A 72,089-nucleotide genomic window follows, 5' to 3' on the forward strand; every position below is an offset into this window, starting at 1 on the left:
TTGACACATTTCTGCACAATCCTCAATATTGACAGGCTGAGGCACAATCTCTGCATCAAACACACCTACACTTCAAGACACTGACTTCTGGAAAAGCTTGTAAATGCTGGGAATGCTCCCGTAAGCACTCCTGCTGGTTTCAGAGAGACCTGTTAGAGCCACAAGCACTCATCACTATATTGTAATGAGCGTTTGCAGAGACTGCCCTTAGCTGTTTAGGAACAACAAAATACAGTCAGTGTTCACCTGCCTGGAACAGCAAGGCAGCAGGAGCCCCCACGTGAAAACTGACTCTCACGGCAGGTTTCCCAAAGGACTAGCAGGTACCTAAGCCAGCATCTGTGCCAGTCTCTGCTGAGCCCTTCATCATTCCAGCCACGGAGCTACACGGCAGCTGCATGAATACCTGCCTAAAGCAAGGAGTCTGGGTCAAGATCTCCAGGGAGCTACGCACAGAGCCTGGGCTGTCCCACTGGCATTGCAGCATGAACGGGAGAACCCAGATAGCCATTTTCCCCTTCCCCCAGCAGTGACGCTGCATTCCAGGTCGGCTCTTAAAGAGAACTACAGGCTTGGCCAAGAGGAAGACAAGCCAGGCTATAGGCTCCGGTACAGTTAGTTCAACTTTAAATATGCCATCAGGGCACTCCCTTCAGAGAAGCAGATAGCCCTCTGATGAATGGAAACAGCTGTGGAAAGGGGAAGGAGTGAAGAGAGAAAACAAGCATTAAAAATACAGCTACGGATTAAAGGGTAACTCCAAATACAAATCCAAAGCAGCAGTGTTCAGGAAGCAAGGAGAAAACAAGGGGAAGGATGTTGCATCAACTACTGCAAGAGAGCGACCCCCTCACATCACTGTAACAGCAGAAGAAAAGAAACAAGCCTGGAAACACAAAGACATGGAGAGCAAGCCTAGATTAAAGTGCAAGAACGCCTGAGTAGAAGCTACAAATCTCCAACAGGAAGAAATACGACTGAAAACCTTTCTGTTTCAGTTTGTGGCATTCATTTGCAGCATCTCACACTCCTGAGTGAGCAAAATGATTTATGGCTGCGGAGGAGGCCACAGCAGCTTGATGTGAAACCTTGTGAAGCCACCCAGAGCGACTGATACTAAACAGGAGCACAGATGCCAGTTCTAAACTCCTTGGTACTCGGGTGACAAAAGCAAAACACAAAAAACACAAACCCAAACCCACACTAACCCCCACCCACCCCCCAAAAAAAGAAAAAACCCCACAAAACAAACAAAAACCCCCCAAGAACCCCACAAAAGAAGAAGGGGAGGGTTGTGAGGCCTCACTTGCAGCACTGTGCACAGTTCCGGTGTCCTCAGCATAAGAAGGACATGGAGCTGTTGGAGCAAGTGCAGAGGAGGCCACAACGGATGAAGACAGGCTGAGAGGGTGGGGGCCGTTCAGCCTGTAGAAGAGGAGGGTGCGTGGAGACCTCATAGCAGCCCTTGCAGCTTCTGCGGGCTTTGCTGAGGAACCCCCTTAGGTTGTGAGTGCCGTGTTAAATCATCTCCGCCAAATACACGCTGTTAATCTAAAAACCAATAAACGAGCACATCTCTGGTGCGGTGCAGATTATCAGTTCCACAAATTGCTCATTTGCTGACCAAGAGGATTTGCTCACCCCTACGCTGAAAACTGCTCACCGGGTGGTTGGTTGGTGAGAGCTGATCCCTGTAACCCAATTTCTGAGATTCCCTGCCGGTTCCACAGTCTTCTGTGATGCTTGGTTGAAGATTTTCTGTGGAAAGGGCGAATCCTGTGTCAGGTTCCTTGTGAAGAAAGCTTTCAGTCACGATGGTCTGATCCCCTACAACGCTCTTGGGAGATCGACTGGTCTCCAGGGGGAGGCTCTGCGCACATAAATACTGGAATGCTGTTACGTCACAAAGGTACCGTATCACAAGTCATAGACATTGACAAGAATTCTAGATCTTTCCCTCCATCACCAAAGCAAGCTTCCAGCCTGTTCCATGGGAGATCAGTGTAACACGCCTTGTGCAATTTGTTAAAACTGCGTCGTCGTTTCCAGCTGGAAAGCCCAAGTCACCCTTTTGCTGCCTGTACTGACTGGGGACACAATACTGCCCAGCCTCTTTCCACCTAACCCAGGTGCCCAGCCCGAGCTTGTGCATTTAAGAGCTTGCAGAGACACAGCTTAAGGCAAGAACTGGCGTTCCCCTCTGCAAATCTGACTTTGTAGACCCTTACCCTGTGCTTGAAGAGTACGCGTGTCAAGCCAAACGTGTACGTCAGTGCTCTCCTCGAGGAAAAGGTCTGGGCTTCTCCACCTTTCTTCCTTCAATAGTGGCGTGTGACCGTTAAGTCCACCTTAACTGTTGCTTCTGACTAACAATACGTGGCAGGAAGTACTTAAAATCAGCTGCCTTATGAAGAGGAGCTGAAACAGCCTCAGTGAGTCTGCCCGACGACGCTTTTCTGTTCTTCACCTGCTTGGCTGTTTTGGGCTTCCTTTCGAGTTAAAACTGGACTCACACCTCACCCACCAGTACTGCAGCTGAGAATCCCCTTAGCTCCAGTGAGATCTTCAGATACAGTGGTGGAGGGGAAGAGAAGATGGGCAAATATAATTCTGGTTCATACACCTCTAGTTCATATCTGGTTCTGGATAATTCATTTCTCATTGGAGCTTTCTGTAAAACCTCACACAACTAAAGCCAGTTTTCAACAGCAGCTTTGGGCTGCTAGAAACCAAATCCTGTATCTAGAGGAGATACTGCCTAGCCTCTTTCCACCTAACCCAGGTGCCCAGCCTGAACTTCTGCAGTCACTGGCAAGAAAATCCAAGGTTTAATGAGTGTGGAATTTTCTACTTCCAGCTTTAAGCGTGCAGTTTTGGTTGCAAGGACACCAGCTCCTGAGTCCCCACGCTGAATGCTGGGGTATTTAAAAAACAAAGCAGTCCACGTTTATTTCTTCACAAATGTCCTTGCAATCAAGCTTGCCATCTCCCAGTTATCACCGCTCATTGCCCACTTACGCTGCACTCTCTCCTCTTCGTGCAGTCCCAAGGAACCACTGAAGGAAAACAACATGCAGTTTATGCACCAGCAGGATGTCCACGCTGTACCATGGCAGTTCTAGCTACCCAAGTGCAGCGTGTGATTTCCACTTGATCCCAGGCAAATCGTGCTCTTACCCAAAGAAAGAGCAAGGGGAAGTACTGCTTCTGGCGCTGACTATTCTTTTCCTCCACAAGCAACAGAAATACTATGAACTTTTTGGCTCTTGCTTAATGATCAACACAGAAAACCCTCAGGGTGTCAAGAAGCAGGTTTTGTGTGCCAAAATAAACGCTGTGTCTGTGATCGGCAGGCTTCTCTTCGCCTTTTAATTGAGCCAGACTGAAAACATCAGAAAACTCAGTGCACTTTCTCATTTTAAAGGAAGGTGCCATCAACGCTGTGTCTTTCCTCCTAAAAACAGTTTAAAGTTTTCCCAGTATATCCAGAACCATCCCATGATGATTCTTTCTCCTTTGCAGGTGCTTTGTAGCCAACAAAGGGGAAGAGAGGATGTGAGTGACACAGGTGCAGCTGCACCCTGGCCGGCAGAGAGGGCAGCTTGTGTTCAACTCACCCTCGCTCCCCACCAGAACCAGAACAAGATCCACACATGTACGGCCACAACCACGAGCTGCCTTCCCGTGCTCCTCTTCCTACCTTCCATGCATCTTGCAGCCGGCCTGGGGGAGACCTGCTGTCACACCACTTGAAACACTGATCGATGGCAGGGAACCGAGTCCCACTCCCACCTTGCCTGAGCAAAGGCACCACCAAGTTCCTCCTGTCTAAGCCTGGAACTAAAACTCCCACCAGATGCTCACATGGGCGTACATTTTAGATACAGCATCTGTAACAGCAGCCTGTCTGGTGGGTATTACAACAGGCTTCAGGATCCTCTACGGTTTACAGACTACACTGGAAAACCACATCCTTGGGTAGCAAACATCTTGGGCGCAGTGTCTGATGCAGAAAGGACCTGAATAATGCACGAATTGTATCACAATAGTTCATAGAGACATGCAGAAATCATTCTTCCAAGGCACAGTTACACTGCCCAACATAAAACCAAATAATGGGAAAAGCCCCAAACAAGAACTGTTAAGGCCATTGCAAAGAGCTCACCTCACACAACCCACGAGAAGCAGAGCTACCATGGGGCATGGAAGCCTGTGGGATTCCCTGAGGGAATGGCGTTTCCCTATCAGCGAGTGCTCAGAGCCAAGCTCTGGTGGCTGCCGGCGGCTGACTCCGGCACAGTCTTCCCTGAATCCATTTCAGGAGAAGAGGCTGATGCCTTCAATCATGACCCTCCTGCCACTCTAAGCACCTAGATTTGCACGCATTCTTGATCTTAAAGGAAGGGGCAGGGGGTGACAAAGAGGAGAGCAATTGAAACGGAGACTTCTTGTTCATAAGTTCATACTTAAACCTCATTCAGAAGGGAAACGCTGAGACCGTTCAGAGAGAAAAGGCAAACTGCATGAAAACGCTTGCAACAACTCGTAACCAATGGGCTACTTCGTTCATTGTTTATTTCCCCACATGAATGAATGGACCGTCTGAGAAACTCCATCACACTCAGGGCAGAAAACATCATTTACAAGAGGGGCGTATGTCCCCAAAAGAAGTTGAAGATGTACAGATTTGTAATGGGAACCAAGAGGGAAGGGAGAGGACAAAACAAAAGCAAGGACGTCGCAGTCAGACTTTGACCTTAATTTACAGAGGAGCTCTCTGTGGGGTTTTCAACTGTTAAACAAATGGCATCTTAAAAATAGAACATTTGACAATTTCAACACATGCATTAGTTCTCCTAAATAAATAGGGCATGGAAATGATTTTGCTGTGCTACCATAGCTGCCTCCTTTCCTTACGGGACTTCACCATCACCTGCTTTCCCTTAGATTCATGATTTTGTTCCTCAATGGCAAATGTGATTTCCTCCACTATTATGTGTTTTGGTTTTATTCATTCATTCATTCCTCCGTTCGCACTTGTTAAGACCTGATACAGGCCCAAGTGGAAATGATGAGCATCTTGCCTAACCCTTCACAGGCCTCTGACCTGGCTCGAGGCTTTTAAAACATTAACTCTTATTGAAACAGTCTCCCCCATGACCTGCAACAAAGCACAGCTTCCTATGTCGCTTGGTACTGATGCTTCCTCAGCTTGCTTTTGAAAGGAAAGCCCCCAGGTACCACTCTGCATACCTGTGACACAAACTGCCCATGATCCCATTTCCTCCAGTTCCAGCTGAGTTTGCCCCGGGAGTGGGAGCAGTCCTTGCACTGGCACACGGTAGCAAAGCACATGTGCCCTTTCCCAGTTGTAAAGAGGCAAATGCCGGTACATCTGCCTTCACCAGGTGTCTTCTTACCAACTCTGCTCACACAATGCACTTGCATGAGCTTTCCAGGGCAACAGATGATCACCATGTGGGCAGCAAAGTGCCTAAAGGGCCGGCAAGGACAGGACCTGGTGCACCCACAGCTTGCAGCGGGCGGTTCCCCTGGGGTGGGCAAGTGGCTCTGCAATGGGAGCACGCTCTGGCAGCAGGGAGTGAGAGGGCTGTATGCAACATTACAGTCCCGAGGGGACCTGCGTCCCTGCTTCACCTTACGCTTACCCATAACTGACACTCTGCTAAGGTGCTTGCAGACTCCCACAGTGGTTTTCAGATTCAATAAAGCCTTCTCCCTTCCTTCCTCCTCCTCAGCTGCCTAGCCTAAAAATTGCTAAATTGCTTTGAAGACATGGTCAGAAGGCGGCATCGTCCCACTAGTATGGAATCGAGCTCCAAATTGCATGTCAAGCCTTCAGGCTGGCTGGCCATCCCATGCTTCCTGAGAGTGTGAGGTGTCCCTGCCCATGGCAGGGGGGTTGGAACCAGATAATCTTGAGGTCCTTTCCAACCCTAACTATTCTATGATTCTATGATTCTAAGAAAACAGTGAAAGCTGAGCCCCTCTCTGTCCCTGGCTCACCCAGAGCAGTCCAGGGAGAAGGAGCGCAAGTGAAGTTTGATGGGTAAAAGAGCGAGGGGGGGACATGGACCTTCCTTCCACTGGTTAGGACAGCTTATCCCTGAAATGCACTAAGGCTTTCAATAAAGTGAACATACAAGGACAGCCCCTTGAAGGTACAGGAAGGCCCAGCCAGGATCCTGGCAGTCCCGCACTGCCAGGGTAGGCGAGAGGACTCCAGGCTTCCTGGTGGCAGAGGCCATTTCTACAGACACTGCTTTTGGAAACGCAGACCTTTTGTTCTCCACTTTCGTGACCATCCAGACTACTAGCAGGTAGTTTACACAATACTGCTGCACACACGCAGACCTGTTCCTCCATCCTGAAATCGTGTGGAAAACGGAGCTCATCCTTTCCTGTAAGAACAGTTATTTTAGGACACCATTCTCTTCACCACTCCACAGGTCTGTCTGAGACAGGGCAAGGCATGCCAGAGGGGACCAGAGGGCTAAGGCACACTGTGAGATACGAGGAGACCTGGATGCTGTTGTCACACAACAGGAAATCTCTGGGTAGGGAATGGTGTCCCCTTTCTGAACACACAAGTGCCGCAGATGCTGCCCTCAGAGTTACTGTCACCTGCACAATCACAGTTTCAAGATGCAGCCCCCAGCAAGGAAAAAATGCTTGCAAACAGCTCATTATTCCTTGGGTGTTCCCTTGACAAACTGCTAAGTTGCTGGGCCCATCCTAGAGTTTGGTTGAGAAAGAGCACATGAGTTACCTCCCACATGAAGGATGTCCTACTTTGGTACCAATTCCTGCTTTTAGATATTCACTGACACCAACAACGCTTACAGGCAGATACCCAAACACAAGATTTGTCTTACGTTCCACATTCAACCACTCAGCCCCTCTTTAGAGAGAAGCCATTCCTCCCCATGTAAGCTCTCAGACCCAGAACAGTGTCCAAACAATCACAGTGACCCAGTACAAGCCAAGTACCCCCTCCTGTCAAAACGGCAAAAAGCAACAGGACAAGGAGTCCTCAGTGTCAGTGATGTCCCTTCACCACAGCAGAGGCAGAGCTGTTTCCAACCACACTTGGTCATTTTGCCACCCCAGCTGTGTTTGGCTGACAAGGTTTAAACCAAACAAGACCCTAAGGAACACAGCTCAAGTGCTAAGAGCATGTGTGCGTGGCAAGGAGGAAGACAGCGGCGATGACTTGAGCGAACTCGCAGCACTGAAGGCAGTGGCTTTCCCCCACTTCTCAGGACAGCGGGTGGCTGACAAATGCAAAAGGGTGAGGTCGGAAACAGGCAAGGCAGTAATTTCTGTGGCTTTTATTATAACATAACGCTGCCTGGCGCTGATGAGGTTGTTCCTTGCCAATGCAGAGGTAAAGACACCAAAGGCTGCACCTGTGCTCGCAATAACCTTTCTTTCAGATGTCTTCTGGGCAAACAGCTGTTGCAACCCGGGAGATGTTGCATAATAACCTCGGGAGGAAGATTTCCTTCTTGACGGCACTTCCTCCTGTATAATTCTTGTTCTGCTGGTTATTCATCATATTCATCATGTTTGTAGACCATCAATACCTTGAGCCGTTCAGACAAGTCATAGCACTTTGTCGTTTTAAAGGAAGGTGTCATTAACGCTGTGGCTCTCCTCCTAAAAACAGTTGAAAGATTTTCCATTATACCCAGATCTATCCTACGATGATTCCTTTTCCTCTGCAAGTGCTTTCTAGCTGAGAATTCAACAGTTCAACACCTGAACTATCTAAGAATGCTATAAAGAGAGGCTGAGACTTTGAAAGTGCGAACAAACAAAAAAAAAAAATCCCAAGGGGAAGAAAACAAGAAGAAATAATAACAATAGAAATCAGAATAAGAACGATAGTAAGAAAAACAAGTTCCAGGTACTTAAGAAGAAAAAGTTGTCCCAGGTACCTACAACGCTGGTCCAGGTGTCTACGACGCTGTTCCAGGTTCCTACAAAGCTGTTCTAGGTACCTACGATGCAGTTCCAGGTACCTAAGATGTTCTTCCAGGTACCTAAGAAATTGTTCGAGGTACCAAAGAAGTTGTTCCTGGTTCCAAAAAAGTTGTTCCTGGCTCCAAAGAAGTTGTTCCTGGTTGCAAAGAAGTTGTTCGAGGTACCTAAGAAGTTGTTTGAGGTACCTAAGAAGTTGTTTGAGGTACCTAAGAAGTTGTTGCAGGTACCTAAGAAGTTGTTGCAGGTACCTAAGAAGTTGTTCCACTTACCAAACAAGTTGTTGCAGGTACCTAAGAAGCTGTTTCAGGTACCTAAGTAGTTCTGTCAGGTACCTAAGAAGTTGTTGCAGGCAACTAAGAAGTTGTTGCAGGTACCTAAGTAGTTGTTCCAGGTGCTTAAGAAGTTGTTCCAGGTGCTTAAGAAGTTGGTCCAGATGCTTTAGAAGTTGTTCCACGTACCAAAGAAGTTGTTGCAGGTACAGAAGAAGTTCTTCCAGGCACCTAACTAGTTGTTGCAGGTACCTAACAAATTGTTGCAGGTACCTAAGAAGCTGTTGCAGGTACCTAAGAAGTTGTTCCAGGGGCGTAAGAAGTTGTTCCACGTACCGAAGAAGTTGTTGCAGGTACACAAGAAGCTGTTCCAGGTACCTAAGAAGTCCTTCCAGATACCTAAGAAGTTCTTGCAGGCACTTAAGAAGTTGTTGCAGGCACCTAAGAAGTTGTTCTAGGGGCTTAAGAAGTTGTTCCACGTACCAAATAAGTTGTTCCAGGTACCTAAAAAGCTGTTTCGGGTACCTAAGAAGTTGTTGCAGGTACCTAAGAAGTTGTTGCAGGTACCAAAGAAGTTCTTTCAGGCACCTAAGAAGTTGTTGCGGATTCCAAAGAACTTGTTGCAGGTACCTAAGAAGTTGTTACAGGTACCTAAGAAGATCCAGGGGCTTAAGAAGTTGTTCCACGTACCAAAGTAGTTGTTCAAGGTATCTAAGAAGCTGTTCGAGGTAGCTAAGTAGTTCTTCCAAGTACCTAAGAAGAAGTTGTTTCAGGTACTTAACAAGAAGAAGTTGTTCCACCTACTTAAGAAGAAGAACCAACTTAACTAACTTGAGCACCAGTTAAGGCATTTTACTTTTCAGTCTCAGCCAGTGTATACTCTGTCTAACATAATGGACCAGTCTGATCAAGCTGCTGGTCAGTGACAGCTGCTCCGATGCTGCGTCGAGTTCCTCAAAAAGCTCTGGAAGAAAAGAGAGAAAACGTTTGGTTGGTTTCACACAAGAGGCACGGAGAGACAACAGCAGCACACTGTCACTTGGGAAGTCCCGTTAAACACATTGTTCATACAGAGAGCTCAGCGGTATTAGAAGGCTGGGAAGTGTTCACAAGCACGCACGGCAGGGCATATGAGAGGAAAAGGCACTCACGCGTGCATACGCACCGAACCACTTCCCCCAGTGCTGCCTCTGAAAGGACATTGAGACTTCATGGCAGCGGTCAAAAGTCTGGGTGTTCACACGCCAGTCCCTGCCACGTGCTCCTCCAGGTGTTAAACAGGCCAGATTTGACTGTCTTTCTGAATGATGCCCAGAAGCACACACAGCTGTCAGAACATCCCCTTCCCTTCATCCGCCCTCAAACCTTGGAGCCATCATGACTTCTCAACTGAAGAGGTTTAAGCATTTCTATGGCTTGACAGGCTATACAGCTCTAATTTGAATTGCTTTTAGCTGGGCACTTCAGGCAGGTTTAAGGTAGTCCTCCTGTCCTCCCACCAGCTTCAGGCACTATGCTCCTTCTCCTGCACACGTAGGAGATGGCTCTTGTAGCCCATCTGAGGCTGCTGGGAGGTGCTGTCAGGCCGCACACCCTGCTCTGTGCTGGCAATCTTCTCTGCAGGTGACAGCAAGTTATGGGAAATTAGCCCACCTGTTCCTTTCCAGTCACCTTTGTGAGACATTCCTGTAGGACCTGCCTTCCAGTGACATGGGCTTGTCCCAGTCCCTTAGTCCCTCCAGTCTCAATCATGTTGCAGAGTACCTTTCAGCTCTCCTGTTTTACACACAAAGGTTGGAGGCTGAAAACTTCTGCTCAGCTGTGTAAGGAACATTTCAGGAGCATTCTCTGAATTCCAGCCACTGCCTCATTAGTGTATTTTTACAGCCTTCCAGCAACTGAGCCAGGCACATTGGTCTTTTGGGGTTTTGTGAGTTTGCCAACAGATCGTGACAATACATCCCTTCACCCACAGCAGCTCTGAAAACTGTGCTTTATGGAAAATGACGCTGCAAATGGCACGTGGAAGAGCAGGTTGCAGACTGAAGGCACCCAATCTAGGGATTTTGTGCATTCACCAACAAAAGCACAGGGCTGCAGGCCAAAATGTTTCTACTGAAAGTGAACCCTCTCAGCAAACCTAAGCATCCCAAAGGGAAAAGTAGCCAGCAAAAGACTCCTTATGCCTCTCGTGTTACCAGGAAACACGAGTGGGCTGGTTCCCTGCACTTGATATGCTCACCCCTTAGCTCTTAGACATTTGAGGATGCTAAGCCAACCTTTTCATTGGAACACTCATCAGCGTATCATCATCAAGTGTCTCTGCCAGTATGCCATAGCTGTCTGTATGCGAGTCTTTGGTGTTTAGGTATGATGTTTGCTACACTGGTAGAATGTAGGCATGCACATACTCATAAACACAACACAAAAGACAGAAAAGCCAGAGGGGAAAAACTTACCCTTATTCTTCAGGATCAGTGCATCAGCTTGTTCCCAATTATTAAGTGCAGAGAGACCACAGGAAGTGATGTTGACGTAGGAGTAGGTCATGTCTAGGATATTGGAGGAGATGGTGGTTGAAGAGCACATACTGTTGCCACTGTAGTTGCTAGCTCCTGGCTGAGAAGTGGTAGGAGACGGCATTGGAAAAGATGGAGAAGGCATGCCTGTGCTCCTGCAGGAGAAAGAAACACCATCGTGAACATGTAACTTCAGAGTTTAAAACCTTGCCACAGACCACCTCATGCCAGGAGCTATCCGGTATCAACCAGGCTTGCAGAATGGAGCAGTGTTGAAAACTGAGATGTGTTCAGCTACGTAGCAAGTAACTGTCCTCTGAGTGCAAGGCCAAGGTTTTTGAAGCGATTTGCAACTCTTAAGGACTCCTCTTGACAGCAGAAAACATAGGACCAGTATCAGAAAGGGCTATACATCCACCTTCCAGAATCTACACCTACTTCAGGTAGGAAGTAGAGGCCTTCACCAGACCCTCTAAGTACTTGTTCCTAATGACTTCCATTGCAGGCATGCTGAAGCTCCCCACTTATGGAGGCTGGAGTTTCTGAGAGCCAGTCAAAGCAGCCAGGTCTGCCCACACACACTTATTTAGAGACCTAGAGAAGCTAAAAGCAGGCAGCTGCCCGCTCTTCCAGACACAGGCTGCCTTCATCACAGGGCTTCAGCTCCACCACTCCAACCAACCTAATATTAGTCACTGGTATGACAGGGCTTCCACCGCTGCTCTTGGGTACCATCTACGTCCCAGTAAACTGTACTGTGCAAGGTGGCAGAAAAATAACTGGAATTTCAGCACCACTGTTAAAGACCAAACAACCCGATCACAACTGCGGAGTTTCAAAGGGACCCATGTGGAGCCCAGTAGCTATCTACCAAATGCAGTTACCACAGCACATAGAGAAGGTCTTTCTTACTGTCATTAAATCACAGGCCCAGTCTCCTGGGTCAAACACTGTCAGGTGGCAGCTTGCCTTTTACTTTCGCTGCCACATACACAGCAACACTGCTGCAGATACCTAGAAAGGACAACATGCTCTAGAACTCACAAATTAGAAAACGAGTTTCTTAATTGGTGACTGAGCTAAAGAGACAAATATTAAAGTATCACCTCAAAGTTATGCTGCCACAGGGTGAAGGCATGACCCTACTGGACAGTGGCCAGGAAATTAGGAGGGTATCTCACTAAGTATCAAAGGATATCTAACAGAACAAAGATGACAACAAGGGCTTTGAAACAGCATAGTGATGATACCTTCTTTGCTCCTCTGACCACTTCTTTGGTAAAGAACTGCTCCGCCTGATACGCGGTAACTCTGGACCTCGTAACAAAGAAAACCTCTTCCCAACAAGAAGAGATGGGAAAGAGAGAGCGGAAACATACTCATGGCCCCTAACAGTATGATTTCAGGGGGCAAGAAGGAGCAAATGGAAAGGCACTCTCACATGCAGCTTGCAACTTAAAGACTCCAGCTGCTGTTTTCACTCACACCCTTATGGGCACATTACAACACATCTATTTTCAAATCTTACCTTGCAACAGATGGAGAAGGTGCTTTTGTGGGAAAACTCTGCAGCAAGAAAAGAACTCGGGTTAGATTTGGGCTGTTCAGCTGACATCAGCAACTACTGCAGCCATCCATCTGGCAGCTCAGTTACGCGTGTCCTACCTTGAAGTGGTCATTCAGAATGCTGGAATACTTTGCTGCAGTCTCTTTTTTGCCACGGAACATTGCCATGTCCAGAAGGGACAGGCAGCGCATGCTGTGAACAGAAACACACCCAAGCTTGCTCAATATTCACGCTTGCTGCTGCCTGCTCAGCAGCCACCAGCCTTGTAGGACGCAGGCAGGCATGCCTCAGCTCTACTGCAAAGTCAAGAAAGCTCAGGATTTCTCCTCCTTCTGCTCATCATTAAAAAAGTCACTGTGAAATAATCACAAGGGGAAAGAAACCAAACGAGGGGGGGTCTGGTCTTTCATATAAACACGTGCCCAGCCTCTTACAGGTGCCACAGGCTGAGTAAAGCCCCCATCCAAAGATGTTCCTGTTCAGTCTGGGTTTTATAGCATGAGGTTTTCTTCCTTGCAGAACCCTCATTCCCATTTCACTCACTCCTTTTCCCCTGAAAGCAATGAGTCTTTCACTCGATCAAGCCTCAAAAGTACGGAGGCACGGAAAACCAGTTACGCACCATAACACGGTAAAGATTTCTTCATGTGAAGAAGCTGAGGAGCTCATACAGTATTTTAGTGTCATGATGAACCTATGGAAACAAAAGAAGGAGAACCTTGTCAGCCATCAGCGATCCGATGGCCCGCTCTGTATATGAAAAAACAGTGCATGCCATTATCTCAAAAGCTGGCCCAAAAGTCAGGAAACCTGCCCTGAGGTCTTAGTCCTGGCATCCAGTGCTTTGTATGATCTTGAGCAGAGGACTGTCTCAAAATGCCTTGTTTTCCATGCAGCAGGAATAGATACGGCCTCTTATGTGACTCACTCTCCTCTCGCACGATTAACAGGCAGCGCCCCTCCAGGCAGATGTTCCCCGTGGGCCACCTACAGGCCTGGGGCCCGTAAGACATGCCCCCAGCACTGAAAGTGAAATACCAATTCAAGTGTTTCTGGACAAGGCAGACATCTTAGAGGAAATGTTTCGCTTGGCAAAAACCAACCAAGCAAATCTCCTTTCTGAAAGCAAAGCAACAGCAGCAGCTGGGAAATACAGTCCATCGAGAGCAGAAAGCAAACAATTCCTTTTAGAAGTTTGTAGTCTAGGACAGAAAAACCTGACAGCTGTTTCAGCTGTGAGGCAGGGCATCAAATCAACTCTCAAACACACCCATACATCCCCTAATGTCAATATGAATAAACTGATACCTGTCTCTCTCCTGTCCAGTACATGGTTCCTCAGGTTGTGCTGCCTGTATATGTCACACTGCCTGTGTATGTCATACTACCTGCATATATCTACTATGGCTGTGAAACTAAATGGGGAAGGTTGCTAAAAGAAGCCCCAGTGAAGCGTACTGGTAGCAAAACACATGGCAGAAACCAGCAAAGTCTGCCTTCAATCAAGTTGCAAGACCTCTGGGGCACTGACTGCTCTTCCACATGCTGTACTGTTGCTTTGCTTTTTAAAACTGAAATGCTACTGAGCTCACATGCAAAAGCAACTTCAGATCTGGATAAAGGAAAAATCCCTTCATGTCCTTTCTTGTCAGAACCAGTGTTCTCTGGTGTACCTCAGCTGCAAGGCTCAAAGTCTCAGGAGGATGTGGTGCCTACTTCTTCTGATAAGCAATGCTGAACCATTCCAAAGGATTTGTCTCTGGTGCCTTTGCATGGTCCGTCTCGTGCTTACACAGCAACCTGAACTCTGCTCCATGGTGGGAACCCACAGCTGCCACAGCTGCAAACAAGCAACGCAAGTAACCCTTCCCCTCCAGACATGTTGCTTTGGAAACTGCTTACTTGATGAAATCTGTGGTGTCCTGGAATATTTTGTAGGCCATTTTCTGTGCATTCGATTCCACAGCAATTCCATATTCAATCAAGAAAAGGGCAGATTCTAGGTACTGGAAGGCCTTCGCAATCTTGTCAGTCTATTGGGAAGAAAATTCTCAGATTTAGACTAAGACAAAAACTACTTCTCTCAAGTGTACCCGAATTCCCTTTTTCTCCCTAGTAAGTCAGGATTTGAAGAAAGAAAAAGATGCAGGCCAGGCCTCCAGGTGACAGTTAATGTGGCCTTTGTGTGCTCTGGCTATTTGTATCTCTTCCTCTTGACCAGTGGTTTCCCCAGGTATTTATTATCTTAACAGTTTTCAGATACTACTGTCCGGTCTTGGAGGCCTGCCTCACGAAAGGCAGGGTCCCTCACTTCATTTCCACAGGTAAATGGCAAGCAGCATATGTAAATTATGTGACTAAGGCATAACTAGCAAAAACTACACTGCTTCATGTACACTGTTAAACGGCACATGAAGAAGAGAGCTGATTACATCCGCAAAGGGCACGTCCGAGTCTTGTCCCCCAGCAACACAATTACTGTCAGGATCCTGACATTTCAGAGGATACTGTCCTAAAACTGTTCTGACAAGGGCTTTGTCATAGCTCTGCAAAGCAAAGTGGCCTGCTAACCTCAGACAACATCTGCTCTAAATCCTGTTCTTGAGGCATATTCTCTGGATGTGTTTATAGCAAAGGGAAATGTCTGAATATTTGGGAAATAAAGACAGCATCCCCACATATGTCTTGAACATACTCCAGGTTTGGAGTACGGAAGTAATTTTAGCTAGTGAATCCTCATTCACATGCACACAAATATTGGCTCCGAATGCATGAGCTGGTTTACATTTCTAGCACAGAGCCAAAACTTACCATTGCATCAGCTTTGTGCTTCAGCCTAATGGCCTCTTCTAGGTAGTATTCTGCTGGGTACTTCAGATGTCTGAATTGGGGACAGAGAGAGGAAAAAGAGAAAACAGAGAAAAGGCATGGGATGATTATCAATTTTACCTTCCCATCTCGAGGATGCTCCGAGTACAAACAGCCTTTGGTGAGCTTCTTTATAGCCTTATCGAACATGTTACAACTATGACAGTCACCAAGTAACTGTTGTCTGCATGTTCAGAAACACACAGCAGCTGAAGGCAACATTCTAATTTCTAAATTAATAACTAATTTCTAGAGTAGTGGTTCTAATACAAGCAATGTTGTAATTAGACCTTTGCTTTGCGGTAGGTGGGATAAGTCCCAGCCATGAGAAGACAGGAGAGGGCAAGTCACTGACAACCTCTCCTTCTCTCTTTCCTCCCCAGAGAAGTGCCTATAAAAGCAGAAGCCAGGGTGGCTGCAGGGCCAGCCTGGCCTGGTGGCTTTAGAAAGTACAGATGAGGGGTGTAAAACAAAACCTTACCTTTCAAACTTGAGTTGAGGTCTCTTTGGCTGGGAGGTACCATGTCGCAAAGAAGGCACTGGGAAAAGTTTTGTGACACGTCCGGCAGATCCCTGACAAAGCACAGAATACAGATAAATCTGGTTAGAGAGACGTCAAAAACGATCCCAAAGCTTGCCTTCCCTAAATTTCAATAGGAAATGCTTTTTTGTCCCAGGCAGAGTCTGTCTTCCAGGCTCTACCTGTCTTCTTACCTACTTCCCCAGCACCTCCTCCAATAACGGAAATGGAAACCTGGCTTCTTACCTGACTGCTAGTAAGGCTTAATACCATTCATCTCATTAATGCTTTTCCCAAGCATGGGGAAATTAAGTAGCAGCTTTCCTTGCACAATGGCTAAGATAGCAGTGAGGCTGCAAGCAGCACATTTTTCACCGTGTTTCATGAAACCTTGCACTAACCAAAGCAGCAATAGGTAAGATCCATTCACACTTGTTTGCAGTTTAACCACACAATTGTTGATTCTCCATTGCCAACTACATTATAAGGAAAAAGCAAGCAGTTAGAAGCCAGCTGATAGAGCGAGCACAGTCGGGCTTGACTCACACAACATACGAGAGCACACACACCCAACCACTAGTAAATAGCAAGATAATTGAATTTTACAACCCAAAAATGCAAAGATCCAGCTGCAAGGATCACTAACAATTCCATAAGCAAACTATAAACCAAACTTCAACAGCGGAGATTTAGGTTAGAGAGATGGAAGAATTTCTTTACTGTGAGGATGGTGAGGCACTGAAATAGGTTGCCCAAGCAAGTGGGAAATGCTCCATCCCATCCCAAATCACTCCATGATACTATGAAAAACTTATACCCGGGTTGTATGTTTCTTATATTTAAGCAGCCCACTGTTCCCTTTTGTATACACCCTTATTTTAGACCAATATTATACTTGCAGGTGCCTGCAGTCAGAAACAGTGAGTGCCATCAACACGATGCCTTAGTTTTTTGCATGGGCACCTCTTCTCACTATGCTTCACTAAATGAGATGAAAACAAATGATGGCAAGTCAGCAGAGAAGTTCCAATGTAGGCTTCTGGGCTAGCGACATATGGCTACAGATAGCCGTGAAAGGGGCAAAATGCCTCAAAGAGCTTTCTCTGGTGGCTGGCTTATCTTCTTTCCTTTTCTGTATCCTCAGAGCATGTTTCTAAAGAGAATCACGCAGCACCCACGCGTTGCAGGAAACTTCCTGTTAGTTGTAACAAATACCTACTTTGATACCCTTTGACAGCTCAGCTTGGTTACTCTGCACCTTGCGGCGCTTGCAGATCAAAGGATCCTTGTTGTCACTGTTGTTCTTGGCGGCATTATCAAAGTCAGACAACTCACTCTTGCTTCGGGTTCTCTTCTGGGCCACCTTTGTTGACTTTGGTGCAGGATGTAGAGGTGGCAGCGGTGGCAGTGGTGGAGGTAGAAAATTTTGCTTCCGGTATTCATATGACGTTCTTGAGTTTGATGCTCTGGAGATGGGAAGAGAATTCAGCAATTGGGAGGAATATGATGCATCAATAATGTAGTGATTTTTTACAAACTTGGATGCATCATGTACCAATTATGCTTAAATTTCTCTGGAAGTGAAGATGACAGTAAGAATCCAACAAAGGCAAAATGAAATTTCATTGCGCATTAGATACCACATCTTCAGCTGCTAACAACAGACAAGCAAGTTGCTTTTCAAGTAGAATTAAGCCCCGGGACTTGTCCTTGCAATAAAAACTTCTAACCAGGATAGCAGGATATTGCAAAAAAGGCATCCCTCCAACGCAGCCCCTTTTTACTTAAAGACACAGACAGTCAGTTCTCTGGGAGAAATCACCCAACAGGGCAAATAAACTGCAGCACTGCCTCTCTTTCCCCATTACGGTAGAAGGGGTCTTCTGTAGTTACAGATCCTCACCCTGACACTTGATCCTGTCCATACGTGGACAGAATTAAACTGAGTTGTTCCTTTAAGACTTGCCTGCTCAACTAGACAACACTTACAAGACTGAGAGGGTTCAAGTCAGAGATTTCAAATGTTGCACTTTTTGAATGGCAGGGACTATCCCATTTAATAATAATGGTGGCATATCGGATTTCTGAAGTTAGCAACACAAGGGAACTCCGGCAGATTTAAGCAACACCAAATAACTCTAAACCTTGTTTCACAACTGCTCATTTACCTCCCTTTTATTCAGCTTCTCAAAGTTTCCACAAAAATACTGAGCAGGGCATTCCAGCTCATGGACTGCAACATCAGAAGGAGGAAATTAACCCAGTGAAAAGACTGAAGTGTAATGTTGCACATCTGGCTTCATTCTGCTGTGCGTGGGTCAGTCCTCTCCCCTGTTGCACAACCCACTTTTCCCATGGCACAGTCCCTACTCACTGCACTCATGCTCCTTAGCTTCACTTCCTTGTTACAGCTCCAGAGAGGATTCTAGCACAGCAGCACCCTCTGACCTGAGCCAGTGCCCACTCCCCCCCAAGCTACATCTTCTCCTTTCACTCCAAAAGCCGGAGCATGAGGTTTGCCTTCACTGAGAAAAAGGGAGGAATGAACCCCAGAGTCAAAGCCCCTCCATTATTACACCACCTGAAATATCACCCAACTAAATGCTAGCCCAGTGTTTCAGGGCTTTAAGAGTACATCTCTATTTCCTCTGCAGAAAAGCAGCTTACTCCTATTTTCAGGCCACAAACCTCAACACTGTAGCAATCCAAGTCAATGCCTCAAATTCAAGCCATAAGCAAGAATTTAATGCAGTAGCCCATGCCTGATGCACAAGCCTCCCATTTGAAGACATGCTCCTGGAAGCACTTGCTCTAGCAAGGATCTAGACAATATGCGGGCAGTACAAATTAGGCATATTATATAGGGAAAATCTCAGTACATCCATTAGAAGCACTGAAAATGCTATGCTGGAATAAAGGACAAATTCCTGGCCATAAAGGCCACGTCAAATTCCAGACAGAGTCATGATTCACATTACCTTATAAGCAAATGTATAAGGACAAAAGATACAGTTCCTTTCTTAAGGCAGACTCACTTTCGTGCATCTTTCTGCCATTCCACCACTGTATACTCACTTCAATTTCTTGGAGCCTTTCTTAGGTGAACAGTTCAGTGATTTGTTTTCTTTCTCTGATTTCACTTTCTTCCTACTCGTCTCTTCGTCCACTGCTTTCCTCTAACAGGAAGAAAGAAAACCAAATCACTCAGGTTTTTGAGGTTCATGTAAAGTATAAACCAGTACAGCTAAGTTTCATCTATTCTTGTTAAAAGTATTGAAAAGATACTGGAACCAAGAAAGGGGAAACCCAGACCACAGCAGATACAGATTTCAGGTTCACTGACCAGTATCCTAAAATGACATTTTATCTACTTCTGCATGGGTATTTTGTAGTGGCAGAGATGGAACTGCTCAACCTCTTGCTGCTAATCGTAATCAAAATTAAGGCACTTCCATTGCTCAAAATAAGCATTGCATCTGTTCGGGATGGGCTTTTTTTTCTTCTACTTGGTATGAATTATACAGAAATGTATTCAGATTCCTCCTGATGTAGTCATGAACTGCCGACAATTGTGGGTTTTGATAAGTCTTATCAAAGGGAAGGGAAACACTGCATTCGGATGTGCAGGGCTTTTGGGGTTTAGTAACAAAACTATGATATAGATGAAATTTTAAGAGCCAGTTAAAACTGCTGCCACTGTCTTCCAACAGGAACCATTAAGGTAGAGAGGTAATAAATACTACTTTTCAATTGCACTCCCTAGATGGAAAAGTATGATATCAAAAAATCATCAGCTCACATGAATGAAAAACTTCAGAATAATTTGCTACAAGCCAAGGAAATGTAAAAGAACCTGCACTTCTCAGTCAGCAATACCCATTGGCTGTCAATAGCCAAAAGCATGCTAGGACTTTGTGTCCCTCCCAAGAGTACATCCAGGTTTATGTCACTATGGCAGAGCTCAGTGGGCTGTGTGCAGCACCGAGTCTACCTTTGTCAGTGTGCTCAGGGCAAGGCTCCAGATCATGACCTTAAACTGTCAGGTTGAGCTCCACACTGCAGCAAAAGATGTCTGACAGCTGTACTGACCTAGCTGGCTGTGATGAGCCTCCAAGGACAGATGCATGCTGACATAATACAGACAGTGAGGCTCTGAGGGGGGGTTTCCTGAAGCCAGACACTCAGAGTGCAAGCCAAGACGTGTCTAAGATCAAACAGCTGCTCCCTTGGGTCTTCTGAGGCAGCAGGAGAAGTGACAGATTTACTGCCTGTTCACCTTTCTCCCATTGCTCTGCACGAGGGGCACTGCTGGGGTCTCTCAAATTTCTTCACTATTTCCCCACCCTCCTGAATTCTCCCCTACAGCTATGGGAAGGTCAGAAAATGACAAGACTAAACTAAACCCGCATGGGAACCAGGCTTATTCACCTACTACACGTGCTAAGCTACCCGCTTGGTGCGGACCACCAAAAAGGTATACAGGCACAGAAATAGCCATAGTGGATACGATTCCACCACAAGGCTTGCAGCCAACCTTCTGTGTGCCTGGCTGGAAGTTTATTCACAGTCTCCTTTGGGAGATAGCTCTCCAAAAACCACTTGAGAGCAATTACTATCTTTGCTAAATAAAGGGCTGCCTCTAATTCAAAAGGAAGCAACTGTTAGAGCTGAAGGACTCTGCAAGGGTGTGCCCAGAAAGCCCCTTACAGGACATATGCGTCTTTTAAGCCTTAGCATTACTGCTAGAACCACAACAGCTGCAGGGAAAGCCAAAGAAACCTTCTATGTATTTATCCAAGCACTGAGATCCAAAGCAGGGTTTAGGGATGGTTGTTACCGTCAGTGAACCTGGTTCGGTTAAAAGTCTGCATTTATGGAAAAGCAAAAGGCACGAAGCTACCGTCACCCCTAAGGAACAACACAGTTCAAGCCTGCAGAATTCCTTTCTCTTTGTGTAAACAAGCAATCACAACTGTTTCATGGAAATAAACTACTCCACACAGGAAAAGGCTATGCTACTCAGACTGAGGTTACTTGGCTAATGGCAGCAGAAGGTGCATACACGGACAAAACTGAAAACCACAAACTGCGATGGCTGGGTTAGTTCTTCTGGGCACCCCTACAAACTGCAGACGAGGTGCTCTCCCACAACAGACATTAAATGGGTAGCACAAATGACTGCACACTCTAGCAGGCATTTGAGATGCTGTGTTGCTTTGAAACGGGTTGCAGGGAGAAGGGGTACCGCAGCCCTATAAAGCTCTGATGAAGAAACCCCAAAATGCTACCGGGGAGGCTTGCCAGCCGCATGCCGACGCAGCCTGCTGCCAAAAGCTCCTCCAACACAGGAGAGCTGGGGTTTTGCTGTCTGCGAAAACTAGTCCTTTAGGAAAACACAGCAAAAAAGCATTTTAAAACACCAGAGCATTTGTTAGCTTACAGAGCGTTTCATTTGCTCAGCATGGGATCAGTGGCCAACAAGAAAGATCAGTGGACGCTTTTGATTCACATTCCCTTTAGTAGTTTGTTAACACGTTCCCAGGAGAAGCATAATGATTCCACTCCCAACCTATAAAGTGGAAATGAACTCTCTGCGTGGGTGTTTCAAACGCCACCTTGGCCCTCATACAAACCAACCTCCATCACTCACCTTCTTTTCAAGCTCCCGCGGCTTGGCATTCTGGTGGCAAGAATTGCTCCTAATTCTCTGCTCCTTGCTCTTCTCACGTCTACTCGCAAGGGCTATTTCATGGAGACTCTCTGTAGGCACTCCTGGTGTGTAAACCTTGGTTAGGCAGTTGTCAGCCTGCAGGCAAAAAGAGAAAGGAGAGCTGAAAGACTGAGGTCTTCATGAGCTGTTTCCCTCCCAGCACAGCTTACCAGAACCCAGGGGAATTTCCTCTTTCAACAGTTTGAAAGAGCTTGAGAGACCACGAGACAGTGGGGATGCTCTAGCATGTGCACATCAACATCTGCTTCAGAAACACAGACCCCATTTCTCCACAGGATCGGTCAGACGTGTTGCACAGCACTCCTGGATCACTGCTAGCCCTACCTGTCACTCACTAAGAGACCAGTCTACAGGAAAGCTTCGTCTGTGTTTGCCACTAACCAACCCTGCTGCAAACTGAGACAACATATCTAAAAAGCATCAATTGAAAAACCAGATTAGGTGCTGTCCTCGCAACACTTGTGCAAAATATTCTGCACGCAGCACTGCTTTCAAAGTGACAAGAAGCTGTGCCAGCTCTCACATGTCTCTGCAGTCTGACAGGTCGGCTGACAGGCTCCGGAGGTTTAACCATGAGAAAACCATTTACCAGAATTGTATAGCACATCAAGTCCAGCCTCTTCCGAGTCCTCTGCCTACACAGCCCAACACACACTTCCCTCCGCATCAAGCAAGGCACAAGCAATGAGCGAGCTCTGAAGGCCTCTGAAGTCAGTCAGATAACAGAGTGGGATTGCTACAAGCCCTGCCTAATCTAATAGCACTCTGACATATTACAAGAAAGCCAACTAACCCTAAAACAGACAACAGAAGCTGCAAATCAGACGCAATTCTCTGGGACCCATTCTGAAACTACCATGTGTGTGTCAGCATCACCCAAGTGTGTAGCTCATTGTCTGGACACCAGGGCACAGCTATGCTCTCGCCCACATCAATTCTCCTCAGTCACAACTCTGCTTCCAAGAGGAACCACAGCTCTTCTCCAAAAAAGAGAGCCTCAAGTACATGAAAGGTTTACCAAGACTCCTGGGTCCCTTCCGCTGTGATTTTCTTCTCTATCCACATTCAACTTGCTGTAGAACACGTGGATAAACAAAACATATCCTCAACTTTCTTTGAGTGAAGCTACCTCGAAAACTGGTTTAAAACCCAGTTTGTTTTCCCATGGATTTAGGGGTTTTCATTACGTTTTCCAAACACTACGTAACACTTATGTTTTGCCAGTGAAGTCGCCAGTTCCTCAAGGAGTGCTAGACAAACACTTCAGGGTTAAGCAGGTAAAACTCTAATTATGCTGATACTAAGGGTTATTGAATTGATCAACTCTAGAAGGGAAGCAAAGGGCAGGAAAAGTCTGATGATGCAGCATAGATGTAACAGGGACACCTGAACCATGACAGTATTTCAGGTCTCCGGTCCTGGCTGCACTCAGACAGCAGGGAGGCTGAGGCAAGAGGCTGTATTAAGCAGCCTCTGCGTTTTATCTGCATTCACCTCAGGCGCTGACGCTCTCAAAGGTTCCTTGGCTTCACTGCCGCTTGTCTCTGAGTCTGAAGAGCTGTCTGTGTCACTGGAGCTGTCTGAGTCTGAAGAGCTCCCTGAGCCACTGGAGCTCCCTGACTCCGAGCTGCTGGAAAGTGCTGATGCCACAGTCTTGGGCTGGGACTGTTGGGCACTGCAAGGCCACCATGAGAGAAAATCAGAAGGCAGCATAGGTGAAGTTTCTTATTCTATTGAGATGGCCAGATGCAAAACTAAAACTGAACCCCCCTGTTTTGGTACTGAGAGGAGAAAGGATAAGGCCGAGGAATACAGTGCCATGCTCAAAAGATAAAGCACCGGAATAAAAAAACTCCAGAAGTAATAAAACCTCCAACTCCATAACCAGGTCAGACAAATCTGTGAGCAGGACTGCTGCAGTCTGCAGCTGCATTTAGCCAACCAAAGATTAAGAAGGAACCAAAAATGGCAAGTGCTTTTCTGAAAGCCTCAACCCTCAAAAGAAAAGGGTGCCAGAAAGGCTAACAACACAGAAACATCCATTCCAGGATGTTCTTCCCACAAAGTTTTGAATTCTTCTCTGTTACTTGGGCCAGGTGCTGGAACTGCTTCGTTAACAGACATGTCAAGCAGCAGCAGTAGCTTTTGCAATACTCTCCTCGCTTCAGAAGTGTTTTCATCCAGCACTGGCAATGGGACTGGATGGAACTGAGGCAGAGCCATGACTTTGATGCAGTCCTTTGTTTTGAAATGGGCTTATGAATATTTTTTTTTATCTTTGAAACTTGTTCCATACGCCAGAATCAACACATTTGTATGGATCGGAGGCAAGTTTCTTGAAAACCTTGAAAATTCTGTGCTTCTCCACTTCCTATAACACCGGCAGGCGGCCATTAAGTCTACCCTAAATATTGCTTCTGACTAATGACACATAGCAGGAACTACTTATAAGGAGCTGCCTTTTCAGGAGGAGCTGAAACAGCCTCTGTGAGTCTACCCAACACTTTTCCGTTCTTCACCTGCTTGGCTGTTTTGGGCACCTTTCTAAACGAAAACTGGACTCACACCTCACCCACCACTTCTACAACTGAGAATCCCCTTAGCTCCAGTGTGATCTTCAGAAACTCTGGTGGAGGGGAAGAGAAGTTGGGGAAATATAATTCTGGTTGATAAGAAAAATCCAGCATGCCTGGATTATTCATTTCTCATTGGAGCTTTCTGTAAAACCCCACACAACTAACGCCAATTTTCAACAGCAGCTTCAGGCAGCTAGAAAATAAATCCTGTATCTACAGGAGAAACCAGGAACCCTTACCCAACCCCATATATTAAAAAGTAGCTTGTTTTTCCCTCCTTATTTAGTCTAGCTACTAGTTCGAGAACAAATCTGTACCTTGAAGGAGCAAGTGGATTGTCAGCAACCTGGTTTGTTCACAAAAAAAGGAAGAGAATGAGAGTAAAGGTTAGCTTAAGGCATTCGGAACAACGCAACAAGGCGTGATGATTTAAAGCGATGTCTGTGTGCCTGGTGTGCAAAATATCTAAAACTGACTTGGTTGTCATCACTGTCTTCGCTATCACTGACTTCGCTATCACTGACTTGCAGGTCTTCCTGGAGCAGCGCTCTGAAAGACAACCAGAAGATAAGTATCAGCCAAGGCAGACGCACTTTCAAGCACCAGACGCTGAAAATGAGTTGGTTTGTGCTTGCCAAAAGAATCCAGCCTCCCACATTCTTTATGAACGTCTGGCATTCTCTATCTGCTAAACCCTGTCATTACCTGAATGAATGATAAAATGATAACACACAATCTAGGAACATTTTATTGTACTTTTCAACTAATCTCGGGACATTTTGAAAAGGACATCAGTATCATTGCCTGACATCCATCTACACACAACAAAGATGAAGTTCTGTGAGGGGAATGCTCCTCGCTTAAGTTTATCTAGCACACTAACACAGCAGCACAGGGTGCGAGAAGTCTGATCCTTGTACATGAAGAGACTGGCATGCTATTGGGCTGCACTCAGTCCCCAAGGGACAGAAAGCATCATCTGTGCACCAGAAGCTGTGCGCGCTCATGCTCTCTGCTCTCAGGGGCTGTAAATACTTCTTCTGTCACAAGGGCTCTCTTTTTGCTGCTCAAGTCTTCTACCATACATACGCAAGTAAATGCCAAGGGCCAGGGATGGAGCATTCACAACCTCCCTGGACAACCTATTCCAGAGCCTCACCACCCTAACAGGAAACAACTTCCTGCTTATATCCAATCTAAGCTTTGCCTGTTTAAGTTTTAACCCGTTACTCCTTGTCCTGTCACTACAGCCCCTAATGACGAGTCCCTCCCCAGCATCCCTGTAGGCCCCCTTCAGATACTGGAAGGCTGCTATAAGGTCTCCACGCAGCCTTCTCTTCTCCAGGCTGAAGAGCCCCAACTAAACACTAAAACTTCAAAGAAGTCCTATTTCTGCAAGGACAGACAAAGCCGGTTTCCCCAAAACAAGGTTTCAACAAATTCTTAAATAGCTTCGTTAAAAACAATAAATCTGCTTCAGCAATTATAATGCCTTATTTGGCTCATGACTTGACAAACAGACACCAAGTTTTCATTCGCAGGACCTGTTCTTTTGCAGCTTAGATACACTCCATCAATCGCCCTCCAAAGCTATAGAAAAGCTCTCTTAGTGAGAGAAGGACCGCTAAAATCAGCATCGCTTGCAAAACAACCCCAGTGAAAGCAAAGGCTGGTCCTTCCCTGCCAGCTGGGTTAAAGATGCATCACCACAAATGAGTGTGACATTTCCCCCTTTAAAAGAAGGGCTCTTCCATTCCAGCACTGCCAGGTGCTAACTTAGGGCTGTATACAAGAACGAAAGCCATCTGGGAAACCCTTGCGTGCTCTGTAAAGCTGAATGCTTAATTTGGGTACACAAATGCGCTGGGATTTTAGCTTCTAACTAAGCAGCACAGGCGCTGTTTGTTTTCAGCCAGCTCCACTTGGTAACGCAAGCTACTCCAGGCAGCTGAATTTTCAGTCACGTGTGCGTTAAACAGCAAAGAAAGCAAGCCCTGTTGTGCGAGTGAACACAAAAAACAAAAAAGAAGGGATGCATGGGTTCAAGGGAAAGGTGTAGAGGAAGTCCCTGGGGAAATCTTTCCTGACTCCATTTTGGACATTAGCCTAAGCCACCCTCTTCCTCCCGCTTCAACTGTCTTTGCCGACTGAGAAGCCCGCAAGGACTCTGAGCAGAGAGGGGATGTTGGCGAAGGACAGAGGTATGTACCGTGCCAAAGTTACAATTCTGGTCCTCTGCGCTAAGAAAGGAGTATTTTCAGATTCTTGTCTACAGTCAAAGTCCCTTCTGGCTCTGCTGCCTGGAAAACTGACTAAAGCTCAAAAGGGAGTTTCACAGGCAGCTGAGAAGAGCTGAAGAAGATTGTCTGGGGAGTAAGGCAAAGCCTGGAGCAGCTGCAACGACTATGCTTAATAGTGCAAAGAAAATTCCCAGAAGTCATTCAGGAGGAGCAGGCTGGGGTGGAAGAAGGAGCAGCAAAAGAAAGAACGGATTAAAGCAGCAGCTAACTACTCAGCAGGACACTATCCCACAGTACCAGCCAGGGGAGGCTCCTCTGCAGGATGTTGGAACAGCACAAAAAGCGTTGAATTTCACAGACCTTACGGAGCTTGAGTGCAAGACTCTACAGTCTCAGCCAAGGTGGAGAGGTGCTCTTCCTCATTTGGGACTGGCTCAGTTTTGTTTGGGGTTTTAATTAAATTGTTCGTGATAAGGAAACCAAGCTCTGTAGCCTGTAGCTTGCAGCCTTCCACGGAACAACACAGTATAAAGTAATATGAGATCTTTACGTATCACATGAACTGATAGGCATTTAACGGTTCAGCAGTCGCGTTGCACACAGGCCCCTTAGTCTTCCAGACATGGAAAGATTTCTGTTTGTTACTCGGGGCTCAGAACCTATCAGTGCTGCCATCTCGACAGGTTAACCCTGACAGGTTAATGGCAGCCCCCACAAAACTACTTTCAAGCCGTTTCTCTAATTAACCTAATTAATAGGTAACCACTGTCAGCTACAAGGACAGTACCAAGTTACTTATGCGCCAACTTCAAATTTCCTATTGGAGCAATTAATTCATTAGTCAGCACTCCTTCCCAGCCTTGTCAAACTTTTGTAGCCATTATGCATAAACATCTTACACTGAGAGTCAAATTTTCAGAAGCCTTCTTCTGACAGAATACATGATAGGAGAAAGAAGAACTATATAAAGAGAAGCAGAAACACATTCTGTTAAAAAAAGCTACGGAAAAAGCTGTAGCTCAATTAGCAAGCAGTAAGTGACAAGATGTTAAGTAGCTGCAGGTTAACAGAGCAAACAAGACCCCCTTCAGTCTGGTACTTTAATAGCTGGGGGGTTTGTTTCGTTTTTAACACAGTCATTACAACCATGACACAGCGCAGTGGCGGACTTGGCAGTGTCTGGCTAACGGCTGGACTTGATCTTAAAGGTCTCTTCCAACCAAAAGAATTCTACTATTCTATCATGAAACAGTAATGTTTCTGTTGGTGAAAAATTCCCTGCACTGAAATTTCCTTGGAAAAAATCAGACCGATAAAACCATACTCTTCAGAATCATCAAGTAAACCAGATTTTAACAAGTTTCACGTTCTTTTAAGTAACTGCACAGTAGAGATGGTAACTGAGTCTGGTTACTTACGATGTTGTTGTCTGAGAACGAGGCAATGTATCTGAAGGTCCAGCATACTGTCCTGTAAAGCAAAAAAAGAATCGGTTGGGTTTATTTGAATCACCTGTAGCGTATTTTACCCTATGGTCTCTGAGCATCAGATTAGAAAGTCACTTCCTTCTAGGACGTAACTGATTGCCATTGAGATTATTTATCACACCAAATGGGGCTTCCTAATGAAATCCTGTTTGTTCTCTGCTGAACTGCTGCCTTAATTTCTAGGTAAGGAATGTATACAGTCTCTTCAGCAATTTCTAAATTCATCAACGTTTAACAAAGCACAGGAAATCATGTCCCTTAATCAATGTAAACATTTGATGTTCTCAATGTATGACACACAAAACTATCTGTCAATATACATATAACAGTGCGCCTGCTTTTGGATTTCTACTTACTCTGATTCTGTGCTACACATCCAACATGCTGCGACTCCTAGAGAGAAAGCAGAAAGTGCAAATTGAGACTCAAATACATCATCACTCAATAGCACTGTATCAGTGATCTGAGTTCCTTGTGTTTGTTACTGTAACCGATACTTTGAGCAACTTGTCAAAGAATAACTTTGAAGCGTCCAACAGTCTAAGCTGTCCTGACGCAGCTTAGCATGGACAGAAATGGTATGTGCTACGGCTGCTAGCCCAATACTAAAAAAAGAAATTAAAAGAGCTGCCAAACACTTCCATTGAACATAGCAAATGTTTCTGTTAGCCAAAACATGCTTTGGTTGTTAACAAAATGAGATGCTTCAAATACTTCTGAAAAGCAGTCACATTTGAAGCCCACGATTATGTAAGTCACTGAAACATCATTTATTCATCCCCCGTCAAACATCTTACAAGTCTAAAAATACAAAGCTTGCTCAAAATATAAGACTAAAGATAATTATGTTACCATATAGCACACTCCAAAAAAGTTATTCAGAAGCAAAATCTGATCACTCAAGTAAAATGATGCATTGCAAGTAACCGTTACACAATTCAAAATCCATTCTGACTTCTAAAGATAATTCTCTCCTAAAAGCCCTTACCTATGAAAGGAGGACAAAATCAGATGAAAATATGTGCAAAAGCTGGAAAGCTCTCTTCTAATTTATCAAAAGCCTTGGCAAAAAGAAGGTGTTTACCTTTGTTGGTAATGGAAATTTGGAAGGCTCTGCAGCAGTAGGAGTAGGAATATCTGTCAGAAGAGGTGGCCATGGTTGGATCATTTCCTGGAAAGCGAATGACAGAAGTGGGTTACAGTATTTTTGCTGATACAGGCAGCTGAAGTTTTACCTTTAAGAGCTTTATATTCATGTACAAAAACAAAGCGGACCCCCTCGTAAACCCAAGAGGCAATACCACAGCAAGAAGCCCTCTTTGAGCTCAGCAAGCCAGACCATCATGAGGACTTGCTCCTTTTCTCCAAGCGTACTTGCATTGCCCAATTAGCAGCAATCTCACTGAAGCTTGTAGAGAGTTAAAATACTTCCTATGTTTGCAGGATTAGGCTATCACAGTTAATAAAGGGAAAAGTACATAAAACCTGTATATGAGTAGCTCTGGACTGTTTCAAAGTTCAGGAGCTTCTTATTATGGGAAGTTCCTATATCCCCTTACAGCAAAAACACTCTGAAAGGCTTTTCAAAACTCAAGGGGGTCAGCCAGGGAGCTCTGACTGCCAGCCATTCCTCATGCTATTCTACCTGAAACACTGGCTTCTGCTCTGACTGACCAAGATGCCGTTGTTGCAGAGCTCCAAGACATGATTTCAAACCAAAGATAGAGACTGCCTGATAGGATGTGTCTTTAGGAGCCTTTCTGCACTGTTGCCCTGCCCTAACTCTCACCCAGCTACCAGCTTGTTGGGCTAAGCCATGGTCCAGGTGAGAGCAGAGCACATAGACCACAGCCATGAGGTAGGGATCAACCTCCAACCTGCCTCTTCTGGCACCACAGCTGGACACAGATGACTGGGCTACAGCTTTGGCTTGCACTGCAACACGTGAACAGCCTAGCACAGACAATGATCTTTCTCTTGAACATATGCTAAAACACTTTAATGGGGGTTAATCTAGACAAAGCCTTTGGGGAAGCTGGGCTCAGAAATTCAGAAACATTTGGTTGAAATCACACAAGACAGACTTTTCTTGTCTCCCTATGAAGTTTCAATCATGAAGAGTGTAATACTCCCAGAAATAAATGAATTCATATGGCCTGCCACCCTCACTGCCTTTCCTGGAACACTTATTTTCACTCTGTGCTCAGCTAAAGGGTCACATGTACTCAGACCCAGCTGAGTACTGGGAGCCCGTGCACTGCCCACAAAGCCATCTCTGACACAGGTTGAAGAGACAGGTTTGCGTTAGAGCTGGCTTAGCTTTGCGCAGATGTACTATAATTACAGTGACGGAGAAGCATAGCCCAGCAGCAGCGCCATGCACACAGTAATATTCCTCCTCCCCCCCAACCTTTAATGTGTACAAAATACAAATATGTAGATCTATTATTTAAGAGCACCTACCTTCAAAATTTCATTAACGGCTTGGGCATCACAGCGGAAGATTCGCTACAAGGAAATAGAAAGAAGGAAGCAGCATGAGCTTGTTTGTTTACCGAGATAAACAGATGCACTCATTAAATATTTGCTTACCAACTCTTCTACAAATGCCATGAAGTCCATTAATAATAAAAGGCTAAAAAGCCCCATCAGAAGGGCAGTTTATTCTACAAAGCCTGTGGTTTTCAAGTTTTTAGTAGAAGCTATATTCTAATAAAGATGAGAAGGAATGAAAGTGAAAGAAAGTTCATTAAACAGTGGTGCTTGTTCAGCTGAGAGGAATCCCCTTGTTTCATAACCTGTGTTCTTCTATGCACCCACGTGCACTCAGCAGCATAAGAAGCCAGTATAAAGCCCTAAGCTTGGAGAAGGCAAGGTAAAGGTGGCTGTAAGTGGAAGAATAACCCACCAGACCCTTAAATGCCAGTTCCTGGACTCAAGGGAACACCACCTGTGATTAGAAAAGTTGAAAAGCAGTATGACTAACTTGTGCAGTTCAGGATAAAACCTTGAACGCACCGCCGGCTTAGAGCAACATGGGGAGGAACTAGTCTGCCTTTACTACAACAGGCTTGCACAAATGCACAGGTGCACACACGCGCAAAAGAAGGGAGGGAGATGTTCATTTAGAAAACAATTTAAGAAATGCACAGGCATTCTATTCAAGTGCACAGCAGCTGCATGAGAAAACTCTCAGAAATACCTCCAAGTCCTCTCTTCACGGGCAATTCCAAAAACCGCACACACTTTCATAAGCACATGCCCTGAGGCCTACAGAGATCTCTTAGGCACACTAGAGAGAGCTGAACAAGGAACTCGGGATAATAAGAATCACCCCAAACCAAACTAAATTGCTTGAGGAACCACCTGGAACACAAATGAGATGCCCCACTGGCCACGATATGGGGGCCAGACACCCACCCATCAACCAGAAGCAGGGCAGTGCCCCAAGCAGGCAGTAACTCCAGACAGGGGCAGCATCAACCTGCCCGCCACTGCGCTCTTTTCTGGCAGCCTCAGTTACAGCCACACGGCACAGCAGGGACCACTAGCCTGCTCCTTGGTCTCACTGTGATAGCTGGAGGCAGAAGGGGAAAGCACGAGAAGCATTGACAGAATATTTGCAAAAGCCCAGCTTTCTCCTCTCTGCACAATGCAGTCAACACTCGCCAAAGCTGGGAACCTCAAAAACTGGGCATCTTTTTGAAAAGAAGGGTTTCCCATAGACACTACAAGGAATAAGCAGCGCTCTTTTTGGGTAATGGTTGAAGAGCTTTTAAGGCTGCTTCTTTTCAGAAAACGTATTCCATTAGAAATTACAGCACACATTTTTATTCTACTCTGCCACATGCGCCAAATGGAGCTGAAGGACCACACAGCTCTCGCATGTGGAAGTAGGGGGCTGAAGCTTGCTCCCTGATGTTTAAACAGCCTGCCTTGTCTGTGGCAGAACGGATTCAAGCAGGATGCCAAAAAAATCATCCCCGAGAGAGCTGGCTATGCATTATTTCAGAAGTCACTGAGCAGCACCGCTGAGATGTGTGACCTCAACCAAGGCCAGTGGCGGTAACAGCATATAGACTGTGCAAAGATGAGGACAGGAGGTCTGGAAGCAGATATTAACTGGAAGGGAGAAGGGCTGCATTTCAGACAAGCATGAAGGTGCTGAAGACCTTTCTGCTCCTTCTTATTTCAGTAATTCCCACCTGACTGCTTATCTGTATGCCTCTGTTGTCACAGCCCATGTAGAGCTGCGCCTCTGACACAAATCAGCGCTGTGCTGCTTCTCAGTGCCTTTCACCTCAGGTGAATCTGGCGCCTATAGATACGCAGGCAGTGTAGGTCAAGAATAGCTAGAGCATGCACGCATTTCCTAAGTTGCCTGCTATCTCCTCCTAATTGAAATGGACTTGCAATGTGTGTGTGTGGCTCAAGAATACCAGCTACTGCTCTTTGCCTGGTTTCAGGCTAAGTTATTAGCACTGAGAAAACCCAAGCGAGCAGGATAAGAAAAGCCAATTTGAGTTCCATGCCCTTCACTGTGCTGTCAGTTTTCTTTGTTTCCTAATGAGAGCTTTGCCACTGCAGCTATCAACTCTCAGCAGAGAAGGTCACCTCTTCAGGCTGCTAAAAAGGTTTTGCATTTACAGCTGCTTCCAATTTAATAGTATATTTTAATATAAATATTGGTTATAAATTTATTTTTCCATGTCAACTGCATGGGCTTTTGCCACTTGAATGCAATGGGGATCACAAAACTGCATATGCATGAATGAAGAGTTAGCTTGAAAAGAACAGGCGGGGCAAGATCAGACCAAAACCTACCATCCTGTCCTCGCTTCATCCGTATGTGCTTCGCTAGCTCAGAGCTGGAGGAGATCTTGCATATTGGATGGGCTCTCTATTCACACACAAGTCACGCTAGGAATAACACACTAACTTACTCTTCAAAGTCATTTTCCACCTGCATTTCTGTGCTAAGAATCTACCCTCTAATACTACAGATAGATGCAAGATGCACACACATAGGGCACGCTTCCAAAATGACCCAGCCAACAAAAGAGACTGTATGTATTTTAACCAAGCCTCTAATAATGTTGATTATGGATGCAATAATGTTCTGCTGTGTATTCAAAAAGCCTGCCAGAATCTGAAGCTAGAATCAACTTGATCAAAACAAACACATAAACACAGAAATCCATACAGGATTTTGCAGGCTATCTTAAGGGACACCAGACACCAAAGCAGATTCTCTGCCAAGGATTTTTAAATGTTCCATTACCACGAAAGAGATTAAAAGACATCTCTGATACAAAGACAGGTCCAACCATCTGAAGCATGGCTTACTCCAGCCACCTGGTTTTAGAGGATGTGGTGACAAAGCTGCTTTGGGGGAAGCTGAAGCAACCATTCCTAGTTCCCTATTCAGGAGAGAATTTACTGGAACAAATAGGAAGCCTGTGTGAATACACCTGGGATTAAAATAATTTCTAGTCAGGCAGGCACCACCCTGCAAGCAAGCTATCAGCATGGGTGGTCCTTAAGCATGTTTTTAAGAGATGTTTATAGCTTGCTGCAGACACTGTGCACTTGTTCGACAGATCTCTTTCTTTCATCCACTCACTGATTCCACAAGTGTTGGATGCATGGGGAATGTCTACCCTTTCCTACGAGGGCAATCAAAAAGCTCTTCCACCTCAAGCAGCTCATGGTTTATTTGCAGACAGACAGGTTCCCTTATAACCCTGCAAACAGTACCCACTCAACGCGTCACTGCTGTCTCCCCATGAATAACAGCTGTTCAGACACGCTAGAGAAAAAACATGGGGACACACGCACAGAGAAATACAAACTAAGACCAATTAGACGGCAATGCTAACAACATTATCATGCCTGTGAGCTCATCATTTAGATTTGTCTTGTACTGATCTCAGCCAGCAGTAAGCACGAACCTTACCGTGAGTAAGGCTCTGCTCGGGTAGAAGGCATAAAAGGAAGCGCTATGAAGTAATCCCACCTAAACCAGCAGCCTCAAGGTAAACACTCAGCTGCCAGCAGAATCACTGAAAGCAGGACTCTGCTTCTGAGCTTTTTGCTCTAAGTGGGAACCAGGGAGGAGGAGTCAAAACAAAAATAATTCTGAAAAGAAAAACATGCAATCAATGTATGCTATGCCACCAGCAAAGCACTCTATGTATGCTTTGCTACCTAGAAAGCACTCCAACAAGTAAGATTGTGTCATGATGCTCCATTTTCTCACATACACGAACCTAGCCCAAGGCACTGGTTTTGCCTCAGTACTCTCAACTATGGAGCAGGGGTGTTGCATTGCTTACAGCTAAACAGACTGGAAACAACAGAAAGTGATGACTTGGTTTTGAAGTGCAGGACATGCTGTTGGAACTTATGAACCTCAACAGCTCTCAGGGGCATAAAGCCACATTTTCATTTCTAACCCACAGGTTTTATCAGCATCCACCCCTTCTAACAGAATGCATCTTGTTCAGATCTGGCACCACCAAGCACTGAGGTGAACCTGATTTCACCTAGCAAGGGAAAAGCCAAACAGCTATTGTCTGCTACCATGCCAACCTCCCTGCCCACACATGGGCTCCTTCAGAACAACCTGAAGTCAAAAGCAAACCTTGCACTGTCGTTACTGGTGGGGATGCAGGAACAAGCAGGGGAAGCCAGTTCCAAGGCTGACCCAAAACACTCACACAAGAAAGCCCAAAGGATTCCGATGTGTCATCTGCATGTATAAACGTGTGGTTTTAAGGCTGAATATCCCTTCCCTGACTTTAGTGTGGGAATACTTGCACACCCTTAGGTTTCCCTTGGTGCTATTTTTGTATTAGGCTCAATAACATTTAAAGCAGAAGCTTAAAAAGGGACTTTTGTTATCTAGTCACAAAATCTTTGTTGATATAATTAATTAATTTTCACAGAGGCTTAATAATTACTGCGAGACACACCATTTTTAGCGCAGAAAATTCACCTCATTTCATCAAAGCCACAATGGCCACAACACACAAGACAAAAAGTGGAAGAGAGAGAAGGCAAAAGGAAACTCAAAGAAAACTGAAAAAGAAAGCCAACTTTAAAAAACCTTCCTATCTGACTGTCTTTGTGGAAAGAGAAGAAACTTGGTTCCAGTGCTGCACTAACAAGGCACCGCACACTGCAGCAGCTGTTAAATGTGTGTTTGGGGATGCACTTGTTCAAGTTTTGTTCTAGCTTCAGGTAGCCAGCTGGGTGGGCTTAGCAGGGCAGGAGGAGCAGAAACAAGCAACACATCCTACATCTCCCCTCCCACCAACTTCGTTCTTGACTGTAATGGAGCAAGACTCTTATAATTCCAGCAAAGCAAAGCTAAAGTACATCTGCTTGCCATTGCTTCCAGCATTAAGGTTCCCTTCTACATTTCACGACAAACAAAACCACGTCTGGGTGCTATTTCAGGTCCTCTGTGAGCCCCAGTTTAACCAGCAGTTTGCATGCAGCCAAGTCCCCTGTGGACGATTTCACAAGCACACTTAACCCACTCAGGCCCACTCCTCTCCTTTCCAAGGCAACGCTAAAGTTATGTCACTGAAATGATGCCGTACCTCCAGGCACTCTCCTGCTTCTGTCCCAGCGTCAACCCAGAAGCCCCACTCACAGGCAAGGCAAGACAAGACAGCAGCTCCATCCTGCCACCACCCTCACTGCAGGTTTGAAAACAAATCAAACCATTTCCATGAACTTCTACGCTTGCTTTCTTCAGCTGACACTGAAGGCTCCTGGCAATGCAAGCATTCTACATCAAAATGCTCAGTAAACAACGGTTGCACTCTCCTGTTCCTGCCTGGGTGCCTCGAGGAAATAAAACATTCTTTAAAGAGTTTACATGCTTTTCTAACTCCGAGATGGATTATTTTGCTCAATCTAAAACTAAATGCATGGACCTCCTTCTTGTGTTCAAAGAGCTCTGGAGAAAAAGAAAAAAGCACTGGTTTGTCTGCCTGAAGGAGCTATCGGGTTTGTGTTCTGGGGGAACAGACTGTTGATATCTTCTAATGAAGGAGTCTTCAAAAATCTGGAGTTGCTGACAGCAATTCCTTGTTAGCCTGCATCTAATAATAGTGTAATTGAAATCCAAACAACCTAAACATGGAAATTAAATGCAGCATCACCTGCATATAGCCCCGTAAACCAGAACTTGCCTGATCTTGGACATCCATTTGTCTCACACAGGCAGCTGGTTTCTGCAGCATCGCACTCGTTTTTGAAGGCAAAGCTGTGGGAAAAGTCTGAGAGGAAGGCCGAGTGTTGCTGCTCAGGTTAATGTCTGAGCTGCCCTGACTTTCATCTTCAGGTGAGACCGGAGGACGAACTCCATGAATCCCGAAGAAATTCCACTGGGGTTTGGAGATGATGAGCCCCATGACATCCTCATAATTGCCCAGCACGTTCCGAATTCGGTTTGACAAGTCATCTCCTTTATGAGTCTGCAAAAGAAGAACAGAGGCAGAAATGGAAAAAGCATGGACCCTCAATTTCGAGACATTCAGCTCCGTAAGAGAGATTCTTCAGGATCTTAATTTCATCACCACGTATCACCACAAGCAAAGTTACGCAAGCTCATCTTGATCCTGCAGTGCAGTCCCTCCAAAGCAACTGGGACTGCTCTACTCACTATTAGTTCTTCTGAGCCAAACTTGTAGGTGCGCCTGCAGCCTTCAGGAACACTAACATCAGACCTGTTTGTTTCTATCACAGCTGCCCACAGACAGGCAGCCAAGCTGCTCTTGGGTGCTCTCCCTCAAACTCCCAAACTACAGGAAGTAGCCCCCAAATCAGTCTGCCCAACTCAAAGACCTTACTGCGCTTGCACCATCTTCAGAGCTTTAAACACATACTCTGATGAGTTTAAGTTAAGCTGATGCGAAGATGCTGGTTCTGCACGTATCATACTCAGGTCTGCTACACCATCTGCAGAAGCCACAGCTCTGCTCTTACGCTCCCACCATCTTTCCTCCTCTCCCTCCACCACACCAACCCCACCATTACCTTATAGGGTGCTGCAAAGATGGGAGGCTTTTCAGGGAGCTTGTTTATCTCCTGCTGAGCCTGCCTAATTCGTCTCTCTCTCTCTCTAGCACGCAGCAGGTTTCTGTCCTCATTGTACAAGCTTTAGGAAAGAGAGAAAGAAAGGATGGTTAACACTTTACACCACTGTTATCAACAAGTACCTACTGTGCTTTTCAGACAACAGCGTATGTCCAGCATGAAAGTCATTTTGAACAGGATGCTTATAATTGACAAATCAGTTATGTCATGTTACCGCATGGTAATACAATACATACAAGGTACAGCAAGCATCCTTCTCAGTGGTTCCTATTCTTGATACCATACATCAAGAAAGGTGGGAAGGGAAAAACTATGCATCCATTGAATTGTGAAACACTGGCTCCAGACTCTTTTCAGTGGTGCCCAACGACAGGACGAGGACCAACGGCCATAAACTAAAAGTCAAGAAGTTTCACCCCAACGTGAGGAAGAACTTCTTTACATTAAGGATGGCAGAGCACTGGAACAACCTGCCCAGGAGAGTAGTAGTGTCCCCCTCTCTGGAGACATTTAAAATGTGCCTGGGCACGTTCCTGTGTAATCTGCTCTAGGTGGCCCTGCCTTGCACCAGGGAGGTGGGCTAGATGATCTTCAGAGGTCCCTTCCAACCCTCATGAGCCTGTGATTCTGTGTACCTCTTCACCTGAGAGTAAAAAAGAATCTACTATTTTGAAGGTGTTGCCACTTTCAGAGATTGAACTTTGCCAGCTTTATAAACAGGCTTGAAAACTCAGTCTTTACTTTAAATGGGCAGTCAGAAAGCTGCTTACCTGCCAAACCATGCAGTTGCATTTAAAGCAATCATGCAAATGTATTTAAAGCGGTGCTCTCAGAAATTTGGAGAGCACCAGGTCAAATCCCCCTGTTCCTCCTCAACCACATATGCATACACTCAATTCCACCATCCCCGCATCAAAACAGCAATAAAGCTGTGGAACATGCGCAGCAGAATAACTTCATGGAAAACCAGATCCTTTAAACTACACCACCTCTGTGAAATACTGCTGCAAAATCTGGGAATATTTATGGACATTTGTCAAGCAGCAGCATGGAGGCACAGTATGTGGATGCAGGTACTGGCCTCCTCTCCTATTTCTACTCTACTCACAGGCACACTATGTGCATGCATATTTTTCTCTCCTCCCTCCTCTTTCTACACCTACTGCACGGTTTACTTGTAACTTTACAAGTCTCTTGCAAGGAGCTCTCCTGAGGTGTTCAGGCTAATCAAAACCTACTGCCACAAGGTGCTCAGCTCCAGCTCCGCACCCCCCTCCCCACTCGTTCTTTTCAAGCTGCCACCGAGTATGCTTTTGAGCCCAATGATAGTATTCAGTGCAATGGGGATGGCACAAACGGACAATTTTAAGTTCATTTTAATTCCTCCTCCTTGAGCATCACCTGTTTTCCCTGTCATTTTTTCCCATCAGTTCTTCAGCCATAATTGTCATCATTTGACAGGCAGAGGAACATATGGGAAATTAAAAGACGTGATGGGGATCTACTTGTGTGTCCCCTTCACTTTAACATCACCCCAAAGCTCCTTCTCCCACTTGACGTCTTCTGATACATGTGCATGGCTTGGGCAGCACAATGCTGCTGACGTCTCAGCCTGCCCTGTTACTATTTCTGTCTTGATGCACACCATGAATGCCAAATACTCAGACCTACACGGTACTTTTCAACGCAACTGCAACATCAAATACACAAACTTGTTTGTTTTCTCCCCAGTACTCATTAAATTCCTCATGGTGTTGGCTGGAGTACACAGCACACACACATACTATATGCTAGCTTTCCCCCAGATCTACTTTGTTACTGCAGTGTGCCGATCGTTGCAGCACCCTTCAGATCCAGGCCTCTCGCAGACAAGCTGTTCCGCTGGCACAGCTCTCTGCTGAAGCCCAAGCCGACAAGAAATGAAAGCACTTTAAAACGCTCATCTAAACAATACGGAAGAACAAAAGCCACAGCCAATCCAATCTCTTTTTAAAACAGATAGTTTTAAAGTGAGTGAATCTCATTTTTATCTTCCCAGGTAAGAGACGGTTTGCCTCCTTCAGAGGGGACAGAGAAAGACCCAAAAGCCATGAGGTTGAATGCAAGCCTTTCTCGGGGAACACTGTCAAGGCTAAGAGAGTAACTTCTCTTCTACAAGACCCATTCCCCGCCTCCCTAACAATCTCTGTTACCTTTCAAAAACTTTTAACATCCATCACGTTCTAATCTGCGTTATTATTTCGTAAGGCACATGCAATAGCACTGGAAGACTTGAGGTCCTTCAAGGTGTCCTGGGTTCAGCAGTAGCAGCCATTATTTCCCCTCCTTAGGAGCTGGTGCAGCGCTGTGTTTTTGACTTTCGGCCTGGGAACGGTGCTGATAACACCGATGGTTTCAGTTACTGCTCAAATGTTTATAGAGTGAGCAAGGACTTTGTGAGCCTCATGCTCTGCCAGGGAGGAGGGGAAGCCGGGAGGAAGCAGAGACAGGACACCTGACCCAGACTAGCCAAAGAGCTATTCCATACCACAGCACGTCGTGCCCACGATGGAACTGAGAGTTAGCCGGAAGGGCTAGGGCACTGCGGGGTTGGACTAGGTATCGGTTGGTGTTCGGCCGGGCTGGGGGGGGCAGGCAGCTTCAGCATGTTACTAGTCATGCATCATCTCTTGTAATGACTTCATTACCCCCTGCTTGCTTAGCTTTCAACAGTAACCTAAAACTTGTTTCCCTCATCAGCTTCTTAACATTAAAGTGATTGGCAAGGAGAAAATGTAGATCAACTTTCTCAAACCAAAACCAAATACATGCAGTACTTCAGATGGATCATACAGCATAATTCCCATTATTTATTGCGAGTATTCGTTCAACCTTCACTGTTGAATAAAAGCTTCTACACACCCACAAAGCTGAAATCTCTTGCACTGAGATGGATACCCCTCCTGACCTCTGCCACCAAAACCAGAGAAACACAAGCACCAGGCTCTCAGATGCAACCTTTCTCCTGCAAGAGTTGATTTCTGCTGCTGTGTTCACTCCTGCTCGCTCTTAAATGTCTTAAAATGAGCAATAATCAGAGCCTTTAGCACTGATCTTCAAACATACAGAGACCTTATTATTCTCTATGCTGAAATGTTCTGTCGCAGTTTCCAGCTTGAGCAGCATCCTCACAAATGAAAAGCCGATGCACATGATGGAAGAGAAGGGTGGCTACAGAATGGCTGGTGCTCATCTTGTCTCCATGCCTGCCTCAAACAGCAGCCGTGGGGCATGCTCCTTTTGCCTATCGCACAGGACTCAGACCTTGCTCCTTCTTCCTCACGGTCACTTTGAGCCACTCACTGTTCAGGACTTCATTCTCTGCCCCATTCGCCTTACAGGTCTGGGATGCGGTGCCCTGACCCCAGTGCCAGACTTGCCCTTTCTCAGCCAGTTTGCTAAGCCTGGGGGTACTGCTAGGCCCTGCTCCCATGTGCCCTCCTGCCACCCAAGAAAATGGCTCTGTGACCTCCAAGACACCGAGCGTGTCCCTAGCCTTGGAGCCAAGCCAAGCTTCACAGCCTGCCAGCAGCACTAAGATTTGTGCTGCGGCCTCTCTTAGCATGCAGCCTATTACAGCAACGTGCTGATACAGCAGGCCAGTAAATCATGCGAGTAAGTGATCATACAAAGGAAAGGGAAAGGATCCTGCAAAATTAAACCTTTGCCACTTGAAGTGCTCCCAGTCTCCCCACATGCAGAGACAGCAGGTAGTCAGAGCTAGAGAAGAGCTCAGCTGTTAAGGAAGCAGTCCATCTTGCCACCCTTCTTCCCCAAACCTCAGGGCTCTGTCCTCTTGCAGTCTGCAATTCAAAGCCAGCTCTTGGCTTCAAACCTGCAGAAAAGCACCACTGTGAAAACACACTGCGGAGCGCCAAACTTCTGGGCAGGATCTACCGCCAGTTTTAATTACTTGTACTTATTCCTCACCTGGAGCACAGGGGAGCAGGGTGGGAGGGGGCTAAAGAGCAACGAGAGGAGTTTCTCCCTTTGGCATTACTCAAATGCTCCTTAAAGCATCCTAAAAGCTAAAAGGCATTTATCGGGTACCTCAAACAGCACCGCTTCATCAAATACCGTGACTTCAGAAAAGCTGCCTCCCCCATGCTGAGGCTGAAATCTACTTTAGATAGGATGGCCCCCGGGCCCCAGCAGGCAGAACACAGTCACCCGAAAAGGATTTAACCGCCACTGCTGCATTCGCTTCAGTTCTACTCCCTGACAGCAACTACACCGGACCCTTCTTTTTCGTACTCTTCCCTGCAACCATTTCCCACCTATCCAGCAGACCTGCACACAGGCGCACGCAACCTCCCATTCACACTGCCAACCCTCCAACCCGATCAAACATAAAACATTGCTCTTGCAGGGGGGTTGGACTAGATGATCTTTTTAGGTCCCTTCCAACCCTTGGGATTCTGTGATTCTGTGATTTACCACCTCTTCAAACACTGCTGCGGGCAACCACAGAAACCTGCTTAGGCTGGGCTGGCTACAGGAGAAAACAACCAAAACAGATAAGGACACGTCCGCAACGGAGGAGAAAATCCGTTTCCAAGTGTTGTTAACTTGCTGGGGAGAGGTTTGACAGCGAGAATTACGACTTGGAGTTTCCAGCCAGAAGAACCTTTATGCTGAGCTGAGGCAGCGGCACTTCAGCGAGCCAAACGCATCAACGGAATCCAGCCAGGACGCCTCTCCACACACACTGCACCACCAGCAAACTCTCCCCGGCAAGGAGTGAAGGCATCATTACCACACCAGCAGCGACACAAGCTCTTGAACGCCGTACCTCGAGTGGGCAGCCGTCGCCAAGTTTAAAGCTCCCAGCGGCTGGGGCGTGCGCGTATGGGTGTGCAACGTTTGCGCGCTTTTGTAGAGGAAAAGAGGCTCGCGTCGCTGTCAGCGTTTTCCACAGCAAGCACAGAACGCACGTGGCTACGCAGATGCAGCAAATGGACAGCTGAGGCTGCTGCTAAAGTTGCAAGTGCCCATACTTGAAATTGCAGGCTAAGAAACTCGGGGAAAATAAAAGCTCTCACACAAATCCTGCTGGGCTCTAGGCCTGGTGGCTAGATGTGGACATAACATACACTATCCAACATCGACGGCGTTTAAGAAATGCACTGCAATGCAGCGAGACAACTGTATCTACACCCCCCCCCCAGCTGTATGCAGCAGTCTTGCATTTGCTCTGTGGCATGAGGTTTAAACACACATTTTCTTAACGAGTCAATGCTTTAATGTTTTCCTGCATAATCAGTCTTGTAGTCATTGAAGAAGCCATTGAAAAGAAGGCTTTTCAATATGATACCGAATGCAGTTACATTTCTTATTTCTCCATGCCATTATTCAACTTCTGTGTTTCAGTGCTTGTCTCACTAATGCCTATGAAACCCTGCGAGACAGTTAAAAAATCTAACCCTGCTTCACACTGCCTACCATCCATTTCTTCAAAGCACAGAGCAGAGACTTCTGCTGAGGCTCTGAGGAGATTGCAAACCTGCAAATAATCCAAAGGATGACCCAATAAAACTGTGGCACAGAAATACCTGCTGGCCTTTTCTTAAACAGATCCCTTAAACAGATGCACTGGGATGACGAGGGTGCTATTACTTTTTTGCAAAGGCAAGCACTCCAGAAATGTTAGCATCACTGACAACCAGGCAGTGACCAAGACATGACCGTGAAGCACTGGTAGTCTTCAGGACAAACCTATCCTGGGAGTGAAATACCTGCTTACAAGAGAAGGGGAGTTAATGCTCATAACAAGCTCTTTGGGTCTTGTTCCTCAAGCCTCTACCTCATTGCTGTCATTGCCCCAACAACAAAATAAATGCCGCTTGCATTGCAAGATTTGAAGATAAATGCTAAGTTCCGGGGGAACAGTTCAAGCCTGACAAATGAGTGTTTCCCTGAGGAAAGCTTTCTGCCAGAATAAATCCCATCACCTGTAGACGCCTCCCTTGCATCTTTTAACATTAGCAGACTGCAGCTTTTCCCACCTGTGTTTTTAGTCACTGATCAGGGATAAAAGTGTCCCCTTGTTCAGGTCCTTGTCTCTGAAAGATGTGTTGCAAGTGAAGGAAACTGACCCCATTAGGTACGATGCAAACAAAACAAACCGATAACATAAGCTTTTTGTGCCCTGCAGCTTATCTTAAACTCAAAAGGGCACCTCTGAGGTGAAGAGGATTACTTTGGAAGTAATACTTCTGAAAAACCTAACAGGAAAAGCTTCCTACAGGTGAGCATAATTCCAAACGTATTTAAGCTGCTTATGAGCATGTGAATTTTAGAAGATCCATTCTTATCTACTTATGCACTGAATAGAACTGGGGTTCTCCAGAGATAAAGCCTCTGATTTAAATAAACCCTGCACAGAAATGCAAACCCAAGAGAAAAACAAGCAAAGGTGTGCAGGCAGCCTGGATGCCCTTGTTTCTCAATTCTGAATTCCTGGAAATGCCGGACTACCGACCTCACGCATCAGTGCTGAAGCACAGGATGTGGGAACATTATATGTATTTTATATCCACAGCACCATCTGCCCTGGCCATATTCTTACAGTTTTACATGGAAAAAAACAAAAAGACTCGGAGCTTTCAAGCATAAAGTGACAACGTTTCCATATAAAGGGCAGGTGCTGATACATTGCCCGAACCAGTACTTAGAGAAGGAAGTGGGGCATCTCTTTGCTCTCCATTCAACAATGTCTGCCCTGAGTGTTGCTTCAGTCCTACTCACCTCACACACCCATGGATTTTCAAATCTCTTACCCTGCTCCTCTGTTCACCTTACTCCTCCTGAAGCACCTGAGAGGTTTCCACACGTCCCCAGAGCTTGGGGAAGTCAGTCATCTTCACCTGCTGTGAAATTTCCTTGCTCCTGGCTCTTTTCTGTTACAGTGCTACTTAGGGGGCTGGCTGGGGGGGCACGCGTGGGGGTAATATTATGAAATAAATCTTTGCACCTTGCTGTTTTCAAGGAGCATTAAATAAAACAAACACCAACAAAAAGAAAAACTTAACAGTAGCAATCGGTACCTAGCTTTGGTTGCAAGATTCCAACAAAACCGAACCAGGGACTGTTCAAAGAGGAATACAGCCTCCCTTACCTCAAGAAAAAATGCAGTATGGCATTATACTCATAAAGAGATGATAACCCACTCAGTTCCTGGGACAAATCCCAGAAGCTTAAGTATCGTGAAACAATTAAGCAGAGTACCAGTGAAGAAGGGATAGATGCCAAGCGATATTAAAATCATTAAATACATGGCTAGTAAGCTTTCCTAAAATCTATGTGCTGTAAAGTAGAACATCTTGTGTCTTTCTCCACCAGTAGTCGAGGAATAGCCATGCAACCTGTGCTACGCCAAAGCACAGGTTATAAACCATAAACCATAGAATTTTAAGGGCTCCATGTATCTGGAGAAATGGATTCACCTCATCCCCAAACTTCTGCCTCCAAATACAGTTGGAAGGCAAGCAAAATTCAGAAACCCATACGTGGAAGCATACACAAAAACCAGCTTCACAAGGTGAATGAAGCTGTGTGCTGTAAGCAATGGCAAGTCTGAAGAAGGCTGAGGCAGCAAAATTCTCTGCTGACCATGAATCAGCAAAGCTCTTTTACACAGCCTTGCTTTATAGCACCTTCTTAAACTTAGCACTTTCCAGAGCCAAAGCTGACTGCCAGCAGCACATCCGTGCTGGGCAAATCATGAAAAAGCAACTAGATTTCACCGCACAGCATAGTGACGGTGAGGCTAGAGCTGCAGCAGGGCAAAGGGAAGAAACTGAGTAAAACACCGGAAACAATTAAAAAAGAACCCAGCAACTTCAACAACACCACAAGACTGAGTTGGATGCAGCCTGTTATGAAAGAAACTGCTTTACACATGGCAGAATCAAACAATTCTGAGAAAAGAAATTAAAACAACCCTTGGTCCTTCAATATTTAAATTGATGAAAACAGATTTCAAAGAGAAATCACCTTACAAATATGTAAAGGGTAGGTGTCAGGATGATGGAGCTAGGCTTTTTTCAGTGATATCCAGTGATAGGACAAGGGGCAATGGGTGTAAACTGGAGCATAAGAAGTTCCACGTTAATAACAGGAAGAACTTCTTTACTATAAGAGTGACAGAGCACTGGAACAGGTTGCCCAGGGGGGTTGTGGAGTCTCCTACACTGGAGATATTCAAGGCCCGCCTGGACAAGTTCCTGTGTGATGTACTGTAGGTTACCCTGCTCTTGTGGGGGGGTTGGACTAGATGATCTTTTGAGGTCCCTTCCAACCCTTGGGATTCTGTGATTCTGTGATTCTCCCAGGAACCAGACTGCAGCAGAGGCTGCGCCCCACTAGCTTTTGGCAGCCAGCAGGAGCAATTTGCACCATCTTCCTTGCCATTATTCACTTATCACTAAGAATGCCATAAAATGTTCCATAACCACATGAACCAGCATTGCTTTTCTCAATCCAAATGCGTGCAGAAACCCAAGCGAGTGCAGAAATCCTTACTTTAAGGGCTGGGTGGCTTCACACAGACCCCTGGGATGGCAACATTGCCCCCTGCCGTGCTGAGGCTCTGGAAAGGACACCATGTGAAGCAGTGGGGCTGCTGCATTAAGGATCAAGGCAAGGTACGTTGTAAGCAAACACCTCACCTCCCTGTGATGAGTAGTTTCCATGGGACAAGGGGCTGCTCTCATCAGTGAGAATCACAGAACCATTCAGGTTGGAAAAGGAGATGGAGATCATGCAGCCCATCCATTAGCTAGCACTACCACGTCCACCACTGAAAGGTGGCCCTAAGCGCTACATCTACACGAGGGTCACGTTGATCTCCAGTGTTAAACACTGTCTGTTTTGCAACAGATTCTGGTTTACCACAGAATCCATACCTTTCGTAAAGACAGAATGTTAGATCTGAAACTCCTCCTCGCGCACTCGGTCATTATGATGCTTGCATTGATGGGGGGGATTATTGTTTTCAGACCTCTCAGAACTTGTCACAGCACCTGGGAAGCCACCAATACATCAAATTATCCATACCTACTGCTGCTGCCCTTGTCCATGATGACACCTTCAGGTGAGTCACGTCAATACTAATGGAGTATCTTCAACTGGAAGAGGAAAAAAAGAGATTGAACATCTTTTTCACAAAAGAACACCACGTTGTACTCAGTAGATGTCACTCAAGCTTTGCTTCAACAGTCACAAAGGGCAAGCCAGGAACGTCCTTCCTCAGAGTCAGCAGAGAGAGAAAAGAGAAAGCCAAAGGAGCAAACACGAAAAATCTCCGCTTTCCAAAGCAGCGACTCATTACAGGACAGGGATGTCCAGAATGCCTGTTACAGCAAACAAAACATAAACCCCACCTGTTTATTTCCTTTGTCTGTGTGTGTCTCTGCACACAGTCTCCACAGTTATTTTTCACTGCAAAGGTACACAGAGGTACACAACCCTCACCCCTCGGCACTCTCCCGCAGCTATTTCAGAGTTGTGTGAATCCCTCAGCTCTCCCTAGCAGTCTAAATCGTCTTTCAGCTACGTTCAGGATGACGGTGTGAAATACTACACAACAGGAAGGTTAGATGTAAGCTAAAGGACGGATTTCTTACCCAAGACAACAACTCGTTTGGATTTCTGAGGTTCACTGCTTTGACACATTTCTGCACAATCCTCAATATTGACAGGCTGAGGCACAATCTCTGCATCAAACACACCTACACTTCAAGACACTGACTTCTGGAAAAGCTTGTAAATGCTGGGAATGCTCCCGTAAGCACTCCTGCTGGTTTCAGAGAGACCTGTTAGAGCCACAAGCACTCATCACTATATTGTAATGAGCGTTTGCAGAGACTGCCCTTAGCTGTTTAGGAACAACAAAATACAGTCAGTGTTCACCTGCCTGGAACAGCAAGGCAGCAGGAGCCCCCACGTGAAAACTGACTCTCACGGCAGGTTTCCCAAAGGACTAGCAGGGACCTAAGCCAGCATCTGTGCCAGTCTCTGCTGAGCCCTTCATCATTCCAGCCACGGAGCTACACGGCAGCTGCATGAATACCTGCCTAAAGCAAGGAGTCTGGGTCAAGATCTCCAGGGAGCTACGCACAGAGCCTGGGCTGTCCCACTGGCATTGCAGCATGAACGGGAGAACCCAGATAGCCATTTTCCCCTTCCCCCAGCAGTGACGCTGCATTCCAGGTCGGCTCTTAAAGAGAACTACAGGCTTGGCCAAGAGGAAGACAAGCCAGGCTATAGGCTCCGGTACAGTTAGTTCAACTTTAAATATGCCATCAGGGCACTCCCTTCAGAGAACCAGATAGCCCTCTGATGAATGGAAACAGCTGTGGAAAGGGGAAGGAGTGAAGAGAGAAAACAAGCATTAAAAATACAGCTACGGATTAAAGGGTAACTCCAAATACAAATCCAAAGCAGCAGTGTTCAGGAAGCAAGGAGAAAACAAGGGGAAGGATGTTGCATCAACTACTGCAAGAGAGCGACCCCCTCACATCACTGTAACAGCAGAAGAAAAGAAACAAGCCTGGAAACACAAAGACATGGAGAGCAAGCCTAGATTAAAGTGCAAGAACGCCTGAGTAGAAGCTACAAATCTCCAACAGGAAGAAATACGACTGAAAACCTTTCTGTTTCAGTTTGTGGCCTTCATTTGCAGCATCTCACACTCCTGAGTGAGCAAAATGATTTATGGCTGCGGAGGAGGCCACAGCAGCTTGATGTGAAACCTTGTGAAGCCACCCAGAGCGACTGATACTAGACAGGAGCACAGATGCCAGTTCTAAACTCCTTGGTACTCGGGTGACAAAAGCAAAACACAAAAAACACAAACCCAAACCCACACTAACCCCCACCCACCCCCCAAAAAAAGAAAAGAAAAACCCCACAAAACAAACAAAAACCCCCAAAGAACCCCACAAAAGAAGAAGGGGAGGGTTGTGAGGCCTCACTTGCAGCACTGTGCACAGTTCCGGTGTCCTCAGCGTAAGAAGGACATGGAGCTGTTGGAGCAAGTGCAGAGGAGGCCACAACGGATGAAGACAGGCTGAGAGGGTGGGGGCCGTTCAGCCTGTAGAAGAGGAGGGTGCGTGGAGACCTCATAGCAGCCCTTGCAGCTTCTGCGGGCTTTGCTGAGGAACCCCCTTAGGTTGTGAGTGCCGTGTTAAATCATCTCCGCCAAATACACGCCGTTAATCTAAAAACCAATAAACGAGCACATCTCTGGTGCGGTGCAGATTATCAGTTCCACAAATTGCTCATTTGCTGACCAAGAGGATTTGCTCACCCCTACGCTGAAAACTGCTCACCGGGTGGTTGGTTGGTGAGAGCTGATCCCTGCAACCCAATTTCTGAGATTCCCTGCCGGTTCCACAGTCTTCTGTGATGCTTGGTTGAAGATTTTCTGTGGAAAGGGCGAATCCTGTGTCAGGTTCCTTGTGGAGAAAGCTTTCAGCCACGATGGTCTGATCCCCTACAACGCTCTTGGGAGATCGACTGGTCTCCAGGGGGAGGCTCTGCGCACATAAATACTGGAATGCTGTTACGTCACAATGGTGCCGTATCACAAGTCATAGACATTGACAAGAATTCTAGATCTTTCCCTCCATCACCAAAGCAAGCTTCCAGCCTGTTCCATGGGAGATCAGTGTAACACGCCTTGTGCAATTTGTTAAAACTGCGTCGTCGTTTCCAGCTGGAAAGCCCAAGTCACCCTTTTGCTGCCTGTACTGACTGGGGACACAATACTGCCCAGCCTCTTTCCACCTAACCCAGGTGCCCAGCCTGAACTTCTGCAGTCACTGGCAAGAAAATCCCAGGTTTAATGAGTGTGGAATTTTCTACTTCCAGCTTTAAGCGTGCAGTTTTGGTTGCAAGGACACCAGCTCCTGAGTCCCCACGCTGAATGCTGGGGTATTTAAAAAACAAAGCAGTCCACGTTTATTTCTTCACAAATGTCCTTGCAATCAAGCTTGCCATCTCCCAGTTATCACTGCTCATTGCCCACTTACGCTGCACTCTCTCCTCTTCGTGCAGTCCTAAGGAACCACTGAAGGAAAACAACATGCAGTTTATGCACCAGCAGGATGTCCACGCTGTACCATGGCAGTTCTAGCTACCCAAGTGCAGCGTGTGATTTCCACTTGATCCCAGGCAAATCGTGCTCTTACCCAAAGAAAGAGCAAGGGGAAGTACTGCTTCTGGCGCTGACTATTCTTTTCCTCCACAAGCAACAGAAATACTATGAACTTTTTGGCTCTTGCTTAATGATCAACACAGAAAACCCTCAGGGTGTCAAGAAGCAGGTTTTGTGTGCCAAAATAAACGCTGTGTCTGTGATCGGCAGGCTTCTCTTCGCCTTTTAATTGAGCCAGACTGAAAACAACAGAAAACTCAGTGCACTTTGTAATTTTAAAGGAAGGTGCCATCAACGCTGTGTCTTTCCTCCTAAAAACAGTTTAAAGTTTTCCCAGTATATCCAGAACCATCCCGTGATGATTCTTTCTCCTTTGCAGGTGCTTTGTAGCCAACAAAGGGGAAGAGAGGATGTGAGTGACACAGGTGCAGCTGCACCCTGGCCGGCAGAGAGGGCAGCTTGTGTTCAACTCACCCTCGCTCCCCACCAGAACCAGAACAAGATCCACACATGTATGGCCACAACCACGAGCTGCCTTCCCGTGCTCCTCTTCCTACCTTCCACGCATCTTGCAGCCGGCCTGGGGGAGACCTGCTGTCACACCACTTGAAACACTGATCGATGGCAGGGAACCGAGTCCCACTCCCACCTTGCCTGAGCAAAGGCACCACCAAGTTCCTCCTGTCTAAGCCTGGAACTAAAACTCCCACCAGATGCTCACATGGGCATGGTTCACATCTGGGGTTTTTTTACTAAAGAGACATTTCTTTCCTTTCCTCTTTCTTCAATACCAGTTTTGCCATTGGGGCTTTACGTGTGCAGCAAAAAAGTGAGCTGACCCCCCAGAAAGCGTACATTTTAGATACAGCATCTGTAACAGCAGCCTGTCTGGTGGGTATTACAACAGGCTTCAGGATCCTCTACAGTTTACAGACTACACTGGAAAACCACATCCTTGGGTAGCAAACATCTTGGGCGCAGTGTCTGATGCAGAAAGGACCTGAATAATGCACAAATTGTATCACAATAGTGCATAGAGACATGCAGAAATCATTCTTCCAAGGCACAGTTACACTGCCCAACATAAAACCAAATAATGGGAAAAGCCCCAAACAGGAACTGTTAAGGCCATTGCAAAGAGCTCACCTCACACAACCCACGAGAAGCAGAGCTACCATGGGGCATGGAAGCCTGTGGGATTCCCTGAGGGAATGGCATTTCCCTATCAGCGAGTGCTCAGAGCCAGGTTCTGGTGGCTGCCGGCGGCTGACTCCGGCACAGTCTTCCCTGAATCCATTTCAGGAGAAGAGGCTGATGCCTTGAATCATGACCCTCCTGCCACTCTAAGCACCTAGATTTGCATTCTTGATCTTAAAGGAAGGGGCAGGGGGTGACAAAGAGGAGAGCAATTGAAACGGAGACTTCTTGTTCATAACTTCATACTTAAACCTCATTCAGAAGGGAAACGCTGAGACCGTTCAGAGAGAAAAGGCAAACTGCATGAAAACGCTTGCAACAACTCGTAACCAATGGGCTACTTCGTTCATTCTTTATTTCCCCACATGAATGAATGGACCGTCTGAGAAACTCCATCACACTCAGGGCAGAAAACATCATTTACAAGAGGGGCGTATGTCCCCAAAAGAAGTTGAAGATGTACAGATTTGTAATGGGAACCAAGAGGGAAGGGAGAGGACAAAACAAAAGCAAGGTCGTCGCAGTCAGACTTTGACCTTAATTTACAGAGGAGCTCTCTGTGGGGTTTTCAACTGTTAAACAAATGGCATCTTAAAAATAGAACATTTGACAATTTCAACACATGCATTAGTTCTCCTAAATAAATAGGGCATGGAAATGATTTTGCTGTGCTACCATAGCTGCCTCCTTTCCTTACGGGACTTCACCATCACCTGCTTTCCCTTGGATTCATGATTTTGGTCCTCAATGGCAAATGTGATTTCTTCCACAATTACGTGTTTTGGTTTTATTCATTCATTCATTCCTCCGTACGCACTTGTTAAGACCTGATACAGGCCCAAGCGGAAATGATGAGCATCTTGCCTAACCCTTCACAGGCCTCTGACCTGGCTCGAGGCTTTTAAAACATTAACTCTTATTGAAACAGTCTCCCCCATGACCTGCAACAAAGCACAGCTTCCTATGTGGCTTGGTACTGATGCTTCCTCAGCTTGCTTTTGAAACAAAAGCCCCCAAGTACCGCCCTGCATACCTATGACACAAACTGCCCATGATCCCATTTCCTCCAGTTCCAGCGGAGTTTGCCCCGGGAGTGGGAGCAGTCCTTGCATGACCACTGGCACACGGTAGCAGAGCACATGTGCCCTTTCCCAGTTGTAAAGAGGCAAATGCCGGTACATCTGCCTTCACCAGGTGTCTTCTTACCAACTCTGCTCACACAATGCACTTGCATGAGCTTTCCAGGGCAACAGATGATCACCATCTGGGCAGCAAAGTGCCTAAAGGGCCGGCAAGGACAGGACCTGGTGCACCCACAGCTTGCAGCGGGCGGTTCCCCTGGGGTGGGCAAGTGGCTCTGCAATGGGAGCACGCTCTGGCAGCAGGGAGTGAGAGGGCTGTATGCAACATTACAGTCCCGAGGGGACCTGCATCCCTGCTTCACCTTACGCTTACCCATAACTGACACTCTGCTAAGGTGCTTGCAGACTCCCACAGTGGTTTTCAGATTCAATAAAGCCTTCTCCCTTCCTTCCTCCTCCTCAGCTGCCTAGCCTAAAAATTGCTAAATTGCTTTGAAGACAACGTCAGAAGGCGGCATCGTCCCACTAGTATGGAATCAAGCTCCAAAGTGCATGTCAAGCCTTCAGGCTGGCTGGCCATCCCATGCTTCCTGAGAGTGTGAGGTGTCCCTGCCCATGGCAGGGGGTCTGGAACCAGATCATCTTGAGGTCCTTTCCAACCCTAACTATTCTATGATTCTAAGAAAACAGTGAAAGCTGAGCCCCTCTCTGTCCCTGGCTCACCCAGAGCAGTCCAGGGAGAAGGAGCGCAAGTGAAGTTTGATGGGTAAAAGAGCGAGGGGGGGACATGGACCTTCCTTCCACTGGTTAGGACAGCTTATCCCTGAAATGCACTAAGGCTTTCAATAAAGTGAACATACAAGGACAGCCCCTTGAAGGTACAGGAAGGCCCAGCCAGGATCTTGGCAGTCCCGCTGAGACAAGGGGGGCACAAAATTACAAAATGGAATATATAAACCTTTAGAATTAGTTTTGAGTAATGTTAAGTGTGATGGCTTTGTAACAGTAGCAGTGGAAAATTACTGAGGTGCAGGAAACATGGAGAAAAAATAGAGTACAGCTAGAGAACACACTGAGAATTCTCACACGAGATAAATTGTTCTAGTTGACATAGTTTTAAGAAAAACAGTCTAGAAAAACAGGACATAGGGATAAGGAGTATCTGGGAAGGGCAGGTGTCCAGGATGGGCTACAGCTAAACTGACTGATAAGTAGGAGGATAGGAGTCTCTGGTGCTAACGAACCAATTAAACTGGTATAAACATCTACTGCGCGTGCTTCAAAGGCTGCCAGAAGTGATGAAGATTGCTGGAAGAAGTAAACGACCCTCAGAGACCACCACCACAATTCTGTACGCATGCGGGGAGCTTTCTGGAAAATGATGTAATCAATACGTAGCCTCATGAATATGTATGTATGCCCAGTGACTGTAGAAGGACAGCGTGTGTGGCAACTGAGGAGACACACGTTAGGTGGAGCTATCCCCCGTGTCTCCCGGCGCCACAATAAAGAATACCGGCTTGTCAGCTTGAAAACTTTGTTGGCGAGTTTGTTCCTGGAGTTTTCTCCGAATCAATCTGGCGACCCAGGTGGGACCCTGTCTGCTCGGCTGCAGGACCCGCTGAGGACAGGGCTCCCTAGGGCCCTCGGGAATTTTTCCCGGAGGGACTCCTCGACTCATTCGGATCACTGCAGGAGCAGACAAGGACCATCTTCATAAAAGGTATTCTTTTCTTTTGTATGGTCTGTAAGGTGCAGGGGGCATCTTGCATAAAGACTAAATTGGTAATTGGGTTGGTTTGATTTATTTTGTGGCTTGTTACATTAAGGATTTTGGTCGTGTGATTTGGTATTGGTGACAGGATGCTATAACTGTGTTATTCACTGTTGTCTGATAGAATTTTAGTCTCCGTCTCAAGTGTTGTAACTGTGTGGAGTGCGTCTGTGGGATCCCATGTGTATGTGTGAATGTGAGATTGATAATGGAAGATCAGCAGAGTGAAGAGATCTTGAAAAAGAGTCTTTTAGGGTGCATTTTGGCACACTGGAAGGAACTTGGAGGGTCTCCTGGGGGCTCAGTAAATAAGAAAACATTGGTAAAATATTGTAACCGATGGTGGCCTTTGTATATTTTGGAAAATCAGGGAAAATGGCCTGAAAATGGCCTAAAAATGGAACTCTGAACTATAATACGTTGTTACAATTAATGTTGTTTTGAGGTGGCAAGGAAAATGGGATGAAGTAATGTATGCAGATATGTTTTTCACTTTAAGAAACCACGTGGAGTGACAGACTGAATGCAAAATTAATATAGCTCTGCCAGATCCCTTAATTTTGGCTTTGGAAAAGGACAGGGAAAAACTGAAAGTTAAGATGGAGAGATGCTGTTCAGCCTGTGATACTGGGGAAAGATGTTTAAGGGTAAAAAACAGTAATCAGGAAGATAGGTTGGAAAATTATGCATCACAGGTACCTCTGAGAGGAGCACCCTCTGCACCTGTCCTATCTGATATTGATAAGGAGGAAGAGATTGCTGTCACTGGCAAAAAGCGGCAGATTCACCTTCAGAGTTAAGAAAGGGTTAAACCAGAAGTGCTGTTGCAGAGGCGGGCATCTGCAGCCCCTGCAGAGCAGGGTGAGCAACTGTGAGAGAAAAAAACAAAAGGGAAAACCAAGGGAGAAAGGAGGGGAGCTCGAGCAGCTCCTGTGTTTGAGCCTGGGAGGAGGGATGTCGGGCAGAGGTGGGGGAGTGGGCTCTTCTGCTGTGGAAGCGGATCGGTGTGCGTGCTATGGGGAATTTGGACGTTGGAAGTGAGACTGCCCTGGGTGGGGGGGGCAGTGCCATGGGGTGGCTCTGGTGACTGAATTGCAACTGGACTGATGGGGACCTGGGGAATCTACCCTACCAGATCCACTGGTTAAATTAAAACTAGGGACTAGAGGAAATAAAGTGGAATTTTAGTGGTTACAGGAGCAAGTTATTTGGTATTAAATCAGAGAGAAAAGAAGTCGCTACAGATGTGGGAGCTACTGGCCACCAGGAAAAAAAAAAAAAAAGGAGAGGCATTCTTTCTGAAGCCTTTAAAGTACAAATTGGGAAAATAAATAGGAATGCATAAATTTTTATGTATGCCAAATTCTCTAAAATTTTTATTAGGGTGAGAAGCAACATTTAAAGAAGGCAAAATGGAATTTAGAGTTAAAAATAATCAATTAATTGCAGTTTTAAGTTTATCTTTAATTCAGCAGAAAAGCAAACAGGAGGACCTCCCTGAAATAGAAGAAAACCTTAATCAGGTATATCCAGGAGTTTGGGCATCAGAAATTCCAGGTAAGGCAAAAATTGCTTTGCCTATTAAAATTGAAATAAAAAGGGGGGCCTGCCCAGTTCGAATAAAACAGTAGCCTTTAAGAATACAAGATAGAAGGGGAATTAAAGGAATAATCGGTAATTTTTTTAAGATATGGTTTATTAGTGGAATGTGAATCGGAATATAACACACCCATTTTACCAGTAAAGAAAGCAGATGGGAAAAGCTATAGGCTAGTTCAAGATTTAAGAGCAATAAATAAAATACTAGAAGATATTCACCCTGTGGTGGCTAATCCATCCACTTTATTGACCAAACTAAAACTAAATCAGAAATGGTTTGCCGTCCTGGATTTAAAGGACGCTTTCTTTTGCTTGCCATTAGCCAAAGAAAGCCAAAATTTATTTGCTTTTGAATGGGAAAATCCTGATACAGGAAGAAAAACCCAATTAACTTGGACGGTATTACCTCAGGGGTTTAAAAACAGTCCAACAATTTTTGGAAATCAGCTAGCACAAGAACCAGAATCCTGGAAGCCACCTACTCAGACGGGGACTCTGTTACAATACGTGGATGACCTGCTAATTGCTACAGAAACAAAGGAAGAATGAATCCAGTGGACAGTGGAATTATTGAATTTTCTGGGGCTGAATGGTTATCGGGTATCCAGACAAAAAGCCCAACTAATCCAAACCCGAGTTTCCTATCTAGGATATGAAATAACAGGAGGACAGAGAGAACTTGGAACTGCCAGAAAAGAAGCCATTTGCCAGACTCCTCGACCGTCAACCATCAAGGAACTCTGGACATTCCTGGGAATGACTGGATGGTGCAGACTTTGGATCCATGATTACGGAGTTCTGGTAAGACCACTATACGAACTGTTGAAGGGAAACCCTCCCTCTTTGGACTGGACTGATAAAGCAGAGGGGGCTTTTAGAAATTTAAAGATAGAGTTAATGAGAGCTCCAGCTCTGGGACTTCCGGATGTAACTAAACCATTTTGGCTATATTCCTATGAAAAACAAGGAATAGCCTTGGGGGTCCTTGCTCAGAAACTAGGACCATACAGAAGGGCAGTGGCGTATTTTTCAAAACAACTGGATGAAGCGAGCAAAGGGTGGCCCGGATGCCTAAGAGCTGTGGCCGCAGTCATCATAAATATTGAAGAGGCTCGCAAATTCACCTTGGGACAGAAGATTACTGTGCTAGTGTCCCATGCGGTATCAGCAGTCCTGGAGCAGAAAGGAGCCCACTGGTTATCTCCTTCACGTTTTTTAAAATACCAGGCCACACTTGTGGAACAGGATGATACAGAAATCGTGGTCACTAACGTTGTGAATCCAGCATCCTTTTTGCAGGAACAATCAGCAGAACCACTAACACACGACTGCTTGGCCACCATAGAGACTGTATATTCGAGCCGACCAGACTTGAAAGAAAAACCTCTGGAAGACGCTGATTCTTGGTTCACTGTTGGCAGTAGCTTTGTGAAAAATGGTGAACTAAAGGCAGGATATGCCGTTACCACCACTTCACAGGTAATAGAAGCTAAACCTTTACCTGCAAACACCTCTGCCCAGAAGGCAGAAATAATAGCATTAACGAGAGCCCTGGAATTGGCTAAAGATCAAAGGATAAATATTTGGACTGATTCTAAGTACGCATTTGGCGTGGTACATGCACATGGGGCTATCTGGAAAGAATGAGGACTTTTGAACACACAAGGGAAACAGATTGAACATGCTGCAGAAATTCTACAATTACTAGAAGCTGTTCAGCTGCCTGAAGAAGTAGCTATTACATACTGTAAAGGGCATCAACAAGGTGACTCTGATCAGGAAATTAGAAATAATTTGGCTGATTTTGAAGCCAAACGAGCAGCTGAACAATCTCAAATCATGTCCTTAATCCCTGACGGCAAATTAATAATTGAAAAATCTAAACCTAGATATTCAAAAGAGGATAGAAAATTGACTGAGGATCTAAAGGGACAGGAAAATAAAGAGGGTTGGGTTCAAATACCTGATGGGCGAATTGTAATCCCCTATAACCAACTCTGGAAGCTAGTTCAGGACGAACATAATAAAACTCATTGGGGTAGCAACTCTTTGCATAAATATTTAGACAAACAAATTGTAGGAAGGAATCTATACACCACAGTGCAATTAGTAACAAAACAATGTCAGCTATGTCTTAAGAATAATCCTAAAACTGAAAATAGAAATCAAATTGGGACAATTGGGAAAGGAAGTTATCCAGGACAGCAGTGGCAAATAGATTTTTTCTGAATTACCAAGAAAAGGGGGCTATCGATATTTGTTGGTGTTAACGGATACTTTTTCAGGCTGGCCAGAAGCATTCCCTTGTAGGATAAATAATGCAAGACAGGTGATTAAGACATTATTAAATGAAATAATACCTCGTTTTGGAGTACCAGCGACAATATCTTCCGACCGGGGTTCACACTTTAGTGCAAAATTGTTACAAGAAATTAGCAAAAAATTAGAAATTGATTGGCAACTACGTGTTCCATACAGGCCTCAGTCCAGTGGGCAAGTAGAAGAAATGAACCATCTGATTAAACAACAGATTAGTAAAATATGTCAAGAAACAAATTTATATTGGTACCAGGTGTTACCACTGGCTCTATTAAGAATTCGAACTAAACCTCGGTCGAAAGAAGAGGTTAGCCCATTTGAGATTTTGTATGGAAGACCATATCAGTCCCAGTTTACAGAGGAAAGTCTTCACGAAGTGGGAGAAGGCTATCTACGACAGTTTTTGATTAATTTAGGAAAACAATTGGAAGAGATAAATAAGAGAATAGTAGGGACAAGAGCAGGAGGTTTGGATTGTCCGATCCACCCTTTCAGATCTGGAGACTGGGTTTATGTTAAGAATTTTTCACGAGATCCTCTACAGGAGAAGTGGAGCGGACCGTACCAGAGATTACTGACCACCTTTACAGCAGTGAGGATAAAGGAACAACCTGCTTGGATACATTATTCAAGAGTAAAGAAAGCACCAGAGCCACGGAAAACATGGCAGATCGAACCTTCAGGACCCTTACATATGAAATTGCGTCGATCATGATTTGGACTTATGTGATAACTGGCGCACAAGCTTGGGACCAGAATTTGTACCTGAAATTAGTGCAGAATGTTACTAATATTTTTAATCGTAGTGACTGTTGGATATGTGCACAGTTGCCTAAATCAGGAGAAAGCCTGGATCTCCCATTGATTGGAATTCCAATTCATAACACTGTCTCATGGACAAATTTGTGGGTGAACACTAGTAATCTGTATCCGAAGGAAAGGTTAAAATTTGGAATAGTTAATCCAAGTAATAAATATTACACCTGTGCACAAAGATGTATTACACCAGGAACCAGGGTAGGAAATCATGCTTGTTCAAATGCCACAGACGTAGGTCACCATTCAAAATGCAATCATACTATTAATATAGATGGTATCATAGTTCAGTGGTGGCCTGTTCCTAAAGGGAAAGGATGGTATAGGTTATGTGGAGAAAATGCTTACAAGATTCTAGTAAAGTAAACAAGAGTCTAGTAAGTAAACGACCCTCAGAGACCACCACCACAATTCTGTACGCATGCGGGGAGCTTTCTGGAAAATGATGTAATCAATACGTAGCCTCATGAATATGTATGTATGCCCAGTGACTATAAAAGGACAGCGTGTGTGGCAACTGAGGAGACACACGTTAGGTGGAGCTATCCCCCATGTCTCCCGGTGCCACAATAAAGAATACCTGCTTGTCAGCTTGAAAACTTTGTTGGCAAGTTTGTTCCTGGAGTTTTCTCCGAATCACCGCACTGCCAGGGTAGGCGAGAGGATTCCAGGCTTCCTGGTGGCAGAGGCCATTTCTACAGACACTGCTTTTGGAAACGCAGACCTTTTGTTCTCCACTTTCGTGACCATCCAGACTACTAGCAGGTAGTTTACACAATACTGCTGCACACACGCAGACCTGTTCCTCCATCCTGAAATCGTGTGGAAAACGGAGCTCATCCTTTCCTGTAAGAACAGTTATTTTAGGACACCATTCTCTTCACCACTCCCACAGGTCTGTCCGAGACAGGGCAAGGCATGCCAGAGGGGACCAGAGGGCTAAGGCACACTGTGAGATATGAAGAGAGCCGGATGCTGCTGTCACACAACAGGAAATCTCTGGGTAGAGAACGGTGTCCCCTTTCTGAACACACAAGTGCCGCAGATGCTGCCCTCAGAGTTACTGTCACCTGCACAATCACAGCTTCAAGATGCAGCCCCCAGCAAGGAAAAAATGCTTGCAAACAGCTCATTATTCCTTGGGTGTTCCCTTGACAAATTCCTAAGTTGGTACCAGTTCCTGCTTTTAGATATTCACTGACACCAACAATGCTTACAGGCAGATACCCAAACACAAGATTTGTCTTACGTTCCACATTCAACCACTCAGCCCCTCTTTAGAGAGAAGCCATTCCTCCCCATGTAAGCTCTCAGACCCAGAACAGTGTCCAAACAATCACAGTGACCCAGTACAAGCCAAGTACCCCCTCCTGTCAAAATGGCAAAAAGCAACAGGACAAGGAGTCCTCAGTGTCAGTGATGTCCCTTCACCACAGCAGAGGCAGAGCTGTTTCCAACCACACTTGGTCATTTTGCCACCCCAGCTGTGTTTGGCTGACAAGGTTTAAACCAAACAAGACCCTAAGGAACACAGCTCAAGTGCTAAGAGCATGTGTGCGTGGCAAGGAGGAAGACAGTGGCGATGACTTGAGCGAACTCGCAGCACTGAAGGCAGTGGCTTTCCCCCACTTCTCAGGACAGCGGGTGGCTGACAAAAGGGTGAGGTCGGAAACAGGCAAGGCAGTAATTTCTGTGGCTTTTATTATAACATAACGCTGCCTGGCGCTGATGAGGTTGTTCCTTGCCAATGCAGAGGTAAAGACACCAAAGGCTGCACCTCTGCTCGCAATAACCTTTCTCTCAGATGTCTTCTGGGCAAACAGCTGTTGCAACCCGGGAGATGTTGCATAATAACCTCGGGAGGAAGATTTCCTTCTTGACGGCACTTCCTCCTGTATAATTCTTGTTCTGCTGGTTATTCATCATATTCGTCATGTTTGTAGACCATCAATACCTTGAGCCGTTCAGACAATTCATAGCACTTGGTCGTTTTCAAGGAAGGTGTCATTAACGCTGTGGCTCTCCTCCTAAAAACAGTTGAAAGATTTTCCATTATACCCAGATCTATCCCACGATGATTCCTTTTCCTCTGCAAGTGCTTTCTAGATGAGAATTCAACAGTTCAACACCTGAACTATCTAAGAATGCTATAAAGAGAGGCTGAGACTTCGAAAGTGCAAAAAAACCAAACACAAAAAATCCCAAGGGGAAGAAAACAAGAAGAAATAATAACAATAGAAATCAGAATAAGAACAATAGTAAGAAAAACAAGTTCCAAGTACTTAAGAAGAAAAAGTTGTCCCTGGTACCTACAACGCTGGTCCAGGTATCTACGACGCTGTTCCAGGTTCCTACAAAGCTGTTCTAGGTACCTACGATGCTGTTCCAGGTACCAAAGATGTTCTTCCAGGTACCTAAGAAATTGTTCGAGGTACCAAAGAAGTTGTTCCTGGTTCCAAAAAAGTTGTTCCTGGTTCCAAAGAAGTTGTTCCTGGTTGCAAAGAAGTTGTTCGAGGTACCTAAGAAGTTGTTTGAGGTACCTAAGAAGTTGTTTGAGGTACCTAAGAAGTTGTTGCAGGTACCTAAGAAGTTGTTCCAGCTGCTTAAGAAGTTGTTCCACTTACCAAACAAGTTGTTGCAGGTACCTAAGAAGCTGTTTCAGGTACCTAAGAAGTTCTGTCAGGTACCTAAGAAGTTGTTGCAGGCAACTAAGAAGTTGTTGCAGGTACCTGAGTAGTTGTTCCAGGTGCTTAAGAAGTTGTTCCAGGTGCTTAAGAAGTTGGTCCAGATGCTTTAGAAGTTGTTCCACGTACCAAAGAAGTTGTTGCAGGTACAGAAGAAGTTCTTCCAGGCACCTAACAAGTTGTTGCAGGAACCTAACAAATTGTTGCAGGTACCTAAGAAGCTGTTGCAGGTACCTAAGAAGTTGTTCAAGGGGCTTAAGAAGTTGTTCCACGTACCAAAGAAGTTGTTGCAGGTACACAAAAAGCTGTTCCAGATACCTAAGAAGTCCTTCCAGATACCTAAGAAGTTCTTGCAGGCACTTAAGAAGTTGTTGCAGGCACCTAAGAAGTTGTTCTAGGGGCTTAAGAAGTTGTTCCACGTACCAAATAAGTTGTTCCAGGTACCAAAAATGCTGTTTCGGGTACCTAAGAAATTGTTGCAGGTACCTAAGAAGTTGTTGCAGGTACCAAAGAAGTTCTTTCAGGCACCTAAGAAGTTGTTGCTGATTCCAAAGAACTTGTTGCAGGTACCTAAGAAGTTGTTACAGGTACCTAAGAAGATCCAGGTGCTTAAGAAGTTGTTCCACGTACCAAAGTAGTTGTTCAAGGTATCTAAGAAGCTGTTCGAGGTAGCTAAGTAGTTCTTCCAAGTACCTAAGAAGAAGTTGTTTCAGGTACTTAACAAGAAGAAGTTGTTCCACCTACTTAAGAAGAAGAACCAACTTAACTAACTTAAGCACCAGTTAAGGAATTTTACTTTTCAGTCTCAGCCAGTGTATACTCTGTCTAACATAATGGACCAGTCTGATCAAGCTGCTGGTCAGTGACAGCTGCTCCGATGCTGCGTCGAGTTCCTCAAAAAGCTCTGGAAGAACAGAGAGAAAATGTTTGGTTGGTTTCACACAAGAGGCACGGAGAGACAACAGCAGCACACTGTCACTTGGGAAGTCCCGTTAAACACATTGTTAATACAGAGAGCTCAGCGGTATTAGAAGGCTGGGAAGTGTTCACAAGCACGCACGGCAGGGCATATGAGGGGAAAAGGCACTCACGCGTGCATACGCACCGAACCACTTCCCCCAGTGCTGCCTCTAAAAGGACATTGAGACTCCATGGCAGCGGGCACAAGTCTGGGTGTTCACACGCCAGTCCCTGCCACATGCTCCTCCAGGTGTTAAACAGGCCAGATTTGACTGTCTTTCTGAATGATGCCCAGAAGCACACACAGCTGTCAGAACATCCCCTTCCCTTCATCCGCCCTCAAACCTTGGAGCCATCATGACTTCTCAACTGAAGAGGTTTAAGCATTTCTATGGCTTGACAGGCTATACAGCTCTAATTTGAATTGCTTTTAGCTGGGCACTTCAGGCAGGTTTAAGGTAGTCCTCCTGTCCTGCCACCAGCTTCAGGCACTATGCTCCTTCTCCTGCACATGCAGGAGATGGCTCTTGTAGCCCATCTGAGGCTGCTGGGAGGTGCTGTCAGGCCGCACACCCTGCTCTGTGCTGGCAATCTTCTCTGCAGGTGACAGCAAGTTATGGGAAATTAGCCCCCCTGTTCCTTTCCAGTCACCTTTGTGAGACATTCCTGTAGGACCTGCCTTCCAGTGACATGGGCTTGTCCCAGTCCCTTAGTCCCTCCAGTCTCAATCATGTTGCAGAGTACCTTTCAGCTCTCCTGTTTTACACACAAAGGTTGGAGGCTGAAAACTTCTGCTCAGCTGTGTAAGGAACATTTCAGGAGCATTCTCTGAATTCCAGCCACTGCCTCATTAGTGTATTTTTACAGCCTTCCAGCAACTGAGCCAGGCACATTGGTCTTTTAGGGTTTTGTGAGTTTGCCAACAGATCGTGACAATACATCCCTTCACCCACAGCAGCTCTGAAAACTGTGCTTTATGGAAAATGACGCTGCAAATGCCACGTGGAAGAGCAGGTTGCAGACTGAAGGCACCCAATCTAGGGATTTTGTGCATTCACCAACAAAAGCACAGGGCTGCAGGCCAAACTGTTTCTACTGAAAGTGAACCCTCTCAGCAAACCTAAGCATCCCAAAGGGAAAAGTAGCCAGCAAAAGACTCCTTATGCCTCTTGTGTTACCAGGAAACACGAGTAGGCTGGTTCCCTGCACTTGATATGCTCACCCCTTAGCTCTTAGACATTTGAGGATGCCAAGCCAACCTTTTCATTGGAACACTCATCAGCGTATCATCATCAAGTGTCTCTGCCAGTATGCCATAGCTGTCTGTATGCGATGCTTTGGTCTTTAGGGATGATGTTTGCTACACTGGTAGAATGTAGGCATGCACATACTCATAAACACAACACAAAAGACAGAAAAGCCAGAGGGGAAAAACTTACCCTTATTCTTCAGGATCAGTGCATCAGCTTGTTCCCAATTATTAAGCGCAGAGAGACCACAGGAAGTGATGTTGACGTAGGAGTAGGTCATGTCTAGGATATTGGAGGAGACGGTGGTTGAAGAGCACATACTGTTGCCACTGTAGGTGCTAGCTCCCGGCTGAGAAGTGGTAGGAGACGGCATTGGAAAAGATGGAGAAGGCATGCCTGTGCTCCTGCAGGAGAAAGAAACACCATCGTGAACATTTAACTTCAGAGTTTAAAACCTTGCCACAGACCATCTCATGCCAGGAGCTATCCGGTATCAACCAGGCTTGCAGAATGAAGCAGTGTTGAAAACCGAGATGTGTTCAGCTACGTAGCAAGTAACTGTCCTCTGAGTGCAAGGCCAAGGTTTTTGAAGCGATTTGCAACTCTTAAGGACTCCTCTTGACAGCAGAAAACATAGGACCAGTATCAGAAAGGGCTATACATCCACCTTCCAGAATCTACACCTACTTCAGGTAGGAAGTAGAGGCCTTCACCAGACCCTCTAAGTACTTGTTCCTAATGACTTCCATTGCAGGCATGCTGAAGCTCCCCACTTATGGAGGCTGGAGTTTCTGAGAGCCAGTCAAAGCAGCCAGGTCTGCCCACACACACTTATTTAGAGACCTAGAGAAGCTAAAAGCAGGCAGCTGCCCGCTCTTCCAGACACAGGCTGGCTTCATCACAGGGCTTCAGCTCCACCACTCCAACCAACCTAATATTAGTCACTGGTATGACAGGGCTTCCACCGCTGCTCTTGGGTACCATCTACGTCCCAGTAAACTGTACTGTGCGAGGTGGCAGAAAAATAACTGGAATTTCAGCACCACTGTTAAAGACCAAACAACCCGATCACAACTGCGGAGTTTCAAAGGGACCCATGTGGAGCCCAGTAGCTATCTACCAAATGCAGTTACCACAGCACATAGAGAAGGTCTTTCTTACTGTCATTAAATCACAGGCCCAGTCTCCTGGGTCAAACACTGTCAGGTGGCAGCTTGCCTTTTACTTTTGCTGCCACATACACAGCAACACTGCTGCAGATACCTAGAAAGGACAACATGCTCTAGAACTCACAAATTAGAAAACGAGTTTCTTAATTGGTGACTGAGCTAAAGAGACAAATATTAAAGTATCACCTCAAAGTTATGCTGCCACAGGGTGAAGGCATGACCCTACGGGACAGTGGCCAGGAAATTAGGAGGGTATCTCACTAAGTATCAAAGGATCTCTAACAGAACAAAGATGACAACAAGGGCTTTGAAACAGCATAGTGATGATACCTTCTTTGCTCCTCTGACCACTTCTTTGGTAAAGAACTGCTCCGCCTGATACGCGGTAACTCTGGACCTCGTAACAAAGAAAACCTCTTCCCAACAAGAAGAGATGGGAAAGAGAGCGCGGAAACATACTCATGGCCCCTAACAGTATGATTTCAGGGGGCAAGAAGGAGCAAATGGAAAGGCACTCTCACATGCAGCTTGCAACTCAAAGACTCCAGCTGCTGTTTTCACTCACACCCTTATGGGCACATTACAACACATCTATTTTCAAATCTTACCTTGCAACAGATGGAGAAGGTGCTTTTGTGGGAAAACTCTGCAGCAAGAAAAGAACTCGGGTTAGATTTGGGCTGTTCAGCTGACATCAGCAACTACTGCAGCCATCCATCTGGCAGCTCAGTTACGCGTGTCCTACCTTGAAGTGGTCATTCAGAATGCTGGAATACTTTGCTGCAGTCTCTTTTTTGCCACGGAACATTGCCATGTCCAGAAGGGACAGGCAGCGCATGCTGTGAACAGAAACACACCCAAGCTTGCTCAATATTCACGCTTGCTGCTGCCTGCTCAGCAGCCACCAGCCTTGTAGGACGCAGGCAGGCATGCCTCAGCTCTACTGCAAAGTCAAGAAAGCTCAGGATTTCTCCTCCTTCTGCTCATCATTAAAAAAGTCACTGTGAAATAATCACAAGGGGAAAGAAACCAAACGAGGGGGGGTCTGGTCTTTCATATAAACACGTGCCCAGCCTCTTACAGGTGCCACAGGCTGAGTAAAGCCCCCATCCAAAGATGTTCCTGTTCAGTCTGGGTTTTATAGCGTGAGGTTTTCTTCCTTGCAGAACCCTCATTCCCATTTCACTCACTCCTTTTCCCCTGAAAGCAATGAGTCTTTCACTCGATCAAGCCTCAAAAGTACGGAGGCACGGAAAACCAGTTACGCACCATAACACGGTAAAGATTTCTTCATGTGAAGAAGCTGAGGAGCTCATACAGTATTTTAGTGTCATGATGAACCTAAGGAAACAAAAGAAGGAGAACCTTGTCAGCCATCAGTGATCCGATGGCCCGCTCTGTATATGAAAAAACAGTGCATGCCATTATCTCAAAAGCTGGCCCAAAAGTCAGGAAACCTGCCCTGAGGTCTTAGTCCTGGCACCAAGTGCTTTGTATGATCTTGAGCAGAGGACTGTCTCAAAATGCCTTGTTTTCCATGCAGCAGGAATAGATACGGCCTCTTATGTGACTCACTCTCCTCTCGCACGATTAACAGGCAGCGCCCCTCTAGGCAGATGTTCCCCGTGGGCCACCTACAGGCCTGGGGCCCGTAAGACATGCCCCCAGCACTGAAAGTGAAATACCAATTCAAGTGTTTCTGGACAAGGCAGACATCTTAGAGGAAATGTTTCGCTTGGCAAAAACCAACCAAGCAAATCTCCTTTCTGAAAGCAAAGCAACAGCAGCAGCTGGGAAATACAGTCCATCGAGAGCAGAAAGCAAACAATTCCTTTTAGAAGTTTGTAGTCTAGGACAGAAAAACCTGACAGCTGTTTCAGCTGTGAGGCAGGGCATCAAATCAACTCTCAAACACACCCATACATCCCCTAATGTCAATATGAATAAACTGATACCTGTCTCTCTCCTATCCAGTACATGGTTCCTCAGGTTGTGCTGCCTGTATATGTCACACTGCCTGTGTATGTCATACTACCTGCATATATCTACTATGGCTGTGAAACTAAACGGGGAAGGTTGCTAAAAGAAGCCCCAGTGAAGCGTACTGGTAGCAAAACACATGGCAGAAACCAGCAAAGTCTGCCTTCAATCAAGTTGCAACACCTCTGGGGCACTGACTGCTCTTCCACATGCTGTACTGTTGCTTTGCTTTTTAAAACTGAAATGCTACTGAGCTCACATGCAAAAGTAACTTCAGATCTGGATAAAGGAAAAATCCCTTCATGTCCTTTCTTGTCAGAACCAGTGTTCTCTGGTGTACCTCAGCTGCAAGGCTCAAAGGCTCAGGAGGACGTGGTGCCTACTTCTTCTGACAAGCAATGCTGAACCATTTCAAAGGATTTGTCTCTGGTGCCTTTGCATGGTCCGTCTCGTGCTTACACAGCAACCTGAACTCTGCTCCATGGTGGGAACCCACAGCTGCCACAGCTGCAAACAAGCAACGCAAGTAACCCTTCCCCTCCAGACATGGTGCTTTGGAAACTGCTTACTTGATGAAATCTGTGGTGTCCTGGAATATTTTGTAGGCCATTTTCTGTGCATTCGATTCCATGGCAATTCCATACTCAATCAAGAAAAGGGCAGATTCTAGGTACTGGAAGGCCTTCGCAATCTTGTCAGTCTATTGGGAAGAAAATTCTCATTTTTAGACTAAGACAAAAACTACTTCTCTCAAGTGTACCCAAATTCCCTTTTTCTCCCTAGTAAGTCAGGATTTGAAGAAAGAAAAAGATGCAGGCCAGGCCTCCAGGTGACAGTTAATGTGGCCTTTGTGTGCTCTGGCTATTTGTATCTCTTCCTCTTGACCAATGGTTTCCCCAGGTATTTATTATCTTAACAGTTTTCAGATACTACTGTCCGGTCTTGGAGGCCTGGCTCACGAAAGGCAGGGTCCCTCACTTCATTTCCACAGGTAAATGGCAAGCAGCATATGTAAATTATGTGACTAAGGCATAACTAGCAAAAACTACACTGCTTCATGTACACTGTTAAACGGCACATGAAGAAGAGAGCTGGTTACATCCGCAAAGGGCACGTCCGAGTCTTGTCCCCCAGCAACACAATTACTGTCAGGATCCTGACATTTCAGAGGATACTGTCCTAAAACTGTTCTGACAAGGGCTTTGTCATAGCTCTGCAAAGCAAAGTGGCCTGCTAACCTCAGACAACATCTGCTCTAAATCCTGCTCTTGAGGCATATTCTCTGGATGTGTTTATAGCAAAGGGAAATGTCTGAATTTTTGGGAAATAAAGACAGCATCCCCACATATGTCTTGAACATACTCCAGGTTTGGAGTACGGAAGTCATTTTAGCTAGTGAATCCTCATTCACATGCACACAAATACTGGCTCCGAATGCATGAGCTGGTTTACATTTCTAACACAGAGCCAAAACTTACCATTGCATCAGCTTTGTGCTTCAGCCTAATGGCCTCTTCTAGGTAGTATTCTGCTGGGTACTTCAGATGTCTGAATTGGGGACAAAGAGAGGAAAAAGAGAAAACAGAGAAAAGGCATGGGATGATTATCAATTTTACCTTCCCATCTCGAGGATGCTCCGAGTACAAACAGCCTTTGGTGAGCTTCTTTATAGCCTTATCGAACATGTTACAACTATGACAGTCACCAAGTAACTGTTGCCTGCATGTTCAGAAACACACAGCAGCTGAAGGCAACATTCTAATTTCTAAATTAATAACTAATTTCTAGAGTAGTGGCTCTAATACAAGCAATGTTGTAATTAGACCTTTGCTTTGTGGTAGGTGGGATAAGTCCCAGCCATGAGAAGACAGGAGAGGGCAAGTCACTGACAACCTCTCCTTCTCTCTTTCCTCCCCAGAGAAGTGCCTATGAAAGCAGAAGCCAGGGTGGCTGCAGGGCCAGCCTGGCCTGGTGGCTTTAGAAAGTACAGATGAGGGGTGTAAAACAAAACCTTACCTTTCAAACTTGAGTTGAGGTCTCTTTGGCTGGGAGGTACCATGTCGCAAAGAAGGCACTGGGAAAAGTTTTGTGACACGTCCGGCAGATCCCTGACAAAGCACAGAATACAGATAAATCTGGTTAGAGAGACGTCAAAAACGATCCCAAAGCTTGCGTTCCCTAAATTTCAATACGAAATGCTTTTTTGTCCCAGGCAGAGTCTGTCTTCCAGGCTCTACCTGTCTTCTTACCTACTTCCCCAGCACCTCCTCCAATAACGGAAATGGAAACCTGGCCTCTTACCTGACTGCTAGTAAGGCTTAATACCATTCATCTCATTAATGCTTTTCCCAAGCATGGGGAAATTAAGTAGCAGCTTTCCTTGCACAATGGCTAAGATAGCAGTGAGGCTGCAAGCAGCACATTTTTCACCGTGTTTCGTGAAACCTTGCACTAACCAAGGCAGCAATAGCTAATATCCATTCACACTTGTTTGCAGCTTAACCACACAATTGTTGATTCTCCATTGCCAACTACATTATAAGGAAAAAGCAAGCAGTTAGAAGCCAGCTGATAGAGGGAGCACAGTCGGGCTTGACTCACACAACATACGAGAGCACACACACCCAGCCACTAGTAAATAGCAAGATAACTGAATTTTACAACCCAAAAATGCAAAGATCCAGCTGCAAGGATCACTAACAATTCCATAAGCAAACTATAAACCAAACTTCAACAGCGGAGATTTAGGTTAGAGAGATGGAAGAAGTTCTTTACTGTGAGGATGGTGAGGCACTGAAATAGGTTGCCCAAGCAAGTGGGAAATGCTCCATCCCATCCCAAACCAATCTATGATACTATGAAAAACTTATACCCGGGTTGTATGTTTCTTATATTTAAGCAGCCCACTTTTCCTTTTTGTATACACCCTTATTTTACACCAATATTGTACTTGCAGGTGCCTGCAGTCAGAAACAGTGAGTGCCATCAACACGATGCCTTAGTTTTTTGCATGGGCACCTCTTCTCACTATGCTTCACTAAATGAGATGAAAACAAATGATGGCAAGTCAGCAGAGAAGTTCCAATGTAGGCTTCTGGGCTAGCGACATATGGTTACAGATAGCCGTGAAAGGGCCTTTTCTGTATCCTCAGAGCATGTTTCTAAAGAGAATCACGCAGCACCCACGCGTTGCAGGAAACTTCCTGTTAGTTGTAACAAATACCTACTTTGATACCCTTTGACAGTTCAGCTTGGTTACTCTCCACCTTGCGGCGCTTGCAGGTCAAAGGATCCTTGTTGTCACTGTTGTTCTTGGCGGTGTTATCAAAGTCAGACAGCTCACTCTGGCTTCGGGGTCTCTTCTGGGCCACCTTTGTTGACTTTGGTGCAGGATGTATAGGTGGCAGCGGTGGCAGTGGTGGAGGGAGAAGATTTTGCTTCCGGTATTCATATGATGTTCTTGAGTTTGATGCTCTGGAGATGGGAAGAGAATTCAGCAATTGGGAGGAATATGATGCATCAATAATGTAGTGATTTTTTACAAACTTCATTGCATCATGTACCAATTATGCTTAAATTTCTCTGGAAGTGAAAATGACAGTAAGAATCCAACAAAGGCAAAATGAAACTTCATTGCACATTAGATACCACATCTTCAGCTGCTAACAACAGACAAGCAAGTTGCTTTTCAAGTAGAATTAAGCCCCGGGACTTGTCCTTGCAATAAAAACTTCTAACCAGGATAGCAGGATATTGCAAAAAAGGCATCCCTCCAAAGCAGCCCCTTTTTACTTAAAGACACAGACAGTCAGTTCTCTGGGAGAAATCACCCAACAGGGCAAATAAACTGCAGCACTGCCTCTCTTTCCCCATTATGGTAGAAGGGGTCTTCTGTAGTTACAGATCCTCACCCTGACACTTGATCCTGTCCATACGTGGACAGAATTAAACTGAGTTGTTACTTTAAGACTTGCCTGCTCAACTAGACAACACTTACAAGACTGAGAGGGTTCAAGTCAGAGATTTCAAATGTTGCACTTTTTGAATGGCAGGGACTATCCCATTTAATAATAATGGTGGCATATCGGATTTCTGAAGTTAGCAACACAAGGGAACTCCGGCAGATTTAAGCAACACCAAATAACTCTAAACCTTGTTTCACAACTGCTCATTTACCTCCCTTTTATTCAGCTTCTCAAAGTTTCCACAAAAATACTGAGCAGGGCATACCAGCTCATGAACTGCAACATCAGAAGGAGGAAATTAACCCAGTGAAAAGACTGAAGTGTAATGTTGCACATCTGGCTTCATTCTGCTGTGCGTGGGTCAGTCCTCTCCCCTGTTGCACAACCCACTTTTCCCATGGCACAGTCCCTACTCACTGCACTCATGCTCCTTAGCTTCACTCCCTTGTTACAGCTCCAGAGAGGATTCTAGCACAGCAGCACCCTCTGACCTGAGCCAGTGCCCACTCCCCCCCAAGCTACATCTTCTCCTTTCACTCCAAAAGCCGGAGCATGAGGTTTGCCTTCACTGAGAAAAAGGGAGGAATGAACCCCCGAGTCAAAGCCCCTCCATTATTACACCACCTGAAATATCACCCAACTAAATGCTAGCCCAGTGTTTCAGGGCTTTAAGAGTACATCTCTATTTTCTCTGCAGAAAAGCAGCTTACTCCTATTTTCAGGCCACAAACCTCAACACTGTAGCAATCCAAGTCAATGCCTCAAATTCAAGCCACAAGCAAGAATTTAATGCAGTAGCCCATGCCTGATGCACAAGCCTCCCATTTGAAGACATGCTCCTGGAAGCACTTGCTCTAGCAAGGATCTAGACAAAATGCGGGCAGTACAAATTAGGCATATTATATAGGGAAAATCTCAGTACATCCATTAGAAGCACTGAAAATGCTATGCTGGAATAAAGGACAAATTCCTGGCCATAAAGGCCACGTCAAATTCCAGACAGAGTCATGATTCACATTACCTTATAAGCAAATGTATAAGGACAAAAGATACAGTTCCTTTCTTAAGACAGACTCACTTTCGTGCATCTTTCTGCCATTCCACCACTGTATACTCACTTCAATTTCTTGGAGCCTTTCTTAGGTGAACAGTTCAGTGATTTGTTTTCTTTCTCTGATTTCACTTTCTTCCTACTCGTCTCTTCGTCCACTGCTTTCCTCTAACAGGAAGAAAGAAAACCAAATCACTCAGGTTTTTGAGGTTCATGTAAAGTATAAACCAGTACAGCTAAGTTTCATCTATTCTTGTTAAAAGTATTGAAAAGATACTGGAACCAAGAAAGGGGAAACCCAGACCACAGCAGATACAGATTTCAGGTTCACTGACCAGTATCCTAAAATGACATTTTATCTACTTCTGCATGGGTATTTTGTAGTGGCAGAGATGGAACTGCTCAACCTCTTGCTGCTAATCGTAATCAAAATTAAGGCACTTCCATTGCTCAAAATAAGCATTGCATCTGTTCTGGATGGGCTTTTTTTTCTTCTACTTGGTATGAATTATACAGAAATGTATTCAGATTCCTCCTGATGTAGTCATGAACTGCCGACAACTGTGGGTTTTGATAAGTCTTATCAAAGGGAAGGGAAACACTGCATTCGGATGTGCAGGGCTTTTGGGGTTTAGTAACAAAACTATGATATAGATGAAATTTTAAGAGCCAGTTAAAACTGCTGCCACTGTCTTCCAACAGGAACCATTAAGGTAGAGAGGTAATAAATACTACTTTTCAATTGCACTCCCTAGATGGAAAAGTATAAGAGATCAAAAAATCATCAGCTCACATGAATGAAAAACTTCAGAGTAATTTGCTACAAGCCAAGGAAATGTAAAAGAACCAGCACTTCTCAGTCAGCAATACCCATTGGCTGTCAATAGCCAAAAGCATGCTAGGACTTTGTGTCCCTCCCAAGAGTACATCCAGGTTTATGTCACTATGGCAGAGCTCAGTGGGCTGCGTGCAGCACCGAGTCTACCTTTGGCAGTGTGCTCAGGGCAAGGCTCCAGATCATGACCTTAAACTGTCTCTCAGGTTGAGCTCCACACTGCAGCAAAAGATGTCTGACAGCTGTACTGACCTAGCTGGCTGTGATGAGCCTGCAAGGACAGATGCATGCTGACATAATACAGACAGTGAGGC

General features: G+C 45.7%; 1 protein-coding gene across 1 annotated transcript; it reads right to left on the reverse strand.

The window, feature by feature from the left end:
• Positions 1 to 9,780: 9,780 nt before the first annotated feature.
• Positions 9,781 to 59,816, reverse strand: LOC136006305 (AF4/FMR2 family member 1-like). Its single transcript, XM_065664357.1, has 16 exons — positions 59,737 to 59,816; positions 36,836 to 36,956; positions 36,129 to 36,273; positions 24,534 to 24,606; positions 22,976 to 23,156; positions 21,401 to 21,556; positions 18,826 to 18,926; positions 16,970 to 17,201; positions 15,712 to 15,803; positions 15,174 to 15,243; positions 14,265 to 14,395; positions 12,985 to 13,056; positions 12,461 to 12,554; positions 12,324 to 12,361; positions 10,736 to 10,950; positions 9,781 to 9,893 (listed from the first exon to the last, which is right to left on the reverse strand). Exons 1-16 carry the CDS (start codon positions 59,814 to 59,816, stop codon positions 9,781 to 9,783), a joined length of 1,914 nt encoding a protein of 637 aa, XP_065520429.1.
• Between the last annotated feature and the right edge of the window lie 12,273 nt (positions 59,817 to 72,089).

Source organism: Lathamus discolor, chromosome 1, assembly GCF_037157495.1.
Source record: "Lathamus discolor isolate bLatDis1 chromosome 1, bLatDis1.hap1, whole genome shotgun sequence".
Classification (NCBI taxonomy): domain Eukaryota; kingdom Metazoa; phylum Chordata; class Aves; order Psittaciformes; family Psittacidae; genus Lathamus; species Lathamus discolor.

What these genes read in the sequence shown, in the direction of transcription:
- LOC136006305 (XM_065664357.1), bottom strand. Translation starts at nt 59,816, where the DNA reads ATGACGAATATGATGAATAACCAGCAGAACAAGAATTATACAGGAGGA. An exon ending in AAAGGCTCCAAGAAATTGAA is followed by an intron (nt 17,202 to 18,825) that starts GTGAGTATACAG and finishes ATCAAACTCAAG; the next exon opens with AACGTCATATGAATACCGGA. An exon ending in GAAATCTTTACCGTGTTATG is followed by an intron (nt 12,555 to 12,984) that starts GTGCGTAACTGG and finishes TTCTGTTCACAG; the next exon opens with CATGCGCTGCCTGTCCCTTC.